Source organism: Equus caballus, chromosome 5 (assembly GCF_041296265.1).
Source record: "Equus caballus isolate H_3958 breed thoroughbred chromosome 5, TB-T2T, whole genome shotgun sequence".
NCBI lineage: Eukaryota > Metazoa > Chordata > Mammalia > Perissodactyla > Equidae > Equus > Equus caballus.
Window position 1 is genome coordinate 32,417,021 of NC_091688.1, and position 72,089 is coordinate 32,489,109.

The 72,089-nt window shown below is 45.7% G+C and overlaps 1 protein-coding gene across 1 annotated transcript; it reads right to left on the reverse strand.

Moving 5' to 3' along the window:
- Positions 1-23,596: 23,596 nt before the first annotated feature.
- LOC138924251 (neuroblastoma breakpoint family member 6-like) lies at positions 23,597-54,381 on the reverse strand. The gene is made up of 13 exons (XM_070267927.1): positions 54,266-54,381; positions 41,599-41,808; positions 39,519-39,621; positions 38,500-38,714; positions 37,380-37,431; positions 35,693-35,868; positions 34,587-34,641; positions 33,365-33,540; positions 32,259-32,313; positions 31,210-31,382; positions 27,617-27,853; positions 27,138-27,312; positions 23,597-24,779 (listed from the first exon to the last, which is right to left on the reverse strand). The coding sequence occupies exons 2-13, from the start codon at positions 41,774-41,776 to the stop codon at positions 24,758-24,760; spliced, it is 1,617 nt and encodes a 538-aa protein (XP_070124028.1). The 5' UTR covers positions 41,777-41,808; positions 54,266-54,381; the 3' UTR covers positions 23,597-24,757.
- Positions 54,382-72,089: the final 17,708 nt, after the last annotated feature.

Here is a 72,089-nt window from a genome sequence, read left to right on the forward strand (position 1 = left end):
GAAACTTAAAGGACCCTCACTCGTTTGTCTCTAAACCTCTGTGCAGGCCTGCACACTGCAGCTTGATGAGTATTAGATCTGAGCACCGTGGTTTTAGGCAGGACAATTAGAGATGCTGATTCCACATATGAAGTATGGAACTCTAGGCACTTGGGTTTCTAGTTATCTGTGTTCTTCTTACATATGTGACCAATGGGGCCGTCCTCTCCTTTACCCCCATTGTCTTTTGCACCCTCATCTTCACTCTAAGGAAGAAAGTTTTTGAGTCAGAGTAACTGATTCTAGCTGCTGTAACAAACAATCCTGAATCTCAGCAACTTAGCACAATTAACGTTTATTTCTCGCTCACGAAAATTTGAAGTGGATATTCCTGGTCAGGCAGCTCTTCTGGGCAGTTCTCTTCTGAAATGGTGACTCAGGATCCAAGCTCCTTCTGTCTTGTGATTCTACCTTGTCATCAATGCCGGATCCTCTGCGTGCAGACAGATGACAATCAAAGAGAGAGATGAAAGGCCATGTACTTGGAATTTCACCGGCTCAGCCAGAGGTGACACACATCACCTCTGCTCAAGATCTTTTGGTGAGGACTAGTCACATGGTCCCTCCCACGTGCACTAGACACTGAGACCCGGGGTCTGTGGCTGGACAGCTGCTTGCCAGCAGTAACTCTTCACCTTGGAAGGGAGCACAAATTTGGGGGCCAGTCATCCCTGCCAAGGCAGCACTTTAGGATAATTAGGCAGTAAAGTTCTGCTATGAGAGACAGAAAAATAAAAAGAACGATTGTTTGACTTATACATACTTGATTCTGCAAAATCTAGAAAATAATCTGTTCCTGGGTAAGTTTATAAAGAATTATCAAGTGTAACCCCAAGGATCCTCCGCAACCCTCCCAGGATCTCCACGGTTGCTCGTCTGGGTCACCACCATGGTGCAGCTGGTAGCAGAAGTTACAATTAGAGAAGAGGGAGAAAGTTGCTTTATGTATTTTGGTGCTCCTGTGTCGGGAGCATAGAGCTTTATAAGTGTTATTTCTTCCTGATGGGATGTCTCTTTGATCATTATACATTGCCCCTCTTTGTCTCTCTTTGCCTGTCTTATCTTGAAGTCTACGTTGTCTGATATAAGTATTGCAACACCTGCTTTCTTTTGTTTGCCATTGACTTAGAGTATCATCCTCCATCCATTCACTCTGAGCCTGTGTTTGTCATTGGAGCTGAGATGTGTTTCCTGGAAGCAACATATTTTTGGGTCTTGTTCTTTAATCCAACTCACTACTCTGTGTCTTTTTATTGGAGCATTCAATCCATTTATATTTAGGGTGATTATCGATATATGAGGGCTTAATGCTGCCATTTTATCACTTGTTTTCCAGTTTTCTTGCATTTCCCTTGTTTCTCATCCTGTGTATTTTGGTCTACCAGTCGAGATATGTAATTGCTTATGTTGTGTTTCTTTGTTTTCTCCTTATTTATTATTTGTGTCTCTGTTCTGCTTTTTTCTTTAGTGGTTACCATGAGGTTTGTAGTCAAAATATTGTGGATGAGATAGTCCCTTTTCTGATGGCCTCTTATTTCCTTACACTAAATCGATTCAGTCCTTTTCCTCTTCCCCTCCTAAGTTGTTTCTTTCACATCTTATTCCAACTTGTGTTATGAGTTTCTGGTTAAAATGACGAGATTATCTTTGTTTTTGCTATTTTCCTTCCCTTTCTCTTACATGCTATACTTGAGTACTGGCAACCCTGCTCTTATTCTGTCTGCCCATTTAACTCCTTACTCCGTGCTTTGTAACCCTCTTCTCCTTTTTTTTTTTTTTCAGGTATGAGGGCCTTCTTGAGGATTTCTTGTTGTGGGCGGGGGTCTTGTGGCTATGAACTCCCTTAGCTTATGTTTGTCTGGGAAAGTTTTTATTTCTCCATCATATCTGAGGATATTTTCACTGAATAGAGTATTCTTGGCTGAAAGCTTTTGTCCTTCAAAGATTTGAACATGTCATTCCAGTCTCTCCTAGCCTGTAAGTTTTCTGCAGAGAAATCTGCTGTAAGCCTGACGGGGGTTCCTTTGTAGGTTATTTTCTTCTGCCTTGCTGCCCTTAGTATTCTTTCTTTGTCATTCACGTTTGCCAGTTTCACTACTATCTGCCTTGCAGAGGGTCTTTTTACATTGACATATTTAAGAGATCTGATAGCCTCTTCCACATGGATTTCCATTTCCTTCCCTAGGTTTGGGACGTTCTCGGCTATTATTTCTTTGAACAAGCTTTCTACTTCATTCTGCTTCTCTTCTCCTTCTTGAATACCTATAATTCTTATGTTGCATTTCCTGAATCAGATATTTCTCAGAGACTTTCTTCACTTATTTTTAGTCTTAGTTCTCTCTCCTCCACTATCTGGAGCATTTCAACATGTCTATCTTTGATTATGCTGATATGCTTCTCTCTGATGTCTACTTGAGCATTCAGGGAATCCATATTTTGTTTTAGTTCTTTCATTGTGTCTTTCACCTCTAATATGTCTGATTGATTCTTCTTTATAGTTTTGATCTCTTTTTGAAGCAGCTCCTAAACTTGTGGAATTGCTTCTCTACATTGTCTTTTAACTCATTGAGTTTTTGGATGATAGCTATTTTGAATTCTTAGTCATTTCGATTATATATTCTGTGTCCTCAGGACTGATTTCTGGAGACTTGTCATCTTCTCTCTGGTCTGGAGATCTAATATAATGTTTGATATTGCTAGAGGGAGTGACTGATTTTTTGCATCTTGGTGTTATTTGGTCACAGTTACCACCTATCGCCACTGGGTGGGGGTCAAGAGCCATGTATTCTGAGACTTAGCTGCCAGCAGTTGACCCTGAAGATCCTGTTTTTCTTTCCTCAGCCATCAGCTTGTCCCTCTCTCACTCAGGATGAGGCAGTTTTGCTGCCTAGGAGGACCTGGGATCCGATGGGGGAATGATGAGTGTGGGGACACTAAACAAGTGGGTCTCTGTGCCTTCCTTCTCTTTGTGACAACCTGGCTCTCATGGGTCCTTTCAACCGTGGCCCAAAGCATGTGTAATATAATATAGTGTGTACATGTGCCTGCATGCACCTCAACAAAGCACGCAGTGAGCACCTATGCTGTGCTGCTGTGGGAGACATGAATATGGCATGTTCCTTGCTCAGTAGGTAGTAGGACAGGCATTCACACAAACACACAATTGTAGTCTGATGCATCCAAGGTATATAGAAATATTAATGAGGGGCTATAGGAGCCCTGACTCTGCTGGGGTGTCAGGGGTAGCAACTGCAGGAAAGGTAACTTCTGAGCTATGTCTTGAGTGGTGTCCAAAAGTTTAGGCTGTATCAGTGCAATTTAGGTTGAGGGAAGAGCACATTCCAAATCATTACTGTTAGAGAGAGCATGCCATGTTGTAGGAGCAGGAAGCTGTTTTGTAAATTTCGAGCATGGGACGTATGTCAGGTAGAGGCAGGAGCTGATGTTGGCCATGTAACTGGAGCCAGGTCATGGAGGGACTTTTTACATCATGACAATGATTTTGGACTTTATGCTGTAGATGATGGGAACATTATTTAAAGGGAAGACTGACCTGGTCATCTTTATATTTTACGAAGATCATGCTGTTTGCACAGTGGTGACGTACTTTAGTAGGGACAAGCAGACCAGTATTGAGTTAGGTTCAATAGCCCAGATAAAGCCTGAAGTAGAGCAGTGTGCTTGGGGATGAATGGTGGGTAATGATGAATCCTAAAGATTTTAAATTTGTGACCGGTTGAATACAGACGATGGGAAGGGAATAAGTTTAGAATAGCCCCATGATCTTCATTCGGGTGACTGATGGTCATTTATCAAGTCAGGATGTCTGCTTGATGAACTGGTTTTGGGGTAAAGAGGGATATGATGGACTCTCCTTTGGTCATGTAGAGCTTGAGGTACTTGTGTGGACATCCAGGTGGCAGCCGGATTTTGAGGTCTTCAGCACAAGAAATATTTGGTTTGGAAGTAGAGATTTGGGGGCCTTGAGTTAATTCTTAGTAACTGAAGCCAAAGGGGTCATGCAATCTACAAGGGAGAGAGAGATGTGTCCTCTATTAGGGAACAACACTTACGGAATTCATGAAGGAAGAACCCAGCCAAGGAACCTGAGGATGAATGTTCAGAGAAGTTGAAGAAAAGCCATGAGGTAATGAAATCACTAGAGCTAAAGGAAGAGAGGTTTTTACGTGAGGAATCGATCAACGCTGCCAGTGGAAAGTCTGATGAGGACCAGAGAGTCCCACTAAGATGTCGTTGGCCTCACTGACAGACCTCTCATGACCATGTCTCCCTCTCCTTATTTCCCAGCACTGCATTGGTGGAGAAGGATTCTCCCCAGGGTCGACCCCTTGCAGTTTTGGGGGGATTTCTGTGGTTTTGATTGGCATAGATACAGAACTCATGCTAGTTTTAGCAACAGGCTGGAGACAACTGAGGCAGCTGTGCTTTTCATCTATCAGTGAGAGCTCCTCGGCATGGGACCCAGACGTCTTCTCCCAACCATGGGATCCCAAGGATGGGGAACAACTTACCTAGTAAGTAGAATGTTATTGGCAGAGGATAGGAAAATAAATCACATTAATTCAAGGTTGGTGTTTTTGTGAATTCTTTTCCTGCAGAGGATGAAGCACTGTAACATAGTTCAAAAGAATGTCTACTCTTATGGTTGATTCTACTTTAACCACTTGTGTGCTTGGAATGTTAGGGCTCAGGAATCTTGCTAGAGGAGCAGGTCACCCCTCACCCCTCTTTCAAGTAGCTGTTAAAATAGCCAGAGGAATTAAAGGCAGGGGGAAGCACTTTATCCTAACCCTTCCTAACTCATCCAGATGGACTGATCCATTTGCATCCTTAACCTGAAGATACTAAAAAAGAACGAGTTCTTTTAAGGGGAGCACTACATAAGGAAAGAGATACTCCCAGTAACCAGATCTGGTATATTCTAGCTGTAGTTGTGGGGGAATCTCCCTGGGGATTGATGGGACTGGGAGTCCTGTGATGATGGTGACTTTTCCTGGGCTGTGGTTTGACTGCTCCTGTGCTCCTATCGTCAGGTGCTTATACAAAAGGAGCCAAGTAGCCAAATCATCTCAAATGTGTTATCAGTGCAGATAGGATGTTGGTGACGTCAGTCCTGACCCATGACTAAATCTTAGACATCTTATTGTGTTTTCCTCTAGGATGCAAATCTGATGTAACAAGCCCCTCCAGTTCTCTCCACCCCAAGTGTCAATTACCACTCACTGGCTAGAACATGAAGTCCACAGTCCTTAGGCCTTGGGGACATTAGAAGAAGAGGAGGAACAGGAAGGAACAGTAGGAGGAGAAAGAGAAGAAGGGAAAGAAGAAGAAGAAGGACAGAAATGGGAAGAAGGGGGAGGAAGGGGAGCAAGTTTGCTGTGAAAATATCTGGGAGATTTATCTTGGTTTAAACTTGATTGATGTGGCCCTGGGTCAGAAATTGTTAATAGCACTCTACCACCTTTCTTCCTCTATTTTTTCCTTTTGTCTGCATTCTCTATCCCCAAACACAGACATCTCTGCCCCTCATTGCTCTCAGCTGCCCTTCCTCCAAATGGAGAAGACGTCAGGGAACCTGAAAAAGTTTTCAGCTCTGGTTGGTGTTCCCCTGTATGTGACTCACCTCCTGTGTGGGAGTGCACAGACCAGTGATGGGACAGATGAGGGAGCATTTCTTCTTTTTCACGTATTCTTTGATGTGTTCATTCCAACAATATTTATTCAATGTGTACTAGGTTTTAGGCTAAGGGCTGGGGGTCCAGTGATAGAGGAGACCCATGAGCCCCATTCTACAGCTGCCAGTGGTGGAATCCACAGGCTATTTTGGTGCAAGGTGATAAGCGCTCAGATGAGGACATCTGGAGGAGCAGCCCAAACTCCAGAAAAGAATGTCAGGAAGGACCTTTCTGAGAAGCTGACTTTCCCTTTATTGTTCTCCCTTCTACCCTGGAGTGACCACAGAGATCTCTCAACTGGGAAAGTTTTCACCTGTCATTGTTTTCATTGTGCCTCACACCTGTGGAGTGAAGTGGTTAAAGATCTAAGCTCTGGACTTAGATGAAATTAGTCCACATCATGGCTCCCTAAAATCACCTGACCCTTGGAAAGCTATTCATATATCAGAGTCTCAGTTCCTTTTACTGAATACAGATAATAAAGATAATACTAAAATACAGATAATAATAGTAAACTCCTCACATGTGGTTTCCCTAAAAATTAGATGAAATATCATATAGAGCCCTTAAAAGAATGCCTGACTTATACTAACTGCTTAATACCTGTTAACTTTTATTATACTGCCTTCTCAAGGGTTTAAAAAAGTCTACTTCAATTCTATTTCACACACTCATTAAAAAGAAGTTTTCAAGCACTTTTGCTGAAGAATGACTGCATTGTGTAAACTCTGCAACAGATGTAAAGAAAACTAAGAAACATTCCCCGACTCAAAGAGTGCAGCAGGAGGGAGGGTGAAGTGAGGGGGATGGTGGGGGAGACACATATATATATGTAAATTATTCAAACACTGACAATACATTTTGTTTTCTATTTAAGAGAATAGTGCATTCCAAAATTAGTAGTTTATGTGTTTGGACACATAAGGTATAAAGATGTAATTCTGTGACATCAACAACTGAATGGATGGGGACAGAGCTCTAAAGGAGCAGAGTTATTGTATGATATTGAAGTTAAGCTGGTATAAATTCAAATACAGTGTTATAACTTTAGGATGTTAACTATCATCTCCATGGTAACCACAAAGAAAATAGCCATAGAATATGCACAAGAGGAAATAGGCAAGGAATTTAAATTTTCACTACCAAAAAATCAACTAAATACAAAAGAAGACAGTAATGAAGAAAATGAGGGACAAAAAAGCTATAAGGCATATGGAAAACAAAGTGAGTCCTTCCTTATCAGCAATTATTTTAAATATAAATCGATTAAATTCTCCAATTGGCAGAATGGATTAAAAAAACATGTTCCAACTGTTTGCTCTCTATAAGAGACTCACTTTAGATCCAAGGACACAGATAAGTTAAAAGTGAAAGAAGGGAAAACAATATTCCATACCAATAGTAACCAAAAGAGAGCAGGATTGGTTCTAATAATATCAGACAAAATAGACTTTAAATAAAAAAATTCCAAGAGACAAAGGACATTCTATATTAATAAATGATTCAATACAGCAAGAATATATAACAATTATAAACATTTATGCAACGAATAACAGCCCATTAAACATATATGAAGCCAAGATTCACATAATTGAAAGGAGAAATAGTTCTACAGTAATATTTGGAAACTATTATTCAATGATACTCTACTAGTCTGCTTTAATAGTCTACTATTCTACTCTCAATAATGCACAGAACAAACAGAGAGAAGAAAAATAAGGAAATAGAGGACTTGAAAACACAATAAATGAACTGTACTGAACAGATATATACAGAGTACTCTACCCAACAAAAACAGAATCCACATTCTTCTCAAGTGCACATGGGTCATTTTCTAGGAAAGCCATAGGTTAGGCCACAAATTAAGTCTCAATAGATTTAAAAGATAGATATTATAGAAAGTATCTTCTCCTACAACAACTGGGTGAAGTTAGAAGTTGACAACAGAAGGAAAAGTGGAAAATTTTTAAATGTGTGGAAATTGAACAACACACTCTTAAGCAAACAATTGATCAAGAATAAATCACCAGGGAAATTAAAAATACATAGAGACAAATGAAAACTAAACCACAACATACCAAAACTTATGAGACACAGCAAGGGCAGCACTAAGGGGGAACTTTATAGCTGAAAATGTTTACATTGAAAAAGAAGAAAGGTCTCAAATCAATAATCCACCTTTACAACTTAAGGAAATAGAAGATGAATAAACTCAACCAAACTCTAGCAGAAGGGAGGAAATAAAGATTAGAGCAGAGATAGATGAAATCGAGAATAGAAAAAGAATAGAGAAAGCCAAGGAAACCAAAAGTTGTTTCTTTGAAAAGGTCAACAAAATTGTCAATCTTTTAGCTAGGTGGACTAAGGAAAAAAGAGAAAAGACTCAAATTACTAAAATCAGAAATGAAATGAGGGGAATTACTACTGATTCTACAGAAAGCAAAAGGGTATAAGAGTGAACTACGAAAAATTATATGCTAGCAAGTTGGATGACTGAGATAAAATGGACAAATTCATAGACAAACAAAACCTGCCAAAACTAAATCACCAAGAAATAGAAAATCTGAATAGACCTATAACTATAGGTCTTACTATAACTAGTAAGGAGATTGAATCAATAATCACAATCTCCTGACAAAGAAAAGCCCTGGATCTCATGGCTTCACTAGTGAATTCTACCAAACATTTAAAGAAGAAATAACATAAATCCTTTTCAAACTTATCAACAGACTGAAGAAGAGGAAACACTCACTCATTCAATGAGGTCAGCAGCATCCTGATACCAAGGTCAGACAAAGATGCTACTAGAAAAGAAAACTTACAGACCAATATCCATATGAACATTGATGCAAAAATCCCCAGAATGTTAGCAGAATATTAGCAATCGAATTCATCAGTATATTAACAGGATTATACACCATGTCTAAGGGGGATTTCTTCCTGGAATGCAAAGATGGCTCAACATACAACAATCGATCAATGTAATCACCACATTAACAGAATGAAGGATAAAAACCACATGATCATCTCCAGCAATGCAGGAAAAGCATTTGACAAAAATCAACACCCTTTCATGATAAAAACAAAACAGGAATAGAAAGAAACTCTTTCAACATAATGAAAGTCATATATGAAAAACCCACGGTGAGCATCATACTCAGTGGTGAAACTGAAAGCTTTTCCTCCAAGATAAGAAACAAGGCAAGGATGCATTTCTACTTCTGCTCAACATAGTACAAGAAGTTCTAGCCAGAGAAATTTGGCAAGAAAAAGAAATAAAAGGCACTCAAATTGGAAAGGAAGAAGTAAAATTTCTAAAATTTTCGACATCTAAGATGACATGATCTTAGATGTAGAAAACCTTAAAGACTCCACAAAAATATTGTCAGAACTAATAAGCGATTTCTGCAAGGAAGTGGGATATGGAGTCAACACAGGAAAATCAGTTGCATTTCTATACACTAACAATGAACAGCTTGAAAAGGAAATTAAGAAAACAATTCCATTTACAATAGCGTCAAAAAGAATAGAATACTTAGGAATTAACTTAGCCAAGGAGGTGAAAGACTTGTACATTGAAAACTATAAAACATTTCTGAAAGAAATTGAGGAAGACATAAAGAAATAGAAGGACATCTTATGCTCATGGATCGGAAGACTTAATATTCTTATGGCGTCAATATCGCCCAAGGTGATCTGCAGATTTAATGCATTCCCTACCAAAATCCCAATGATATTTTTTTTCAGAAATAGAAAAACCATCCCGAATTCATACGGAATCTCAAAGGACCCTGATGAGCCAAAAGAATCCTGAAAAAGAAGAAAACAGGAGGACTCACACTTCCTGATTTCAAAACATACTACAAAGCTACAATAATCAAAATAGAGTGATTCCCGGGGCTGGCCCTGTGGCCGAGTGGTTAAGTTCGCACGCTCCGCTGCAGACGACCCAGTGTTTCGTTGGTTCGAATCCTGGGCGCGGACATGGCACTGCTCATCAAACCACACTGAGGCAGCGTCCCCCATGCCACAACTAGAAGGACCAACAATGAAGAATATACAACTATGTACCAGGGAGCTTTGGGGAGAAAAAGGGAAAAATAAAATCTTTAAAAAGAAAATAGTGTGATTCTGGCATAAAGACACACATATAGACAAACAGAATAGAACAGTGAGCCTGGAAATAAACCCTTGCACATGTGGTGAAATGATTTAGACAAGGATGCCAAGACTATTCAATGGAGAAAGGACAAGTTTTTCAGTTAACGGTGTTGGGAAAACTGGATAATCACACGCCAAAGAATGAAGTTGGACCCTTACATTACATTATATTCAAAAATTAACTAAAAGTAGATCCATGACCTAAATGTAAGGCCTAAAACCATAAAACTCTTAGAAGAAAACAGAGGGGAAAATCTTCATGACGTTGAAATTGGCGATAGTATCTTGGATATGACACCAAAGGCATAGGCAACAAAAGAAAAAGCAGACAAATTGTACTTCATGAAAATGAAAAAAATTTGTGCATCCAAAGACACTATTAGCAGAGAAAAAGACAACCTATGGAATGGTAGAAAATATTTGAAACTCATATATCTGATATGTGATTAAGATTCAGAATATACAGAGAACTCCTAAAACTCAGCAACAAAAATCCAAACAACTCAATTAAAAAATGGGAGAAAAAATTTGTATACAAATATACAAAAGGTCAATAAGCACATGAAAAGATGTTCTACACCACTAATCACTAGATAAACGCAGGTACCACTTCAAACCCATTTGGATGGTCATGATTAAAACATACAAAAAGCAAGTGTTGGAGAGGATGTGGAGAAAAACACTTGTGCACTGTTGGTAGGAATGTAAAATGGCACAGCTCCTGTGGGAAACAGTAAGGCAGTTCCTCAAAAAATTAAAAGTAGAATGACCATATGACCCAGAAATTCCACTTTGGGGGTATATACCCAAAAGATTTCAAAGCATGTCTTGAAGAGGTATACTTGTATACCTATGTTCATAGCAGCATTATTCACAACAGCTAAAAAGTGGATGCAACCCAATGTCCATTAATAAATGGATAAGCAAAATATGGTATATACATACAATAGAATATTTCTCGGCCTTAAAAAGCAAGGAAACGCTGACATATGCTACAACATGGATGAACCTTGAGGACGTTACGCTAGGTGAAGTAAGCCAGTCACAAAAAGACAAATACCGTATAATTCCACTAATATGAGGTACTTAGAGTAATGAAATCATAGAGATAGAAAGTAGAATGGTGGTTGCCGGGGCCTGGGGCGGGGGAGAATGGAGATTTATTGTTTAATAGGTATAGAGTTTCAGTGTTGCAAGATGAAAAGAGTTACAGAGATGGATGATCGTGACGGTTGCATAACAGTAAGAACTTACTTAATACCACTGAATGGTACACTTAAAAATGGTTAAGATGGTCAATTTTATGTCATGTGTATTATACCAGAATAAAAAACGTTGAGAAAGAAGCCCACTGTGAATAAAGCTATGTCTGGTTGAACAGTTTCGGATTCCCATTTTTCAGAGTCCTTCCAGCTGCCCAAGAATAGGGAATTTCTTCAGACCAGTGGTTCTCAAGCTGTACCGTGCATCGGAATAATCTGGAAGGCTTATTAAAACACCTTGCTGGAGCGCACTCCCAGAGTTCCCGATTCAGCAGATATAGAGAGGGACCCAGGAGTGTGCACTTCCAGCAAGTTCCTGGGTGATTCTAATGCTGCTGGTCTGGGAACCACAACTGAGAACCACTGTCGTAGAATTTCTATTTTCCACTTAGGATCTTGTACTAGTTTGCTGGAGCTGCTGTAACAAAATACCACACAGTGGGGGGCTTAAACAACAGAAATTGGTGTCACAGTCCTGGAGGCTGGAAATCCGAGATCCAGGTGTAAGAAGGGCTGACTTCTGAGGGGTGTGAGGGGGAGTCTGTCCTCGGCTCGCCCCCAGCTTCTCGTTGTTCACTGGCAATCTTTGGCGTTCCTTCGCTTGTCGATGCAGCACCTGACCTCTGCCTTCATCCTCACATGACGGTCTGTCTCTGGGCCCAAATTTCCCCTTTTCATAAGGAGACCAGTTACACTGGATTAGGGCCCACCCTAATGACATCGTCTGAACTTCTCCTCGCCGGAGACGCTATTTCCAAATAAGGTCATATTCTGAGGTACTGGGGTTGGCAGTTGAACATCTTTTGGGGCACGATTCAACTGATAACAAGTCCCTTAGATATTTTGGTCTCCACTCGGCTGAACAATTCACTAAGCAGCACACTGAGCATTATCACGGGCAATTCTGTCCTTTCCTTTTCTGCAGGCCTGGCCTGGCCTGGGCCACTTGAATTATCGGATGCCTTTGTTCTCCTTTATACCGTAGGCTTGCAGTGGACTTTGGCTTCTGGTTCCACTTTCTTGCAATTTTAGAGGAGAAACCCTTCCATCCTTGTACATCTGTTCCTGCCCCTTTAGCACCAAGAGCAAACCCATCACAGTGGGCCATGAGACGCAGCACATACAGAAATCAATAACTTTCTTATATACGTGAATAACAAGCTAGAAAACAGAATGGAAGAAAAGATTCCATTTACAATAACAATAAAAGATGAAATATTTGGAGATAAATTTAACAAGTAATGTGTGAGATCCAGACGACAACCTGTAAACACTGAAAGATTCTGAGGAGGGCAATGGCGCAGACCTGGAATAACCAAGATGAAGGTGCCGGGAAAGCACGCTGACAGACGTTATAGGGAGCCAGCCTGTCAGACTCCACAGTTAAAGATCCAGATCTTCTGAGACTGTTTCTTTTGACAACCAACTCGACCGCACAGAACAATGATAATGCCGTGTGGGATTTTTAGGAGTTCTTTATATGTTCTGGAGACAAGCCTTTTGCTATGTGTTACAAAATCTTTTCCCACTCTGTGGCTTGCTTTTTCACTCTCTTTATGTATCTTTGGTGAACAGAGGTTCTTAATTATAATGAATTGCAACTTATTGTTTCTTTTTCCTTTTGTGTCTTATTTAAGCTTTCCTTATTCTTAGGTCATGAAGATATTCAGCTATGTAATATTCTAGAAGCACTATTGTTTTATGTTTCACATATAAATCTCCAATCCACCTGTAATTAAGTTTTGTATTTATTATGAGGTAAGAGTTGTTTAATTTTCTTTCCTATATTGATTTCAAATTGTCCCAGCACCCCTGTGATGGAAAACAATTATTTTCCCCACTTCTCTGTACTTTCCTGCTAGGTGGTTTGGCGCCCTCTTGCTTTTTCCTCTTATTTCCTCTCCACACCCTCATTTCCTGGGAGGGTCCTCTCCTTGGACAGTCAGGCTGGGAAGAAGAGGATGTCACATGACTGGGTGTGAGAGGAGAGACCACTTAAAGGAGTAACAGTAAAAGACTGTACCAGAGGCTCAGAAATGATCTCCCCAGGTCTGAAGCCCGCAGCATGCTGAAGGGTTTCTGCAGCTCAGAGACATCCACTGCGACCCAGGGCAGACCCTGCTGCTGGGAATATCTTAGCACAGCTCTGTTACCTCTTCTCCATTGAACCACTAACAGAAAGGAATTGCTGCTCCTAAGAAAGTGACTCATGGGCACTGACCCCTCTCCTGGCTAGGAAGAAAAATAGCAGAGAACACAATCTGGTCATCGTCATTGAAAAGATAAAACCGAGATGCAGAAACTCATTGTCCTAATGATCACTTTTTATTCCCCTTCGAGCATTAAACCCCAAAGAGAAAGGGATGGGAGACTTAATCATCGACTTGATCACAGCCCCTGAATTCTCCTTCCACAGGGGTATAGGAGCTTTCTCTTACTCCTCGCTTCTTCCTCGACTGCCTGGAATGAAATATTCACTGCTATGTGGGGATCCTGGGCTTGTTTTTCAAACTCTCTGAGGATTGCTGCTGAGTCCTTTATGAGGAAAGCCCAGCGGTGTCCTCTGTCCACATTCTTTGCCCAAAGGAGATGAGAACTTCAGTTTTCTCAGGGAGAGCCTAGGCTTAACACAGAATCCTAGACTTAGAACTTATCATCAAGTTCATTTCCTTCCGTGGGAAACAACATAAAGTTACAAAATTTTAAAATTAGCCAACTAGAGGTTAAAAAGCAAAAATCAAACATCTATTATCAATATCATTTCACATGAAAGATATTTCAATGACAACAAAATAGAAAGGACACAATCGCAGACTAATTATAGTTCTTTAGCTTGAATATATCTAGTTTCAAGCAAAAGCCACACTTTCATTCTTATATTTTTTTGTTGTTGCCAACCACAGGAATGTGTCATGACCTGCTGCAACCTTTGGATGGCAATTTGGGAACCTTCCATTCAGTACAAACCCCTCTGATGATTAAAATCTTTGACATCATTCCTACCCTAGAGTTAACGAGTTCTGTAAGAAATATTTACCTCCCTCTCCCAATAATAGAATCAACCGTTTCTTCCTATGTATTTTCCTATTTTGGGGGAGAGCTTTTATTATGCAACTGATAACATTGCATTTCAAAGGTCTGTCTTTTTTAGAAATTCTTAGGAAAAATTGGGTGACTTCCTAAGTTTCCTAAGCTAATATTTTTTATTTTGAGAATGTCAAGGAAATGCCACCCAAACACTAGTGAGACAGGCTAATGCAGAGAATGACAGCTCATTGGGAACAGAGCTGCTGGAGCCAGCAACTGTTAGGGACACTTAAATGGTAACTGACCAATTGCTGGATGCTGAGTGTGGAATAGTTGAGAGTTTAAAATTCCTGGGGGCCCAGACTTGGGGGTGAGTCCCCACACTTCTGTGAGTTTTATCTCCAGGTGCTTGAGCAGGTTCTTAGGATGGAGATCAGAAAAACCCCCAAAGGACTGACACTAGCAACTTCCAGACCTGCTAGAAAGCTACGGTTATCCAAACAGTGTGGAACTGGTGAAAACACAGAAAATAGGTCAATGGAACAAAATCAGAAATAGATCTACACAAATGCAGTCAATTAATGTTTGCAAAGGAGCAAAAGCAATTCAATGGAGAAAGTATAATGATAGTCTCTTCCACAAATGATGCTGGAGCAACTGGACACCTACACTGAAAAAAAAAGAATCCAGACAGAGACCTTCTTCCTTTCACAAGGTGGATTATAGTCCTAAACGTAAGGTGTAAAAACCACAAAAATTGTAGAAGATAACATGGAAGGATATCTAGGTGACTTTGGGTTTGGTGATGACTTTTTTGATATAACGCTAAAAGCACAATCCATGAAAGAAAAAATTGATAAGTTGGACTTCATTAAAATTAAAAACTTCTGCTCTGTGAAAGACACTGTTAAGCTAATTAAAGGCAAGCCACAGACTGGGAGAAAATCTTTGCAAAACACATATCTGATGAAGGACTGGTATCCTAAATATACAAAGAACTCTTAAAACTCAACAATGAGACAGCTAACTTCCCAATTAAAAAATGGACAAAAGATCTAAAAAGACACTTCGCCAAAAAAAGAAATACAGATGGCAAAGAAACCTCAGAAAGATGCATAAAGTCATTTGTCATTAGGGAACTGCAAATTAAAACGACAGTGAGATATCTCTCTATACCCATTAGAATGACTCAAATTCAAAGCACTGATAACACCAAATGTCGGCAAGGATGTGGATCAATAGAACTCTCATTCATTAGTGATGGGAACACTAAAATGGCACAGCCACTTTAGAAGACAGTTTGGCAGTTTCTTACAAAACTAAACATACTCTTACATTTGATCCAACAATCACAGTCCTTGGTATTTCCCCAAATGAGATGAAAAGTTATGTTCCTACAAAAATCTGCAGATGAGTGCTTATAGCAGCTTTCTTCATAATTGTCAAAAAGTGGAAGGGACCGAGATGTCCTTCCTTAGGTGACTGGATAAACAAGCTGAGGTACATCTGTACAATGGAATGGTGTTCAGCAATAAAAAGAAACGAGCCATCAAGCTGTAAATGACGTGGAGGAACCTTAAACACATAGCGTTAAGTGAACAAAGCCAGTCTGAAAAGTCTACACACTGTATGATGCCAACTATAGGACATTCCGGAAAAGGCAAAATCACAGAGACAGTGGAAAGGTCTGTGGTTGCCGTGGGTTTGTGAGGAGGAGAGGAGGGGTGGACAAGGGAAGCGCCGGGACTGGTGAGCAGTGAGACTATTCTGTATGACACTGTGCTGGGGGATTCGTGACACGATGCATCTGTCAAACCCCATAGAACTGTGTGACACAAAGAATGAACTCTAATGTAAACTATGGGCTTTACTTAATAATAAAGTATCAATATTGGTTCATCAATTGTAACAAGTGTACCACAATAATGCAAGATGCCATCATAGTGGAAATTGTGTGAGGGAGAACAGGGGCTATGTGAGAACTTATACTATCTGCTCAATTTATCTGTCAACACAAAACTGTTCTAAAAAGTAACGTCTATATAGTAAAGCTGCAGGGTAAAGAGCAACAGACAAAAATCAGTTGTGTTTCTATACACTAACAATGAAATAGCAGAAAGAGAAATTAAGAATACAATCCCATTTACAATTGCAACAAAAAGAATAAAATAGCTAGGAATAAATTTAACCAAAAGGGTGAAAGACCTAGACAGTGAAAACTATAATGCATTGTTCAAAGAAATCAAAGAAGACATAAAGAAATGCAAAGAAATTCCATGCTCATGGATTGGAAGAATTAACATAGTTATAATATCCATACTTCCTGAAGCAATCCACAGATTCAATGCAATCCCTATCAAAGTCCCAATGACACTTTTTACAGAAATAGAACAAAGAATACCAAAATTTATAGAGAACAATGTAAAACCCTGAATAGCCAAAAGAATCTTGAGAAAAAAGAATGATGCTGAAGGTGTCCCATGCCCCGCTTTCAAAACATACTACAAAGATATAGTAATCAAAACAGCATGATACTGACACAAAAGCAGCACACAGATCAATGGGACAGAACTGAGCTCCCAGAAATAAACCTGCCCATCTATGGACAGCTACTTTTCAATAAGAGAGCCAAGAAAATACAATGGAGAAAGGAAAGTCTCTTCAATAAATGGTGTTGGGAGAACTGAACAGCCACATGCAAAAGAATGAAAGCAGACCATTATCTTACACCATGCACAAAAATTAACACAAAATGGATTAAAGGCTTGAATGTAAGACCTGAAGCCATAAAACTTCTAGAAGAAAACCTAGGCAGTACACTCTTTGACATCAAACTTAGCAGTATCTTTTTGAATAGCGTGTCTGACCAAGCAAGGGAAACAAAAGAAAAAAGGAACAAATGGGACCAAACTAAAAAACTTCTGCACAGCAAAGGAAACCATCAACAAAACAGACAAGCCACTAACTGGGAGAGGATATTTGCAAATCCTAGATCTGATATGAGGTTACTATCCAAAATATATAAAGAACTCATACAACTCAAACACAGAAAAACAAACAACGCAATTAAAAAGTGGGCAAAGGATCTGAACAGACATTTTTCTAAAGAAGAAACACAGACAGTCAAAAGGACTTGACAAGATGTTCAACATTGCTAATTATTAAGGAAATGCAAATCAAAACTGCAATGAGATACCACCTCACACTCGTCAGAACGGCTGTAATTAACGACAAGAAATAAGTATTGGAGAGGACGTGGAACAAAGGGAACCCTCACACACTGCTGGTGGGAATGTAAACTGGTGTAGCCACCATGAAAAAGCATGGAGGTTCCTAAAACAATTAAGACTAGAACTACCATATGATCCAGCCACTCCATTTCTTGGTATTTATCCAAAGAACATGAAAACACAAATGCAAAAAGATATTTATACCCCTATGTTCATTGCAGCATTATTCACAATAGCCAAGACGTGGAAACAACCTAAGAGCCCATCAATGGATGAATGGGTAAAGATGTGGTATATATATACACAATGGAATACTACTCAGCTGTAAAAAATGATGCAATCTTGCCATTTGTGATAACATGGACAGAACCTGAGGGTATTATACTAAGCAAAATAAGTCAGACAGAGAAAGTCAAATACTGTATGATTACCAGAGGGGAGGAGAGAGAAAGGAGTAATAGGCCACATGTGTAGGGTGAAAGATGGTAGTTAGTCTTTGGGTGGTGAATATGATGTAGTGTACACTGAAATCGAAATATAATGATGTATATCTTAAATTATGTAATATTATAAACCAGTTACCTCAATAAAAAATGTCTATTAATTAAAAAACAGAAGTAAGGATGCCACACCCACAAATCTACGTGTGGGTGGCATCCTGTAATGGTGTGGTTAATACTAGTGTTGAGTGGCACCAACCTGGAGTCTGAAGAGCTGGTGATTCGATGCTTGTGCCTTCAGCCACTGGCCCTGGTAGTTCCCCTGGAATCCAGATGTTTGGATCAGGCAGGTCAAGTTGGCTTCGGTGCCCCAAATGTTGCAGAGAGACCAATGGCATCTGATAAGGACCAGGAGAAAACACCGCGCAGAGCAGAACTCGGTGACTATTCAGGGCTGAGATCCGGCCGCTGCCCCACCTGCGCCCACGGAGCAAGGGAGAGCGAGGGCAGGAAGTGAGAGACAAAGGATGAGGTTGCTGCCTGAAAGGTCAAAGCACCACCTCTGAAGCCACCTCGCTTCAGGTGAGACCACAGCCTCTTGCGCCGAAGTCATCCATTTGCCATTCTTCCCTGCGCTTCACCTGTCACGCTCACCTGGATTCCCCCCAGGCCCGGGGAAGGGGAAGACACACGTGGGAAGGACACCAGCGGGCTGTGCCGCCAAAGCGCTGTCGCCCTCTCCTGGCCTCCAGAGGACAGCTCCACGGGGCAGGGACTGGAGTTTGCTCACCATGCAGCCCCTCGCCTGGAGGAGGGCCTGGCACCCAATACGTGCTCAGTTAAGGAAGGCATTCGCCACAGGGTGCCGGGAGGGACCAAGCATTTCACTGTGGACTACGTGTTTTTAGTCCTAGAGGAACCCCGGGACAGGAGGATGGGAAAGGCTTTCCAAAGTGGCCGTTGTTTAAAACTTTAATGCTGGCAGCTGAATCATAGAAATGTTCCGATTGCAGAAACATCTAGAGGGCACCACCTGCAACCGCACTGAGCTCCCACCCAGGACCCTGCAGGGCCTCAGTCTGGGCGATGCCGGTGGGCGCGAGTGGGGGTGACCCCGGAAATTGAAGAGGAGAAAGAAGGTGAGGGAGGGAAAGTGACGGGGGAGAGAGAGAGACAGAGACAGAGATGCAGATACAGCCACTACGGAAAGAGCCCAGAAGAAAACGCTGTCACCTGGGTACACCCAACCACACCGCCGCAGGTCGTGGGTGGCGCTGTGCTCACGGCGCGAGGTGTAGGGGCTCTGGCAGCTTCCGTTCGAATCCCGAATCCCATTCACAGTAGAGGAGGGCTGTCTGTCTCAGATAGAAGCCGGCAATTCCGTGTGATTTTGCCCTTTGGGCTGGGAGCTCTCCCTTGGGCAAGGCGGCTCTTGGCGCGCCACAGGAGGACGATTCAGCAGTCAGAGGCACTGAGACTCCGCCGGAGGTTCCCGTACCCGGGAGTCGGCAGCGCCCCCGGTCTGGAGACCAAGCTCCCAACAGCGCCAGGAGGGCAGTTGGAGACAGTCTCTGGGTGAGCCCCTCTGTCCAAGCGGACCTTCTCCGTCTAAATGGGGCGCTAGGATGGGTTTTCTTTGGACCAGCCCTTGCAGCATCCTGGGCGAGGCGAATCCCAGCACGCCGTCCCTGCGGAGGCCACAAGGAGGCGCCGTGGGCTTTCCACCGGAAAGACTGGCCGAGGACAAGGTCTCCCACTGGTTTCAATGTCCCTCAGAGGCTGCCTATTTAAATAGGGGTCACCCCAGGCACGGGGTCACCTTGGATCAGCCCGTCCTCCCCAGGCCTCGAGGACTGGCTGTGGACGCTCCGCCACTCAGCTGGGGCCACCTCACTCTGTCTTCCAGCAAGAACCCCCAGAGGGCTCTCACCAAGGAGACATGTATCCCTCATCGCCCTCTCAGCCTGTGGTGGTCTGTGGTGGCCCCTTCCTACCTTGGTTTGGACAGCGTGTGCGGTGGGGGCGCAGGGGCGGTGGATCAGGGAGGAGAGGGAAGAGGAGCAGAGGGAGGAGAGGAGAGGATGGAGAGAGTGAGGGAAAAATGGGTGGTGAGGAAGACAGCGAGGAAGGGCGGGCGAGGAATAGTAAGGGATGAGAAGGAAGAGGAGGAGAGGGAGGGGGAGGGGGAGGAGGAGGAGGAGAGGGAGGGGGAGGGGGAGGAGGAGGAGGAGAGGTACCATGGAGGAAGGAGAGGAGATGGAGGGAGCTGGAGAAAAGGGGTGGTGATGGAGACAGCAAGGAAGACGCGGGGGGTGCGCGGGCGCCAAGAGGAGGAGGGAGAAGCACTTCTAGCAAGTCCCAAGTAGTGTTCTGGGGATCATCAGAGCTCCCAGGGCAGTGGGAAGAGGGCAACTGCAAAGAAAAGGAAAGGAACTTTTTCTTTCCTGGCAGATAATTTACCGCAGAGCAGGAAACTCTAGTGATCCAGGCAGAGCAGGTGGATTTCGGGGAAGCCTAAAAGCCCTTCCCTGTCGCTATGATGGATTTTATCTCGTTCCCCGACGTGCGAACCCAGAGAGACGGCAGAGAGCACGGGAGTCAGGGCGACCCCTCCGTCGCGGAGGAAGCGCACTGGGCCCGGGGGGAGGGCGGCGCCCGGCGGCGCGGGTCCCGGGCGCGGGGACTGGAAAAGCCGTGCGCTCCCCGGGCGTCCGCTCGGTGCCTTCGCCGCGCGCACTCAGGACTCGGCCTCCAGCGACCCGAGGGCACATCTCAGCGGGACTGTCCCATCAGGCCGAGCCCCCGCCACTTTTCCTCCAGCGGCCCGCAGACAGAGGGTCCCCTGGAAAGCGAACTCGCGCCTTAGACGCGGAGGGAGGGGGACGCGGTGTCCCGCCCTGTGTCCCCCTCCCTCCTGCTTTCCGGAGAGGAAGGTTCCGTCTTGGGAAGGGAGCTCCGCGTGCCGCCGGCCGCTCTGGGTCCCCGCATCCCTTCTGCTTCTGCCGCCCTTTGCGCCTCCCAGCCATGTCCCGGCGCTCTTCTGCCTCTTCCTCAGGCGGCGGGGACACAGGAGGCGGGTTCTCTCAGTGGCGCCGTCCACAGGGACAATACAGGCATATCAGGGTGACCGGAGCCTGGGGTGCCCCTGCGGCCCTCGTGCAGCTCTGCCCAGCCGCTCAGCATCGGAGGCCTCTGCATCGCCATCAAGGGACCCAGTGACCTAGCCAGTGCCACCCCGTCGTCAGGGTTACCCCGGGGCTTCAGGGTAAAAGGCAGAAGCTGCGTCCACTACATCCTGGACCACGAGGAGTGTTCACAGGACTGATGGTCCGTTCGTGAGGACATTGTAGGTACAAGAACCTGTGATGGCGCTAACTGGATCATTACTGACTGTGTCTTAGTTTTGGGGTGGACAGGTCGAGACCTGAATTGGAAGTACTGTAGTTTATTCAAATAGTCTATTTTATTCAGAATTTTAACATATTCTAGTCTAACTTGTTCAGACCTTATGCAGAATTTCTAGCTCCTGAGTCTCCATTGGACACTAGGACTGCTGTTAGGCTGAGCTTTGAAACTGACTCTGGGAAATCTCATCCTTTCCTCCCAAACTCAGCCAGAGAGAGGAATCCTGGCTAGAGACTCCAGCCTCTGTGGAGACCAGGAGTCCCTGATTCACCTCCACCCGGGCCGTGGAGGACTTTGCAGATCTGAGTGTCAAGGCTAGACTATTTGGAATATACTTTGTTTGGTTAGATATGAGTTGCAAACCATATAAAACCGAATTAAAGTTTTAACATTTGGCCTTTAGACATGGAAAACACAATGTAACAAATGAACCTAATTGTGCAAAAATGTTATAGAACAACCAAATGGATTAGAACTATTCCACGAGACTTTAAAACAATAATTTATCTATACCCCAGGACAGTAAGAAAACCAAAAGCTACTTTTCTCAATCGTGTTGCTAGTGGTGTTGCTGCTATCATCTTTATTCGTGTGTCTGTATAATGTGGGAAAAGCAAACGTTGTGGGATATTCTAATTCTACTACTCCCTGTGTCCTTAACACACAATGCTTGGTGTTAGAGGAGGAGATTGAGACGAAAAACAAACGTTCAGTAAAAGCCCTGTGGTTCTCAATTCGAATTGGCAGTGTTTGCGAATCTATTTGAAGCAACTGGTATGAATTAAAGGTCCTCCTGGAAGAAAATAGGACCTCAGAATCAGAACACGCCACGCCTATCCCCCCAGACCTTATGTCCGTTAGAATTGCCCCAAAGAGAGAGACCCAGACCTGAGAAATCAACTTAGCCACTCAAAGCACCCAACCTTCCTACATAGACCTTTGGTTTCTCGTTCAGGGAAACTTAGGCATGTTGACATGCAAATCACACAGCAGACATGTGTTCCAAGGTGACAGAAGAGAAGAACAGAAATAGAGAGTCAAAAATTTCAGCTCATGAAAGGATTTCTCTCCAGATCAATCACACAGCATAGGAAAACTCTAAAATGACATACAATGAATCTGAGTTAAACGTGCCCAACAAAGCATTTGTACACACGAACAAAACAAAACCACATAAGAAATACACAACTCAAAAGAGAAGTGGACAAGAAACAGAAAATGAGAAATTAGACTTGGCAGAAATTAGGGAAAAATGGGAGAAAAAGAAAATTCTCTGAAAAATAGGCTAAATGACAAGGTTCATAAGGGCAACATATTTGTCTAAAAATACTATAAGGGACACAGAATAAAGAAATGGAAGCATCAAACAGAAGAGAAATGAAGAAAAGATGCTGCAAAAGGATCAGAGAGAAAGTCTAGATCCCGGGGAGAAACAGAACTGGGGTGGTCAACGCTAAGACCTCGCCTCCTGGAACTGACAGATTTAAAGTAAAGGAAACAACTTCCTGCGAAGCTCCAGACCCCTCTCTGCTCCTCAAAGAAGCCAATTCACATACAATAGAGAGAAAATCAATCTACGTCTACACCTCAACAGAACAACAATGCGGGACAATACCCTATAAAAACTCAGTGACAGTCATTGTGGGCAAGTACTTCATAGTCACCCAGCTGTCCCTGTGTCAAGGCAGCAGAAAAGAGTGTGGCACATACAACACTCAGGGAGTCCTGCTTCCATCTTGAGGAGTCTTTTCAGGATGAACTCCACCCAACAAGAGAGGACTGAGGAAATTGGGACTTTTGAACAGCTGGTCGTCACTGAATGCATTTAACTGTAGATCTAAAGCAGAAATCTGGAAGGGGCCAAGGGGAGAAAAGCAGTGTGTCAATGGTATACCTTTAACTGGGTTGAAACAATTCTATGAGAAGTGGCCAGGAAGGATGGAAGAAAAGAGAAAAACAGAACAAATGTCCTGGATGGTCACAGTGGTAAAAGTTTGCAGTTGAAAGATGTCATTTCAAACTCGTAAAACAATTATTAGAAGTTTGACAAGTTAGTAAGGGACTAAGATATCAAAAACACTTAGTGAAATATACAGCACTAGCTACACAGTTCTTAAATATCAAATGAAACACACACACAGAAACATGGAAACAGAAAATAGTAAATACCATCTACTACAGGTGGGTAATACAGCCTAAAACGTATGGGAGACTGTAGGACGTAACTATGAAGGAGAGAGAGAAGAATGTTTATCTTAATTTATATTTATATCCACCCAGTCAGTCATGATGATGCTGATTATAACACTGAATTTAAAAAATTCATGAGTCCACAGTGACAGTCAAAACAAAAATTTTAATAGCATAGAAGGGGAAGGAATGTTCTTTTTCATGGCACAATGCCAACAAATACAAGGCTATAGGTATGAACGGATTAGAAAATTTCCAATGTATAAATGCAAATATGTTAATCGACATACATCAGGGATCATTAAGGATGGTAAAATATTTAGAGAAAGATCTTTAGAAAAGAGGATGTTCACACACTCTCAAAGTACCACTCACCAAATTACTTACTCATTATAGAAAGGAAAAAATGTGCCCTTACAATGAACAGATCTCGTAGGCCCCTCCATGACAACGTGACCCATGCTAGTACGGCAGTCACAGAGGTGGACACACCGGACATTCTTAGTCTCCAGGTGGGCTCCACTAGGAAGCACCCAGCACTAACTACGTAGGGCTCTTGGCAAGAGGGTCGGCCTGAGTTAGTCATGAGGAAGTGGTCAGACCAGTACACAATGTAGACCATTGAACCAGACAACTGTCCTGACCTCTACAAACAAGGCAATGTCACCGCCACCAAAAACAACAAAAGGTGAGGAGAGGTTTTTGGATCCAAAGGACTAAAGAAATCTTTTTAGTCGTTTAGAACCCCAAAAGTCTCTTCTCCTTTTTGTTATCTTACTTGTGGTGACGTTGCCTTGTTTATTGAGGCGAGGCCAGTTGTCTTGTGCAGTGGTCTAGATTCTGCACTTGTCTCAGGACTACCTCATGACTGAATTCAGGCTAAACGTTGTCACCATAGCACTGCATAGTTAGTGCTGTCTGCTCCTCGCACAGCCCAGCTGGTGGCACAGAACGCCGGGTCTGTCATGTTGTCTTTTGCCAGTTGCTCCTGATTCTGCTGATGTGCAGGACGGGAACTGAGAGCAGCAAGGGTTAAGGTCTCTCATAACCGTGTGTGGGTCTAGGCGGTGGTCTCCTCAGTGACTTAGCGCAGTTGGAGGCCAAAGGGCTGGGATTTTTCCCATCAAAGCAGGCTTTGCAGTAAAAACCTTGGAGAGTGCTTTGTGGTTGTGATGTTGATCTTCAGCATAGGATCCCTTCACTGTTCTGTTTGGGTTTTAAATTGATTTGCTGTTTCAGATTTTTTTCATCAAGTGAAAACGGTACTTTTTGTGATGCGGTTTCTTTCAGATCAGTAATATCTTTCCTTAGATCCAGAGATCTTGGTATCTGAGAGACAGAAAGAGAAAATACAAATGAAATGTGAGTCTTTGCAGGTCCCAATGACAGCTGAGCCTGGAGGGATGGCTATGTGGTGACAGAGGCCAGCAGGAAGCTGAGCTCCTGTTGAGGGGAGGAGCTGAAGGAGGAGCACAGGCCGCTGAAGGGGAAAGTGAGAGCCACAAGGTAGAAGAAACACCTCCCTGCACTTCCATCCAGGCTGTGGTGCAGCATCGAGGGACACCCTGTCCTCACCCCACCAGGAGCCTGGTGACATCCCAGCTCAGAGCGGCTGCAGAGCCTTAGCCAGAGCCCTACCAGCCTTTCCTCAGCAGCCACTTCACTCCTGAAGCCCCTCAGTCTGGAGCAAAGTGATGGCTTTCCCACCCCTCCCAGGGAGGGATGTGCTTAGCATCCACCCCCCACATTCAGAAACAGACTGCTGTCGGAAGGAGAGGACCCTGGGCAGAGAAGCACACCCTCTTTAACTCCACGTCCCAGTGCTCTGAGGAGGAGGGGCACAACGCTTGAACTGGAACCCAGGCCTCAGGCCCTTTCCATAATTGGTGGAAGGTGAGAGGAAGGGCTCCGATCTGGAGGTGTCCACAGACCACAGACACTGTTGCATCACTTTGGCTCAACGGGAAAAAAGGTTTTACAGAGAAATTCTTCTCCAAAGAGACTGAGGAAAGAACCAAAGAAGGAGAAACTCAAAATGGAATTAACAAAAAGAGAGCAGGGACGGTAACCATGGCCCCATGCATTTTCCTTCATTCTTTAGCGTTGATTCCACACCAGGATACACCTTAGGGCATTTCTAGGAATATTCTCAACATCTAGACCAAAAACTCCGAAGGGGAAGCATGAGGCACCTGGTTTGACTATGTTCTCTCCCACCCCACCCCTTTATTCCCCACAAAGCACTGCATAGAGAAAGATTCTCCTTTAGTCTTTTATGCCAGTGGAAAGAATGGCATAAGAAGCATAAACATGCAATCTTTTCCTGACTTTCAGCTGTTACTTACTATTATGTTCTCTTTAAGGGAATGAGCATAAAGATTCTCTTTGGGGCTTTTACTTAACGACAAAAATTGATCAATACTAAAATTCTCAAACTGTAGTGCTGAACGCATGGGACTTGAAATCAATTGGATGGAATAGGAACTTCTAGTTTTATATGAAAAATATTAAAGAAAATACTAAATTTTATGATGTGTAATAAGGGAGGTATGGTTTTCTGTGCACTGTTTTTCAATGAAATGCTCGTTTGCTGTTTTATCTTGTCTTCAGAAAAGTGGGGGAAACTCTCCTCAAAGAAGGGAGGTCAGAAGTCTAATCCATTCATCTACCTCTTTTATCTTCTCACTTTTTTCCACGTTGTACAAAGAGTGCTGTTGAGAGAGGCATACAAATCCCCTCAATGGCTGATGGATATTCAGGCTTTTTAATGAAGCAGCCACACATTCTGGGCATTTCTATTCTGAACCTGAGATCATCGTAGAGGAATGGTCCTTGTCAAGTCTAGCTGCATGTTAGAATCCCTGGGGAGCTTTTGAAATCTACTGAAGCCCAAACCCCACTCCTGACAATTTAAATGAGAATCGCCAGGTGGGAGGTCAAGGCACTGATCTTAATTAAATTTTCACCAGGTGCTTATTACAGGGCAGTGTTAATGCCAGCTCCAATGAGGCCCTGAGGTGAGGATGCTGAGTCCCTGGAAGCCCCATGCACATTAGCACAGGCCTGCACATGTGGGCCGAGGAGAAAGCTGGCTCCAGGCCAGTCCAGCACTCCCACCTGTGACCCAGGTTCTCATTTGGTTTTTGTCATCTGGGCTCTTTGTCCTCAGTTTTAACACTTCTTCTTCTTCTTCACATGGAGAAGTCCACGGTTAAGGGTTGTCCTGGGTCAGATTCCCAAAATGACTCAGGAGGAAGATCCATGTGTGAGTGATTCATTGAGAAGAAAGAGGCAGTGGAGTTGGGGAAGCTGGGAAGGGAAGGCAAAGAAATGAAGAAAGTGTGTGATTTCAGGCAAAGTGCCTTGTGTTCAGTGGCATCAATGATGCTCTTGTGATGAGGAGGACCATGGGCTCAGGCTTCCCCGTGGCTAAGATGAAAGCAGAGAGGGAATATCAGGACAGCAGCGGCAGGAACACAGCAGAGTTCAGAGAGCAAACGAGATGGAGCTGGAAGGGCCTGGCAGGGTGGCAGCCCCCATGGAAAACAGAGGGAAGGCCACACAGAGGTCGCATCAGCTGTTGGAGTGAACAAATGAGGAAGAGAAGACACAGCGGGAGATTGAGCTAGAATCTTAGCTAGAGAGCCATGAGGCATAAGTGCATCTAAGAGCCAGCGATGTGATTACCTCAGTACCCTCAGCTGAAGGCTGGGGAAATTGCATGTTATCCTCCACTTGTTGAAGAGCAGTTTTCTTTTGATAATCTTCTGTTTCTGGGCACTTAAGGCAGCTGAGCCCTCAAGAGCATCACCCTCCAGCTTGGGAGGTTTCTTTCCTCTGAGGGAAGCATCGAAACCCAGTCCTGAAAAATAAAACCACAGCCAACAGGATCCATTGTCATTCATGATCGTACTGGGACTTAATCCTCCATCCAGGAGGGACATCAAATAAGCAGAGTGGCCAGAACAAGAAAGGCCACTGAAAGTCCATGGGTGAGGTAAGGCCAATGGCGACACTTTCATATTTTCTCTTTCTTTGATCTTACTCACACTACCCAGTAGTGATGAGATTGCCAGGAGGTGTGGGAGAGGCCCATCACCTCCCCGCTCCCACCCTCTGACGACTAACAATGGACCAGAGCTTCGTATTCCCCTTTTCTCTCTCACCTTGGAAGAGCGGCCACTGATTTCTGAAGGGATCGTGGGCTCTAAAGCTCCAGGTGGTGGAGCAAAGGCCAAGCCTGGCTTTGCCGGCACCACAGTCCAACTGGTCCAGCTGCAGCAGCAGATAACTGGTCACCTGGGTGCCTGGCTGCAGCTGTGTCTGTGAAGCTTGCAGCTCTGGCCTTTGGAAACTCCAGTTTGTCCTCAAAGGCCCTCGGTGACCGGCCTCCAGGGTGGGAGCTGAAAGGAGAAGAGGGCTCAGTGAGACCAATCCCAGCTTTCCTTTCCTCAGCCCTGGGAACCCACCCATTTCTAATGTCCATGCCTGTCAGGGAGACCACCCAGTGTCCCAAAGAAAAAAGGCAGACCTCATGTACATGAAGGAGCTGTCAGCTTCACATGTGTCCCTGGGGATGCTGAGATGGCAGGTGACAGGATGCAGTGTCCCAGAAGTGAGAAACCCACTGAGTCCAGAGGACTTTGGATGCAAGGATGAAGTCATGCCTGTGAATCTGTTGTCATTAACTTAGTCCTATAGCTTAGAGAGAAGGTTCTAGAGAGGCCTTAGGACAGGGGGGAGAAAGTGATGTTGATGTGTACCCACAGTATAAAAGAACAGGGAGAGAAGTACGGCCACAAGTCTTCAGGTCCGGTAGAAGACACAGTTGGGAAACCGTAGAACAGGGACCGAGTTATCCGAAGTTTTGTAAAGTTCTGCGGCCTTTTGAGCAGCTTTGTCTGTAATTTTTGACTGCCCTCCACCCACCCACACATGTAAATATCTATAGCCACGCAGGGCACCGGCAGCTACAGGACATGTAGTAGAGGTCTGAGTCCCCGATTGGAAACTTAGGGACAGAGAAGTGCTACAGAGTCAGACTTTGTGGTTCTTCAGGGAGGTAAGAGAGCACTCAATCCTGTGTCCCACACCCCTCGGTGGGGGCTGGGCAGTTCTCCCTAATAAACGTGTATATTTTGACTGTGAAATGAACACATACTCTCAGAAAGGGGGCTAACAAAGACTTCAAATAGCCTCAGGCCAGTCCAGGTCAGACTCAGGCGGGCTCCTGGCGCGCAGGGCCTGCTCTGCACTGCGAGGGCTCCCCTCTCTCCTGCCCTCTAGCCATCCTCATTCTCACCAAGGGTTCACTGTTCCATAGAAATGTCTCTGTGTGTCTGTTGCCATTTCGTCTTCCAGATCACAGACTCTCCTGACTCCTGTCCGTGCTCCATCCAGCCTCCCTCAAGGTGCGTTCCCTGGTTCCATCCTCTCTCACCGGCAAATGTCTCACCCGCCTTCTTACCCCAGATCCTGCCCCATCCTGTGCCTGCTCTGCTGGGGGAACTTCCTCTCCCCTCTCTGCTACACACTCTCAACTCTGCACCTCCTTTGCACTCCCTCCTTCTCTCTTCTGGCCCCTCTTTCTTCTACAGCATCGCTTCCCACACCTCCCTTAGATAAATCCTCTGGAATCAGCCTGCCCTCCAGCCCCCACCCCAGCCCTGCGCCACATGCCTCTTCTGGCTTCCAGGTCTTTTTCCACAAGGACTTCTCTCGGGCTGTACCCTGTACTGCCTGTAGCCCCTCTGCTGCCATACACACTGTTTACATGTTGTCATCAGCGAACCCCAACACAGGACGGGTCCGTGTAGAATTTAGGTGATCTCTTCACTTATCTCAGCCCATCTGCATGGGGCAATTTGTCCTTTCCTGCTGCATTTTGAACGATGGCCTGGCAAGGCCGTGCCCCATCACACACATCTCACTTCTGAGGTGTGTCTGAGCATTTCTCATCCTCCTCATGGGGACCAAGACCTGGCTGTCAGGGTAACCGAGACAGAGCTATGCAGCTTTACAAGGGCAGCAGGACAACTCTAAGTGAGAGCAGAAAAGCCCCGAGGGCAGGGGCTGGTGAGACAGATCTCTCAGCCCTGGCTGATTTTCCATGGAGAGAGCTCCTCATGGAGCTGCAGCTTCCCTGGGAGGGCCTGGGTGAGCCGCTGGCTCTGCTCACAGGACGGAGTGCTCGGAGAGGGTAGGAGCTGGCAGGTCGGCATGAGTGGAAACAGGAGTTCTTTGGATGTCTTCCAACTTTTCTGTTTAAGTTTAAAATTGTTTGACATAGTTTGGAACAAAGCACAAGGAAGAGGGTGAGCACTATCCCCGCTTAGTCCCTGATGTTCCGACTGCTGAGAGCAGGAGACAGAGCCTGAGCAGGGGAGTCAGGCCAAACGGGGGCCACAGTCCCACTGTGCACTGACTGGGGGTCTGGGGCTAGCAAAGTGACCTTGCTGAGCCTCAGTGCCCTCGGCTCCAACATGAGATACCTCACCTATTGAGAGCGGCTCTGTGAGGACCGAATGGGTTATAGTGTCCACGGAGCTCACTTGCTGAGGGGCGTGGCACACAACAGACACAAAAGACCTGTGTGACATTTTCAGTCATGAATTGTTGTGATCCTCAGAAAGCCTTCGATTCTCTGCACCTCGGGAAGAACGGGAAACAGGAAAGAGGACGGTCCAGTGTGAAAAGGCCCTTACTGACCCGAAAAGGTTGAAGGACAAGTTGTTCATGGTCGATTTCACTATAAAATAGTCAGAGAGAGTCAGGAACACCACAGAGTTTCTGGCTCTTCCTACAAGATGATTTCATGAGTAAAGGCTCCTAACAATCCAACCACCTCGCCCAGAAGAGAAGTCCGGAAGATCGCCTCCGGGAGAGGAGATGAAAACTGTGTTTGAATCTCCCTGCTTGAGGAAATGGCGGCCCCAGTGGGATCTTGCTCACCAGGGAGGACTTTTCTGGAGATAATGGGTAGGGAAGCTTGTGCGCTTTGCTCATAAATTAGGCCAATACCCACATCAGGTACACAGGCTGTTGATAGTTTACATGAGATGATACCGCAGAGACTAGACATGTGATTGAAACTACAACCTCCACATGGAATAAATCAATGGTGTTGCACAAAGGATGAAACCCATGGCCATTGGTGGAGGATGAAAAATCAGAATGAGAGCTTTGGCTTCATTGAAAACACAGAAACAGGCAGGATTTGGTGCTCAGGATCTCGTATCCAAATGCTTCAGAAGCGGGTAGGCACCCCAGGGGAAAAACTTTGAGCTCCGGAACCATGTAACACATGTTGCAAATATAGAGCAGACTGCAAATCTGTGTGGAAAGCCAGAGAGTTTGTACAAAACTACTCAGGAAATACAAGTAGCAACATCATTCCATGAGTATGAGAATTCTTAGGGTGAAAAAGAGAGGTTTTTCACAAATTCCTCCAGGTAACAAAATGATGGCTGAGACTTTTCCATTATCCCTCTATTTCCCCTCTTGAACCTGACTTGATAGGAACAGTCTGCAGTTGTGAGAAATGCCAGGTGACAGGAGTTGAGACTAGAAGAAGAAAATTATCCGACCACAGGATGCTTCTTAAAATTAACTGCAGGAGCACAACTCAAACTAGAAGGAGTCTACAGAACCCATTGGCAGGGATGCACCTCTCAGCCAATGCAGGGTGCTGGATTCAAAGAACATAGACATTACCAGAAAACCACAAGGAATTTGTGCCATTTACAATGGGAGTACTCACCCTCTGCATCCAGGGTTTGGAAGATTTCGTGTCTGTCAAATGACAATGAAGAATCACTGTAAGGTCTGTAGGAGGAGGACAGGTCATGTTCAATGGAACGAGAAAAAAAATATTTATTCACGGCGTCCTTGGGGAATCCATTATCTTTCATATAGAGCAGATTGCTGCTGAGGCTGTTGGGGTAGAGATGAGTGAAGATAAAAAAAAAGGCATTAGGAAAGACAAAAACCAAGGGACGGTTTGGATGGGAAGGATGAGAGTGGGATCACCTAAAACAGAGTTAAGGCACCCATCAAGAGAGAAAAAGGAAACTTGCCCTGTCTAGGAAGAGAGTGTGGTTGGAAAGTGAACAGGAGAGAGAGGGAGATAATTAGGGAGAAAAGGAGAAAGAGGGAAAGAAAGTGGAAAAAGGACCCAGCAGAGACAGCTTAGAGGATGGAGGAAAAGAAAAGATCATGAGAAAGAGGGAAAAAATGTGATGAGAGAGAGGATTGAGTATACCAGGAGACGAGAGACATGAAAAAGGTAAACTCAGAAAAGAAGAAGGGTGGCATGAATAGTATTGAATAGAGTGGGCAGGAACATAAACGAAGCAGACAAAGGGTAAACTGACTCTGGCATGAGGGTAAACTCAGAGAAAGCTGGGCTTTCGGGTGTATTTTATTACGAATTGTGGCATGATGCGGACTTGGGTCACGAAGGACCGTCTTGGCCGGGAAATAGCCGCCACCGTGGGAACGGCAACCGGGCAGAGGCAGACATGCGTCCCCCGCTGGGTGACAGAAGAAAGAGAGAACGGGAGAGCGCACGCCATCCGCCGACAGATGAGCACACCTCCGGCATCTGACCGCACGTGACCACACTGGAGAGAGATCACGGAATTGGCCCATCCGAGGACCACGGTGAGAAACACAGAGCACTCTGGGAAAGGGACACTTGGCGGTTGCGTGCGTGGGGGAAACGGGGATAGTCAGCGCTCGCTGAACTCCCTCGATCGGAGATGCCCAGATGGCCCCTTCCAATGGAGTCCCGGGATTCTTCCGAGTTACCTGCAACACAGGCCGTCTTGGACGCCCCCGTCGTCCTCCGGATCGGTGTGTTGGCCTGGAAAGAAATTCGCACGGGGCCAGTCACACTAAGCAGATCCCCGCTCGACCCTTGGGAATCCAGTGTCCAGTCCCAGCCCAGGGACCTCCACATCCTCAGTGTGACAACGGCAGACGGGAAGAGCAATCTGCCAGGAGACCTCAGGCGGTGTCTCGTGAAAGCGCCGGCCTGGCTTTGCCGAGCCAGCGGGCCGCGTCTCCCCGATCGGGGAGGCCCTCAGCCCAGGATGCTCTCCCGAGTCTGGGAAAACAGCCAAAGAGGCGTGGGGCTCACACCTTCTGGGGCACCAGCCTAAGTGCCCGCTCGCACAAGTGCCGCGCTACTCAGCCTTCTCTGCGCGGGGACGCTAGTTGTGGAGGCTCGAGTCGAACTCATCGCCTGAGGGGAGAAGGCCGGCTGCACTCTACAAACCCTGGCATCCAGAGGCATCGTCGCCCCCTGCTCCGCAGAAACACTGGCCACCCTGTGGGCTGGGAGAAGGCCAAGGCCTAGGCTCGCACGCGGGAAACACGGGAGCACGGGAAACGGGACAGGTGGCTAGGGGCGTTCTTCCGAGGACTGCTTCGGAAGAGAGGCCAACGTGACGGAGACGGAGAGTGGGGCCCACAAGAGTGAAGCCCGGGAGGCGTCTCGGAGGCAGATGTCCACAAGGAGGCCAGGCGCACGGGGTGGGCCTAGAATCTGGAGGGACACGCCTCAGGCGTGAAAGTTAGAGCACTGAAGGTGCGAGGAGACATTTCACGCCAGCGGGGATGTTTGACAGACACCTGCCCTGGCGCTACGTGCGGCACAGGGGAGCTGAGTTTGTCCTGCCGGCTTTGGGTCCCGTGATGTGTCACTGGGGCCAGGGGCACCTGGGCGCATCCTGGCAAGAAGGAAGGGAGCGCAGCTCCCTCAAGCGTCTCCCGTCTGTGCTTCCAACTCTGTCCTCCAGCCTGATTCCCTTCAATGTGTCTGTCTGCACAGCCCGAGGGCTGGCATGCCAAGGACACCGACCGCCCAGGGAGTCCAGCTGGAGCCTTATCCCCTGCACAGCGGCAATACTCACTGGGGGTGTCTGCCAGGGAGGAGACGGCCAGGCCCTGGAAGCAGAAGACGGCACTGCTCGACTGAGTCCAGCAGGACTCGGACTGGCCGACGTCCGTGGCGCAGGTCCAGGAGTATTCCTCCAGGCACGCTCTCGGGAGCGGAGGCTCGACCGTGGGCGGCACATCCCTGCCGAGCCTGTGGGCGGAGGGAGGGCTCAAGTGGAGACAAGCGGCTTTGGGAAACACACATTCCTAGAGCTGCTTTCCCTGGAAGGTGGAAGGGTCTGCTCACAGAAGAGCAATGGGAAGGGCTCAGCCAGGGAGATCACACAATCCTCCTCTGGCTGGGGCCAGGCCGCAGTTGAAGTGGGAACAGGAGAGAGAGCTGGAAAAAGACAGAGACAGAGACAGAGAGGGCCGGGGGGGTGGGGCGCGCAGGGAGAGAGACAGAGAGCGCGAGAGAGCGAGCGATCCAGCGTGAGCCGACGAGAGACAGACAGACAGACACAGACACAGAGACAGAGACAGAGACAGAGACAGAGACAGAGAGACAGACAGAGAGAGACACAGAGAGAGAGAGGGAGAGAGACAGACACACAGACAGAGACAGAGGAGGAGAGAGCGAGCAGAGCCTGCTCAGAGCACCGAGCAGAAAATGAGCTCTTGAGCAAGGAGGACGAGCGCCTCCACTCCACAAGAGTCATCACACACCCACACACTCAGAGGACCCTAAAGGCGGCGTCAACACTCTTGCATCCAGTTGGTGGAAATGCACAGACAGCTGCCAAGTGAACCCTGCCTGGCTCTGGCACCACTGTCGACTCCCAGAAATCTGGAAGCTGCAAGGTCTGCCTCTCTCCCTACTGGGGCATGATGCGGACTTGGGTCACGAAGGACCGTCTTGGCCGGGAAATAGCCGCCACCGTGGGAACGGCAACCGGGCAGAGGCAGACATGCGTCCCCCGCTGGGTGACAGAAGAAAGAGAGAACGGGAGAGCGCACGCCATCCGCCGACAGATGAGCACACCTCCGGCATCTGACCGCACGTGACCACACTGGAGAGAGATCACGGAATTGGCCCATCCGAGGACCACGGTGAGAAACACAGAGCACTCTGGGAAAGGGACACTTGGCGGTTGCGTGCGTGGGGGAAACGGGGATAGTCAGCGCTCGCTGAACTCCCTCGATCGGAGATGCCCAGATGGCCCCTTCCAATGGAGTCCCGGGATTCTTCCGAGTTACCTGCAACACAGGCCGTCTTGGACGCCCCCGTCGTCCTCCGGATCGGTGTGTTGGCCTGGAAAGAAATTCGCACGGGGCCAGTCACACTAAGCAGATCCCCGCTCGACCCTTGGGAATCCAGTGTCCAGTCCCAGCCCAGGGACCTCCACATCCTCAGTGTGACAACGGCAGACGGGAAGAGCAATCTGCCAGGAGACCTCAGGCGGTGTCTCGTGAAAGCGCCGGCCTGGCTTTGCCGAGCCAGCGGGCCGCGTCTCCCCGATCGGGGAGGCCCTCAGCCCAGGATGCTCTCCCGAGTCTGGGAAAACAGCCAAAGAGGCGTGGGGCTCACACCTTCTGGGGCACCAGCCTAAGTGCCCGCTCGCACAAGTGCCGCGCTACTCAGCCTTCTCTGCGCGGGGACGCTAGTTGTGGAGGCTCGAGTCGAACTCATCGCCTGAGGGGAGAAGGCCGGCTGCACTCTACAAACCCTGGCATCCAGAGGCATCGTCGCCCCCTGCTCCGCAGAAACACTGGCCACCCTGTGGGCTGGGAGAAGGCCAAGGCCTAGGCTCGCACGCGGGAAACACGGGAGCACGGGAAACGGGACAGGTGGCTAGGGGCGTTCTTCCGAGGACTGCTTCGGAAGAGAGGCCAACGTGACGGAGACGGAGAGTGGGGCCCACAAGAGTGAAGCCCGGGAGGCGTCTCGGAGGCAGATGTCCACAAGGAGGCCAGGCGCACGGGGTGGGCCTAGAATCTGGAGGGACACGCCTCAGGCGTGAAAGTTAGAGCACTGAAGGTGCGAGGAGACATTTCACGCCAGCGGGGATGTTTGACAGACACCTGCCCTGGCGCTACGTGCGGCACAGGGGAGCTGAGTTTGTCCTGCCGGCTTTGGGTCCCGTGATGTGTCACTGGGGCCAGGGGCACCTGGGCGCATCCTGGCAAGAAGGAAGGGAGCGCAGCTCCCTCAAGCGTCTCCCGTCTGTGCTTCCAACTCTGTCCTCCAGCCTGATTCCCTTCAATGTGTCTGTCTGCACAGCCCGAGGGCTGGCATGCCAAGGACACCGACCGCCCAGGGAGTCCAGCTGGAGCCTTATCCCCTGCACAGCGGCAATACTCACTGGGGGTGTCTGCCAGGGAGGAGACGGCCAGGCCCTGGAAGCAGAAGACGGCACTGCTCGACTGAGTCCAGCAGGACTCGGACTGGCCGACGTCCGTGGCGCAGGTCCAGGAGTATTCCTCCAGGCACGCTCTCGGGAGCGGAGGCTCGACCGTGGGCGGCACATCCCTGCCGAGCCTGTGGGCGGAGGGAGGGCTCAAGTGGAGACAAGCGGCTTTGGGAAACACACATTCCTAGAGCTGCTTTCCCTGGAAGGTGGAAGGGTCTGCTCACAGAAGAGCAATGGGAAGGGCTCAGCCAGGGAGATCACACAATCCTCCTCTGGCTGGGGCCAGGCCGCAGTTGAAGTGGGAACAGGAGAGAGAGCTGGAAAAAGACAGAGACAGAGACAGAGAGGGCCGGGGGGGTGGGGCGCGCAGGGAGAGAGACAGAGAGCGCGAGAGAGCGAGCGATCCAGCGTGAGCCGACGAGAGACAGACAGACAGACACAGACACAGAGACAGAGACAGAGACAGAGACAGAGACAGAGAGACAGACAGAGAGAGACACAGAGAGAGAGAGGGAGAGAGACAGACACACAGACAGAGACAGAGGAGGAGAGAGCGAGCAGAGCCTGCTCAGAGCACCGAGCAGAAAATGAGCTCTTGAGCAAGGAGGACGAGCGCCTCCACTCCACAAGAGTCATCACACACCCACACACTCAGAGGACCCTAAAGGCGGCGTCAACACTCTTGCATCCAGTTGGTGGAAATGCACAGACAGCTGCCAAGTGAACCCTGCCTGGCTCTGGCACCACTGTCGACTCCCAGAAATCTGGAAGCTGCAAGGTCTGCCTCTCTCCCTACTGGGGCATGATGCGGACTTGGGTCACGAAGGACCGTCTTGGCCGGGAAATAGCCGCCACCGTGGGAACGGCAACCGGGCAGAGGCAGACATGCGTCCCCCGCTGGGTGACAGAAGAAAGAGAGAACGGGAGAGCGCACGCCATCCGCCGACAGATGAGCACACCTCCGGCATCTGACCGCACGTGACCACACTGGAGAGAGATCACGGAATTGGCCCATCCGAGGACCACGGTGAGAAACACAGAGCACTCTGGGAAAGGGACACTTGGCGGTTGTCTACATGGGGAAACGGGGATAGCGAGCACTTCCTGATGTCCCTATATCTGAGATTGTCTCATTTCCCCTTCAAATGAAGTCCCTTCTTGTTTGATTGTATAATCTCCATGATGGTCTGCATTCTATGCTTCCTTCTCTGACTGTTTACAGAACAGGTACATTTTTCTCATCTCACTGCATTTTTGTTGTTTAATGCGGTTTATCATCCCTTTAGTTTTTGCACTGCTAGTTTACTTCCTTCCAGAGAGCATCATTAATGTGTAGCAGTTAGATATGCGTCTCACCCTGATTTTTGTTGCAGGAGAAAATAGACCTTTTCTCTATGTGCATGATTTCCTAAGGGTGTTGCGTTCTCTTGTGTCAGACTTACAGGTCCATAGAGATGAGTGACATTGAAGTTAACAGAGCCTTTTCCTTGTTGGTTGAGTGAATTAAATCATTACAACCTCCACGTTTCCTTCTCTTGCCTCTGGCATTTGTGACTTTGTTCCCCTCACTTACTCTTCTTTCTGATACTGTCTCCACATTTTCCCTGCCCATTACCGGCACCAGATTATTCATTGTCACCTGTGAGTGAGTGTGCCTTGTGTCTTTTCGTCTTCCTTGTCTTCGTTATTCCCTGCAAATAAATTCAGAAATGTCCAGTTAGCACTTTCCCACTTTAACCTCTATAAACGCAGTGACTTCAACAGCCATAGAGACATAAATATCTATGCAGGAGTCCGTATGGTCTTGAAGTCCTAGCGCATTGTCTTGAAAGCATTGCCCCAGCATGGATTTCTGATTCATCAGGCGGTGTGTCTGTGATCCACTGGATCTCCATCATTGCAGACTCTGCCTGAAATTGGGCAAAAGTTTAAGCTGTCTTTTGTTCCTCATATCACTGGATACTTGTCCAGCTTCCATCTTGAATTCTGTGACTGCGTGCTCCATTCTGCCACAAATCCTGCCAAAGGCACAGGCCCTATATCCCTTCCCAGCTCTCACAGAGAACCTCGTCCTTTCTCTAAGGAGACAAGAAAGAACCCAAGCCAACATCCCTCATCTGGGGACTTTAAGGGCCCTCCAAGTTGGCTTCTGTGTGTTGTGGAGGGAAATTCTCTCTACGGAAAGGTCTCCAGTCTAAACTCTCTACCACCAAGTTCTACCACATCCAGTACCTTGCCCAACCCCACAGAGCGAGGGGCTTGCTTTGTTCTGAAGTGCATTCATAGACATTCCTGCGTTTGATGACTACAGCTACCGTGAACAGATTATTGGATCCATTTTACTGCTGAGGAGATTGATACGGATGAAGTAAAAATCAATCTCTCACCCAGTGTTAGTACCATCAGCTCTCAGGCTGGAGCCTGGGAATGGCCACCCTTAGTCCAAGGCTCTTTTCACTCAAACAAGCTGCCTCCTGTCACGTCCTCTTTTGTGTCCTCTGACAGTAGGTAGGTGTGGCCTCCTGCCCTAAAGGTCACAGTCCATCAGGAAGGAAGCCGACACTTGCACCACTATGACCTCCACCCTGGGCATATCTGCTCTCTGCGCCCACCTAGCCAGTCCTGGTCCTACCACGGTCCCAAGTGCAACACGCAAACTGGGACAGCTTGTCAAAACATTACGAGGGGAGGTGTGGAGGGTCTTGTGAGCCAGGCACCTTGGAGAATTTCAGTGCAGTGAGGGCCTGTGGCCACCTTACCTGGGCCGAGTATGTGGGCAAGGTGCTTGGCCAGCCTATATCCCTCAGCCAGTTGCTGGCGGAAGGCCTGCCCTTGGTGGTCGTCAGAGCCGTTGTGTGTCAGCAGGTCATTGAGGTGCTGACTCAGCAGGGCCCACACTTCTCGCCCTTCCTGTAACTTGTGCCGCAGATAGGCCAGTTGCTGCTTCTGCTCTTGAATTAGGAGATTGGATTCCCTAAGGTGGGACAGAAGAGAAGACTTGAGAGTCCAAAGGGATGAGTGACAGATTCTAAAGATTTTCAAGATTTCTGTGAGAACTGCCCCCAAGGAGTCCTCAGAGAATTCTGGCCGATGTGTGGCGACTTGCCTGTGGCAAAGAGAAAGAGGAAGGTAAAGCACAGGTTTCCTCTGTATCAGAGAGAGCTCCCGTCAGATTCCTGGACATCCTACTCATTGTTTCTGCTGTCAACAAAACCAGGTGTCTTCCTAAACCTGTTTTAAAAACGTGTCTCTTCAGTTAACCCCTTCAGCCATGCCCGCTTCTATGTTGAAATACACATGGTGCATTCTGCAGTGAATGGACACAAAGCCAGACACAGAAATGTGCACGAGCACAGCTGGGTTAGCTGGAAAGAACACGAGAATGACAGGGTCAAGGAGACAGAATTCTTTAGAAAGAAAACACAACAAGCCCTCGTGAGACAGGCGGTGATTGTGATTAAAGGGAAATGAGCGGGTGATGGCACAACACTGTCAACGTACTAAATGCCACCGAATCGTTCACCTCAATTTGTGCAAATTCGTGTTTGGTGAGTTTCAGTTCAAAAATTTATAGTTTTGAAAAAAAAGAGTAAGTGAGCCTCTGAATAACTGGAGTCCATAATTTTCCAATTACTTTTCCCTAGTTGCTTTATAAACATTTGAACGCAAGTGCCTGCCGTGTACATTTCTGCCTTCTCTTGGCCCAAAGTTGCTCCCTGCCCCACTTCAGCTTTTCCCACAGCTACCCACCAGCCTACCCCCACACAGCCCTCCTTACCTGAGCTTCTTGGCTAGCGTTGACTTCTCTGCCAGCTTCCCCTCCTCAAAAGGCAGCTTGTCCCCAAGCACGGATTCAATGATGTCTTTGCACTCTCCACACTCTGAAAAAGGACAGAGAGCCCTGCCTCAGTGGAAAGCTGGCCATGCTGCTGTGGTCACTGCCTTCAAGGGAGGAAGCAGGGTCCATGCCCAGTACCAGGCTCCACACTGGGATTTCCGCATCTTATTCCTCGGCCTCCAAACTACTACACAGCATTGGGTTACTCCCCATTTTAGAGCTGAGGAAAGAGAAGCTCCAAGGCACAGAAAGTAATTAGATACGTTAACTTCTATTTGACAAAGGCAGAATTCCCATCCCCTGAGACTGACCCTGAGTCGTGGGCCTTAGTCACGTTACCAAGCCTCGCAGCCTCTTAAGTGAAACACCAAGCAGGCGCGTGCAGTAGTGATTGCCTGTGTGCTTGGGAAGGCCCGGTGGACTCTACTGACTGTTGGTTCCCTTGAGCTCAGAATTTCAAGGTCAAGTACATCCAAGATAAAGACGTTTATATGGATTCAACCCTGTAAAATATTATGCATTTGCCCATAAATTTCTGAAGGAAACGTGCACAGATACTAAGAAAGTTTGTGTTAAATTAAAAGCAATAGAAGGAAGAACTAACAAATAGTGTTGACCCTGTGACAGGGACTTACAGAAATCATCCATGTGATGCATTGCAACAACTCAAACAAGTAGGTACCATGACAGCACCGGATTAACAGAGGAGGAAACTGAGGCACAGAAAGACACACAGCTTGGATTGGAGCCCAGAAAGACTGGCCCAGAGTCCATGCTCTTCACCACTGCACCGTGTTACATTGACACCCAGGTCTTAAGTGATATCTTTCTTCTTCATCAGCTTCAAAATGTGTTTCCTACAGTTACGCTGTGATTCTAAGGCAGGATGTAAATAAAACTTTGTTTGTCCTTTCCTGAAAGCTCATCTCTTCACTTTTTAAACGGCAGGCTTTGATTTTCTCTGTGTCAGTCAATTTAGTTACTCCCCCCTCAATGGCTTATTGAAAAGCAATTGTAGGAAACGACCCCAATTCAGGCTCCGAGTTGTCAAGATCCTTCTAAACACTCTGCTGTGCACATGCCCTGGTTGTCACGGTTCTTGTCGTCACTACAGCCCAGTCTCACTGAGCAGGCAATCGAGCTTCCAGTTTTGAGGCTGACTGGGGCAGGGAAGGGCCTGCCTCACACACTGGCTTGAGTTTTCCTGGGGCTAGTGGTCTCCCCCACCTACCTCACTTTGTGGCCTCAATTTGGCCACAGGTCTCATAGCCCAGACTCTCAAGGTCACCTGGACCTGTTGGTTGCCCTGCATCCCTGAGGGTTCACCAGCTGAGTGGGAGACACAGGTGGTGGGACAGATTCTCTGGTTTCCATAGAAACAGCCCCAACCTTACCACAGGGTGTCAAACGTCTTCCTCAGACTCAGGAAGAAGAGCCCGTGCCCTGGAAGAGAGGGCTTCCCTCTCACCAGGGCATTCCCTGTCTTGATGGTGTCACTCCTGGATAGCACAGTTTCGGTGAGGAGCATATTCATCTTTAAGCTCCTATAAAGCAGCTACTATCATCTGTTTTCCCACTGTAAGTAGCACAGTGCTTTGCCCATGGGACCTCAGAGAAGCTTGAACTGAGGGAGTTCACTCGTCCCAGACATTTAGGCCCAGAGTGATGCAGGATGTGGTAAAGGACAGAGAGGATGCTGAGAGAAACAGTGCAGCCCTTTCCTGAGAGGAAGACGCAATTGTGTGGCTGCACCAGCAATCGATGTCTGGGACTCGAATTCTAAAGCCGCCGTATACCACACTGCAAATCTGAAAAAGTGGCTAAACTCTTTGTGCATCAGTTTCTCCATCCCCAGCAAAATGAGGGCAAAATACCTAACTCTGACTTTCCTGGATTGTGGTCAGAATGAAAGTTATTTTGACAAAGGGACCAGAGGATAAAGTCTGGAGAAATTTTAGTGTCCTAGAGGGCAGACAGGGATCACTCACCCATCTGGGGAGCACGGCCCTGGGAGACTTACTGTGCTTCTGCAGCTCGGTGGCCAGGGAGTAGGCAGCAGCTTCGGATACAAGGAATTCCTCCATGAGGGCTTGGAAGTCCTGCTTGCTTTGTGCCAGCTGTGAACGCAATTCCTGGTTGGACTCCTGGAGGGTCACCTCTGCCCTCGGATCAGACAAAGCGTGAGGACACACGGCCATGGTGATGTTGGCAGAAGAGGTAGAGCCAGAGACTGGGCAGAGAAACCCAAACACATAATGAGTGAAAAGCAAAGACAAAAAGGTTTCACCAGGCCAGAGGGGTGTTTACACAGGAATCCTTAACTTACCGTTGGGGACAACTAGATCAACACTCTACAACAGCTGAGGGTCCGGAACTGCCAAAACAAGGTTCAAGATGACAGAGCTCAGAGCCACAGGCACCGCCTGCAGCTCAGAGTCAGACAGGAGTGATGGAGAGAGGCCCCAGCACGCCAGTTAACGGTCTGGCGTTGCAATAACAGAATTGGAAGGTGGAGGTGTCATGGAATCTTAGGAGCCCCTGCCTTCCAGTTGCCTAGGCCCTGCTGCTACCCCAGGCTGCCCGGCCTTTTCTGAAGGCCACTGCTGATGGGCATCACCCCAAAGCAGCTGTCTAGTCTCGTGGTGACGCTACCGACCTGTCTCTTTCCAGAAAATATCTAAGCATAGTTCTCAGTGCCCATTCCTGTGTGCATCTCAAAACAGAAAGAGAAACCAGTGTCCCAACAAAGTTTGTCTTCTGAAGCACCGTCACGAAGTCACCCCACTTTCTCTCTAAATGTAAACCGATCTTAAGGTTTTCCCAGACGTGAAAGATGGCAAACTTTTAGACTCTCATGCTGCTATTCGCTGGGCTTTCTCCAGTTTTTTCTACATCCATTAAAAGGGACAAAAGCAGAGTGTAATACTAAGTGAATGAATACTTCGTTAAAAAATTGTTCTCTGTCCTGACTCACAATACTCCTCTTGCTGCATCCCTGTGTTGTGTCGACTTCTTGCCCCTCACTAGGGCAGCATGTTGGCTTATCTTCAAACTTAAGTCAGTGTGACATCTCTACCTCCTAAAATCCTTCTCTATGTGTGGGCCGCTTTTGTGGTTGTTACTTTTTAAGTGTCCGTAAACACTATCTTTCCTACTTGTTGGTTCCGGATATCCACGTATTATGCCTTCTAGTCCCACAAGAGCTCTTTTCCAGCTCTGAAAATGATTACAGTGGTTTATGAGTATATCCTGAATACACGTAGTGGCCCTTTCTTTTGCAAACACTTGTCAACCTGATGCTATTTCTTGTCGTCATTCAGTTCACTCACGTTTGGAACAGATCAGGGATGCGGAGCAGTGTTGATGGATTGTTGCTGGACAGATCCCTTCGAGCTGTCGTCATGCTACTGACCTGCGGTTATATTCCTCTACCAGAATGTGGAATTTCAAGGTCACGGTTCAGGGATGGTGGATGACCCACAGTGTTATGTGTGTGATGGGGTTCAGTGACAGAGAAGCTGAGGTTGACAAGAGAGGCACAGGCAGGCAGGGGAAAGTGGTGCCCTGAATGCCCTGCTCACTTTCTTGTCATCTCTTCCCACCCGGGTCTTGTGAAGAGGAGAATTGGGAGACCCCCTGTGGCATTGGTCTCTTCAGTTTAGCTGCTGCACTCGCCCGAGCTGAGGGCGCGATGGGTCTGGCCATGTACCACCGAGCTTTCATGTCAAGGTAAAGGACAGAGGACCGCATCAACCGCTTTTGAGGCTCATCTCCTCCCCACGCCACGCCATCCTCCAACGACACTGTGGAATGCTATTGGTGTGTCAGAGCCATGAAAAGCTTTAAAGAAATCTCTCTTTTGGTGTCAGTTGGATGTGACATTCTTTTCTTTATGTCTCAAAGTCTGTGGTCTAGTGGGCCCAACTGTCCTGAACTGGAATGGACTTGCCAACTTTCTGGTGTTTTGTTAGGTGGCTAGAATATTTATAAGATTTTCTGAGTTCAAACCTCACTGTTGAAGTTTGAATGAAGAATGACAGGACTTACTTTGTAAAGTGAGAGACTCAGAGAAGATTGGTCTCATCGATGAGCAGAAAGAGTAAATTTCACTTCTACTCAAAGCACGCTAGAATTTGAAATTATGGCTCTCACTGGTGTCAAGGTGGAGTGCCGGGTGCCTGAGGCGTATGTCCCTAAGGCCTCATGTCTATGCTATAAAATGGATGAAGTTAAAGTGCAGTCAGATGGGCCAGATCCCCTTCCATTCTAGAGTCCTCCAACAGTTTCTCCCCTGCTTTAGCGACTTGATTGAAAGTATCCTTGTTGTTCTGCTCTGTCCTGCTTTTGTCTTTTGCATAAAAGTTATACAGCTCCATGTTTCCTACCCCCAGGTCAATCATTATAATAAGCACCTGCATCCAAAGCAGTCCTGAGACAAAAGAAACAAAGCTGGAGGTATGGTACTCCCTGATTTCAAAATATACTACAAGCTCTATTAATCAAAACATTATGGGGCCAGCCCGTTGGCACGCAGAGTGCTTTGAGCTCACATGTGCCACTTCAGCGGCCCAGGGTTCGCCAGTTCGGATAGCGGGTGTGGACCTACTCACTGCTTAACAAGTCATGCTGTGGCACCGGTCCTACAGAAAAGAAAATAGAGGAAGATGTGCATGGATGTCAGCTCAGGCCCAATCTTCCACAGCAAAAAGGTGAAGATTGGTGGCAGATGTTAGAAGAGGACTAAACTTCCTCAAAAAAAAAAATCATGATACTGGAAAGAAAACAGACACAAAGATCAATAGAACTGGAGCTCGATCCAAGATGGCGCCATGAGTAGTCCTCTTTGTCTCTCCCCCTTCGAGTCTACAATTATTTGGACACTTATCGCTTAACAAAGGATATCCAGACAGCATCTCAGGACGTCTGAGAGACCCACGCGACTATACATCGAAAGGCGGACGGACTTTCCTCCGGGAGGATGTGGAAATAGGTGAAAACTCTCCGACCCCGACCCAACAGCCTAGTACCCGCAAGCGGCTTTCTTCCAACGGATGCCCCCAGAAGATCAACACACATCTAGGGCAGGAGCGAGCACACAACAGAGGAGCGACGGTGGAAACAGGTGACCAGAACCCTACCTAAACCTCCTGCCGTTACTCCTAAAGGCAGAGGGAAACTTTGGAGTTGCACACCTGGGCCAGCGGGGAGAGTCTCTCCCCGCCATTGGCGGGGAGATCCCGCCTGGTGCTCACGGCGCCCGGAGGGTCCCAGAGAGAGTCTCTGAGGGTACGGAGGTCCCCCGGCTGCCACTGCCTGCACGGTGGGGCTAGGGAGTGCCGGAGATCTCCGAGCAGACTGGGGCTGGGTGAAGCTCCAGGGGCCGGCTCTGCGCCCTGGAGGGGAAGCTCTGGAGTTCTGCCTGGGCAGCAGACAGGGCTCTCTGTCTGCCATTAGTGGAGGGGCCATGCCCAGCATTCACAACTCCGGGAAAGTCCCGGAGAGAACCCCAGAGGGCGAAGTGACCTCCAGCTGCCATTGCCCGCCCCGTGGGGCTAGGGATTGCTGGAGATCTTGGAGAGGACTGGGGCTGGGTGAAGCTCCAGAGGCCGGCTCCGCGGCCCGGAGGGGAAGCTCCAGAGTTCTGCCCGGGCAGCAGACAAAACTCTCTGCTATTAGCGGAGGGGCCACGCCCAGCATCCACAATACTGGGAGGGTCCCGGAGAGGAGAATATCAGGCAGGGCAGCAGCTGACCAGCTACCACTGAAATCAGGATCTCTGGCTATCCCCCAAGACAGGGCAAAGGGCTCCCCGAGTTCCTGGGGAACAGGACTGGGGCTGGGGGGAGTTCCAGCGACCCAGCTCCATAGCCTAGGGGGAAACCCTACAGGCTCACAGCAGCCTCAGGGAAAGCCTCTGCACAGCACTAGTAGAAAGCACCCATCCGGCAGTCACAAGGCTGGAAGAACCTGGGACAAAAGCAGCATAGCTAGGTGAACTAACCACAGACTGTAGAAGATGCCAATAGCTCTCCTGCGACCCATAGTGGACAAGTGAGATTTTGTGGGTGCTGACAGCGACGGAGTGACAAATATAAGTGATCCCACCCCTGGCCGCTGGAAAAGCCCATAACACCGTTGCAGACACCAAGGAGGGAGCACGTCTACGTGGGCTGCAACAGTAGGCACCAGCAGCCTGAAGCCCCCCGAGACAGCCCCCAAGGCAGAGGAGGGAATCCAAAGGACCGCTGTGACTACGAGGAGGGGCCCAGGCCCAGTTAGCAACTGCAGATAGGGTTCCTGGTTGGTGCAGTATAAACAGCTGCTCCCCCACCGCAGCAGCAGAAACAAGTGAAAGGAGCAACTAAACTCTATCTCTATGCGGAGGCACAAATCAACAACATCAAGCAATATGAAAAAATACATTAAATCTCCAGAACAGAAAGAAAATAACAAACACACAGAAAACAATCCCAAAGAAAATGAGATATATAACCTAAATGATGATGACTTCAAAACAGCCATCATTAAAATACTCAATGAGTTAAGAGAGAATTCTGACCGACAACTCAACGAGTTCAGGAGCTATGTCACAAAAGAGTTTGATACGATAAAGAAGAACCAAACAGAAATACTGGAAATGAAGAACACAATAGAGGAGATTAAGAAAAATCTAGATGCTCTGAACAGTAGGGCCGATAATATGGAGGAAAGAATTAGCAATTTGGAAGATGGCAATATAGAATTGCTGAAGGCAGAGGAGGAGAGAGAAGTAAGACTAAAAAGAAATGAAGAAACTCTCCAAGAATTATCAGACACAATTAGGAGATGCAACGTAAGGATTATAGGTATACCAGAGGGAGAAGAGAAGGAGAAAGGGGCAGAAAACCTATTCAAAGAAATAATGGCTGAGAACTTCCCAAATCTGGTGAGGGAGATGGATCTTCAGGTGACAGAAGCCAATAGATCTCCAAACTTTATCAATGCAAGAAGACCAACTCCACGGCATATAGTAGTGAAGCTAGCAAAAGTCAACGACAAGGAGAAAATACTAAGGACAGCCAGGCAAAAGAAACTAGCCTACAAAGGAACCCCCATCAGGCTATCAGCAGATTTCTCAGCAGAAACTTTACAGGCTAGAAGAGAGTGGAATGATATATTCAAAAATCTGAAGGACAAAAATCTACAGCCGAGAAGTCTCTACCCAGCGAAAATATCCTTCAAATACGATGGAGAAATAAAAACTTTCCCAGATAAACAAAAATTAAGGGAGTTCATTGCCACAAAACCTCCTCTTCAGGAAATCCTCAGGAATACCCTCATTCCTGAAAAATCCAAAAAAGGAAAGGGGCTACAAAACCAAGAGCAGAGGAGATAAGTAGAAGGACAACAACAGAGAGTAGCAGCTCTTCATCAGAACAGATTAAACCATGGGACGAGAAACAAAGGAAACTGAAGAAAACCGGAAAACAAGACACAAAATGGTAGTGGTAGGCCCCCACATCTCAATAATCACTCTAAATGTAAATGGATTGAACTCCCCAATCAAAAGACACAGAGTGGCAGGATGGAGCAAAGAACAAGATCCAACAATATGCTGCCTCCAGGAAACACACCTCAGCCCCAAAGACAAACACAGACTCAGAGTGAAGGGATGGAGAACAATACTCCAAGCTAATAATGAACAAAAGAAAGCAGGTGTCGCTATACTAATATCAGACAAGGTAGATTTCAAAGCAAAACAGATAAAGAAAGACAAAGAGGGACAGTATATAATGATAAAAGGGACTCTCCACCAAGAAGACATAACACTTATAAATATATACGCACCCAACACAGGAGCACCCAAATTTGTAAAGCAACTCTTAATAGAACTAAAAGAAGACATCAACAACAATACAATAATAGTAGGGGACCTCAACACACCATTAACACCAATGGACAGAACATCCAGACAGAAAATCAACAAGGAAATAATAGAAGTAAATGAAAAATTAGACCAGATGGACTTAATGGATATATAGAGAACACTTCATCCAAAAACAGCAGGTTACACATTCTTCTCAAATGCACATGGAACATTCTCAAGGATTGACCATATTTTGGGAAACAAAGCAAACATCAATAAATACAAGAGAGTTGAAATAATATCAAGCATCTTTTCTGATTATAATGCTATGAAACTAGAAATCAACTACAAGAAAAAAGCAGAGAAAGGTGCAAAAATGTGGAGACTAAACAACACACTTCTGAACAAACAATGGATCATTGAAGAAATTAAAGAAGAAGTCAAATATTATCTGGAGACAAATCAAAATGAGAACACGACATACCAAACCATTTGGGATGCAGCAAAAGCAGTCCTAAGAGGGAAATTCATCGCAATACAGGCTCACCTCACTAAACAAGAAAAAGCTCACGTAAGCAACCTCAAACGACACCTAACAGAACTAGAGAAAGAAGAACAAGCAAAGCCCAGAGTCAGTAGAAGGAGGGAAATAATAAAAATAAGAGCAGAAATAAACGATATTGAAACAAAAAATACAATAGAAAGGATCAATGAAACAAAGAGTTGGTTCTTCGAAAGAATTAACAAAATTGACAAACCCTTAGCCAGACTCACCAAGAAAAGAAGAGAGAAATCGCAAATAAATAAAATTAGGAATGAGAGAGGAGAAATCACAACAGATACCAATGAAATACAAGAGATCATAAGAGAATACTATGAAAAACTATATGCCAACAAATTGAACAACCTGGAAGAAATGGACAAATTCCTAGACTCCTACAATCTCCCCAAACTGAATCAGGAAGAAATGGAGAATCTGAATAGGCCAATGACAAGTATGGAAATAGAAACGGTAATCAAAAACCTCCCCAAAAATAAGAGTCCAGGACCAGACGGCTTCTCTGGAGAATTCTGCCAAACATTCAAAGAAGACTTAATACCTATTCTTCTCAAACTGTTCCAGAAAATTGAGAAAGATGGAGTACTCCCTAACACATTCTATGAAGCCAACATCACTCTGATCCCCAAACCTGACAAGGACAACACAAAGAAGGAGAACTACAGGCCGATATCACTGATGAACATAGATGCAAAAATCCTCAACAAAATTTTGGCAAACCGAATACAGCAATACATCAAAAAGATTATACACCATGATCAAGTGGGATTTATACCAGGGACACAGGGATGGTTCAACATCCGCAGGTCAATCAACGTGATACACTACATCAACAAAATGAAACACAAAAACCACATGATCATCTCAATAGATGCAGAGAAAGCATTCGACAAGATCCAACACCCATTTATGATAAAAACCCTCAATAAAATGGGTATAGAAGGAAAGTACCTCAACATAATAAAGGCCATATATGACAGACCCACAGCCAACATCATACTCAATGGACAAAAACTGAAAGCCATCCCTCTGAGGACAGGAACAAGACAAGCGTGCCCACTTTCGCCACTCCTATTCAACATAGTACTGGAGGTGCTGGCCAGAGCAATTCGGCAGGAAAAAGAAATAAAAGGAATCCAAATAGGTAACGAAGAAGTAAAACTCTCGCTGTTTGCAGACGACATGATCTTATATATAGAAAACCCCAAAGAATCCATAGAAAATCTATTAGAAATAATCAACAACTACAGCAAAGTAGCAGGGTATAAAATTAACGTGCATAAATCAGTAGCATTTCTATACACTAACAATGAACTAACAGAAAAAAAACTCAAGAACTCAATCCCATTCACAATCGCAACGAAAAGAATAAAATACCTTGGGATAAACTTAACCAAGGAAGTGAAGGATCTATACAATGAAAACTACAAGACTTTCTTGAAAGAAATTGACGATGACATAAAGAGATGAAAAGACATTCCATGCACATGGATTGGAAGAATAAACATAGTTAAAATGTCCATACTACCTAAAGCAATCTACACATTCAATGCTATCCCAATCAGAATCCCAAGAACATTCTTCACAGAAATTGAACAAACAATCCTAAAATTCATATGGGGCAACAAAAGACCGCAAATTGCTAAAGCAATCCTGAGCAAGAAAAACAAAGCCGGCGGAATCACAATCCCCGATTTCAAAACATACTACAAAGCTACAGTGATCAAAACAGCATGGTACTGGTACAAAAACAGGTCCACAGATCAATGGAACAGAATTGAAAGCCCAGAGATAAAACCACACATCTATGGACAGCTAATCTTCGACAAAGGAGCAGAGGGCCTACAATGGAGAAAAGAAAGTCTCTTCAACAAATGGTGCTGGGAAAACTGCACAGCCACATGCAAAAGATTGAAAATTGACCATTCTTTTTCACCACACACCAAAATAAACTCAAAATGGATCAAAGACCTAAAGATTAGGCCTGAGACAATAAGTCTTTTGGAAGAGAATATAGGCAGTACACTCTTTGACACCAGTTTCAAAAGAATCTTTTCAGACACTATAACTCCTCAGTTGAGGGAAACGATAGAAAGAATAAACAAATGGGACTTCATCAGACTAAAGAGCTTCTTCAAGGCAAGGGAAAATAGGATTGAAATAAAAAAACAGCTCACTAATTGGGAAAAAATATTTACAAGCCACTTATCCAACAAAGGGTTAATCTCCATAATATACAAAGAACTCACACTGCTTAACAACAAAAAAACAAACAACCCGATCAAAAAATGGGCAGAGGACATGAACAGACATTTCTCAAAAGAAGATATGAATATGGCCAATAGACACATGAAAAGATGTTCATCATCGCTAATCATCAGGGAAATGCAAATCAAAACTACACTAAGATATCACCTTACACCCGTTAGATTGGCAAAAACATCCAAAACCAAGAGCGACAAATGTTGCAGAGGTTGTGGAGAAAAAGGAACCCTCATACACTGTTGGTGGGAATGCAAACTGGTACAGCCACTGTGGAAAACACTATGGAGATTTCTCAAAAAGTTACAAATAGAAATACCCCATGACCCAGCCATCCCATTACTGTATCTATACTAAGAACCTGAAATCAGAAATCTCAAGAGTCCGTTGCACCCCTATGTTCATCGCAGCATTATTTACAATAGCCAAGACGTGGAACCAACCTACATGCCCAGAAACTGATGATTGGATAAAGAAGATGTGGTATATATACACAATGGAATACTACTCAGCCATAAAAAAAGACAAAATTGGCCCATTCACAGCAACGTGGATGGACCTTGAGGGTATTATGTTAAGCGAAATAAGCCAGTCAGAGAAAGATGAACTCTATATGACTCCACTCATAGGTGGAAGTTAGTATATTGATAAGCAGATCTGATCGGTGGTTACCAGGGAAAAGGGGGGGTGGGGGGAGGGCATAAAGGGGGAAGTGGTGTACCCACAACATGACTAACAAAAATGTACAACTGAAATCTCACAAGGTTGTAATCTACCATAACATTAATAAAAAATAAAAATAAAAAAAAAGATCAATGGAACGGAATGGAGAGCACAGAAATAAACCCTCACATCTATGGACAGCTAATCTTTGACAAAAGAGCCAAGAACGCACAGTGGGGAAAGGAACGTCTCTTCAATAAATGTTAATGGGAAATTGGACAGCCACATGCAAAAGAATGAAAGTAGACCATTATCTTACACGACACAGAAAATTAACTCAAAATGCATTAAGGACTGGAATGTAAGACCTGAAACCAGAAAATTAGAAGAAAACATAGGCAGTGCACTCTTTGACATTGGTCTTCACAGTATCCTTTGGATTATCATGTCTCCTCAGGCAAGGGAAACAGAAGCAAGAAGAAACAAATGGGACTACGTCAAACAAGACTTCTTAACTCACGGTGGAGAACGACTTGATCAGCACTCCACAACAGCTGAGGGTCCGGAACTGCCAAAACAAGGTTCAAGATGACAGAGCTCAGAGCCACAGGCACCGCCTGCAGCTCAGAGTCAGACAGGAGTGATGGAGAGAGGCCCCAGCGCGCCAGTTAACGGTCTGGCGTTGCAATAACAGAATTGGAAGGTGGAGGTGTCATGGAATCTTAGGAGCCCCTGCCTTCCAGTTGCCTAGGCCCTGCTGCTACCCCAGGCTGCCCGGCCTTTTCTGAAGGCCACTGCTGATGGGCATTACCCCAAAGCAGCTGTCTACTCTCGTGGTGACACTACCGACCTGTCTCTTTCCAGAAAATATCTAAGCATAGTTCTCAGTGCCCATTCCTGTGTGCATCTCAAAACAGAAAGAGAAACCAGTGTCCCAACAAAGTTTGTCTTCTGAAGCACCGTCACGAAGTCACCCCACTTTCTCTCTAAATGTAAACCGATCTTAAGGTTTTCCCAGACATGAAAGATGGCAAACTTTTAGACTCTCATGCTGCTATTCGCTGGGCTTTCTCCAGTTTTTTCTACATCCATTAAAAGGGACAAAAGCAGAGTGTAATACTAAGTGAATGAATACTTCGTTAAAAAATTATTCTCTGTCCTGACTCACAATACTCCTCTTGCTGCATCCCTGTGTTGTGTCGACTTCTTGCCCCTCACTAGGGCAGCATGTTGGCTTATCTTCAAACTTAAGTCAGTGTGACATCTCTACCTCCTAAAATCCTTCTCTATGTGTGGGCCGCTTTTGTGGCTGTTACTTTTTAAATGTCTGTAAACTATCTTTCCTACTTGTTGCTTCCGGATATCCACATATTATGCCTTCTAGTCCCACAAGAGCTCTTTTCCAGCTCTGAAAATGATTACAGTGGTTTATGAGTATATCCTGAATACACGTAGTGGCCGTTTCTTTTGCAAACACTTGGCAACCTGATGCTATTTCTTGTCATTCAGTTCACTCACGTTTGGAACAGATCAGGGATGCGGAGCAGTGTTGATGGATTGTTGCTGGACAGATCCCTTCGAGCTGTCATCATGCTACTGACCTGCAGTTATATTCCTCTACCAGAATGTGGAATTTCAAGGTCACGGTTCAGGGATGGTGGATGACCCACAGTGTATGTGTGTGATGGGGTTCAGTGACAGAGAAGCTGAGGTTGACAAGAGAGGCACAGGCAGGCAGGGGAAAGTGGTGCCCTGAATGCCCTGCTCACTTTCTTGTCATCTCTTCCCACCCGGGTCTTGTGAAGAGGAGAATTGGGAGACCCCCTGTGGCATTGGTCTCTTCAGTTTAGCTGCTGCACTCGCCTGAGCTGAGGGCGCGATGGGTCTGGCCATGTACCACCGAGCTTTCATGTCAAGATAAAGGACAGAGGACCGCATCAACCGCTTTTGAAGCTCATCTCCTCCCCACGCCACACCATCCTCCAACGACACTGTGGAATGCTATTGGTGTGTCAGAGCCATGAAAAGCTTTAGAGAAATCTCTCTTTTGGTGTCAGTTGGATGTGACATTCTTTTCTTTATGTCTCAAAGTCTGTGGTCTAGTGGGCCCAACTGTCCTGAACTGGAATGGACTTGCCAACTTTCTGGTGTTTTGTTAGGTGGCTAGAATATTTATAAGATTTTCTGAGTTCAAACCTCACTGTTGAAGTTTGAATGAAGAATGACAGGACTTACTTTGTAAAGTGAGAGACTCAGAGAAGATTGGTCTCATCGATGAGCAGAAAGAGTAAATTTCACTTCTACTCAAAGCACGCTAGAATTTGAAATTATGGCTCTCACTGTTGTCAAGGTGGAGTGCCGGGTGCCTGAGGCGTATGTCCCTAAGGCCTCATGTCTATGCTATAAAATGGATGAAGTTAAAGTGCAGTCAGATGGGCCAGATCCCCTTCCATTCTAGAGTCCTCCAACAGTTTCTCCCCTGCTTTAGCGACTTGATTGAAAGTATCCTTGTTGTTCTGCTCTGTCCTGCTTTTGTCTTTTGCATAAAAGTTATACAGCTCCATGTTTCCTACCCCCAGGTCAATCATTATAATAAGCACCTGCATCCAAAGCAGTCCTGAGACAAAAGAAACAAAGCTGGAGGTATGGTACTCCCTGATTTCAAAATATACTACAAGCTCTATTAATCAAAACATTATGGGGCCAGCCCGTTGGCAGGCAGAGTGCTTTGAGCTCACATGTGCCACTTCAGCGGCCCAGGGCTCGCCAGTTCAGATAGCGGGTGTGGACCTACTCACTGCTTAACAAGTCATGCTGTGGCACCAGTCCTACAGAAAAGAAAATAGAGGAAGATGTGCATGGATGTCAGCTCAGGCCCAATCTTCCACAGCAAAAAGGTGAAGATTGGTGGCAGATGTTAGATGAGGACTAAACTTCCTCAAAAAAAAAAAAAATCATGATACTGGAAAGAAAACAGACACAAAGATCAATGGAACTGAATGGAGAGCACAGAAATAAACCCTCACATCTCTGGACAGCTAATCTTTGACAAAAGAGCCTAGAACGTACAGTGGGGAAAGGAACGTCTCTTCAATAAATGTTACTGGGAAATTGGACAGCCACATGCAAAAGAATGAAAGTAGACCATTATCTTACACGACACAGAAAATTAACTCAAAATGCATTAAGGACTGGAATGTAAGACCTGAAACCAGAAAATTAGAAGAAAACATAGGCAGTGCACTCTTTGACATTGGTCTTCACAGTATCCTTTGGATTATCATGTCTCCTCAGGCAAGGGAAACAGAAGCAAGAAGAAACAAATGGGACTACGTCAAACAAGACTTCTTAACTCACGGTGGAGAACGACTTGATCAGCACTCCACAACAGCTGAGGGTCCGGAACTGCCAAAACAAGGTTCAAGATGACAGAGCTCAGAGCCACAGGCACCGCCTGCAGCTCAGAGTCAGACAGGAGTGATGGAGAGAGGCCTCAGCGCACCAGTTAACGGTCTGGCGTTACAATAACAGAATTGGAAGGTGGAGGTGTCATGGAATCTTAGGAGCCCCTGCCTTCCAGTTGCCTAGGCTGTGCTGATACCCAAGGCTGCCTGGTCTCTTCCAAAGGCCACCACTGTTGGGGACCACCTTTCAGCCACCACTCCCAATAGCTGTCTGCCCTTCTGCTGATAGCGACCTGTTTCCAAAAAATATCGAAGCATAATTCTCACCGTTCTTTCTTATGTGTGTGTCTAAAAACACCGAGACAAAACTGTTCCCCTTTTATTTCTTGGGATATTAAGCATGGCAAGGGATACCATCAACACAATGAAAAGACCATTACCAACTGAGAGAAGATATTTGCCAATCATAAATCAGATAAGGGGCTAATATGCAAAGTATAGAAAGAACTTATACAACTCAACAACAACAAAACAAACAGGAAAAACCCAATTAAAACATGTGTGGAGGATCTTAGATAGTTTTCCAAACAAGGTATTCAGGTGGACAATAGGCACCTGAGAAGACGTTCTACATCACTAATTCCTAGGGAAACGCAAATCAAAACCATAATGAGATATCACCTCATGCTTGTCAGAATGGCTATCACGAAAAAGAAAATAAGTGTTGGAGAGGATGTAGAGAAAAGGGAACCCTCATATATTACTGGTGGGAATGTAAACTGGGGCAGCCACTATAGAAAACAGCATGGAGATCTCTCAGAAAATGAAAAACAGAACTACCACATAATCCAGGTAGTCCACTTCTGTGTATTTATCCAAAGAACACAAACTCACTGATTCCAAAAGATTTATGCACCCCTATTTTCATGGGAGCATTATTCATAACAGCCGAGACTTGCAAGCAACCTAAGTGACCATCAACAGATGAATGGATAAAGACGATGTGATACACACACACACACACACACACACACATACCATGGAGTACTACTCAGCCATAAAAAGAGGGAATCTTGCCATTTTTGACAACGTGGAGGGAACTTGAGAGTATTATGCTAAGCGAAATAAGTCTGACGGAGAAAGTCAAATGACATAGGATTTCACTCATACATGGAAGATAAAACAACAACAACAACAACAAATAAACATATAAACACAGAGAATAAATTGCTGTTTCCCAGAGGCGAAGGGGGGAGGGGAGAGGGCAAAGGGGTAAAGGGGCACATATGCTGGGTGACTGATGACAACTAGACTTCTGGTGGTGAATCTGATGGAGTCGATACAGAAGTTGAAATATAATGATGTACACTAAAATTGATATAATGTTATAAACCAGTATTACTGCAATAAAAATTAATTTAACAGAAAAAGGAAATATATGTCAAGCAGAGATGGAATACCTGTTGCGAGAAATCAGAGGTCCTCTGCCGAGGCATACCCTTGCAGCGTCTAAATTTCTGCCATTAAACATTCACCTCTTCGGATCAAAACATCCCACAGGAATACCCTGTTAAAATGTTAAGCTTACCTGGAATATTAATTCTATCAGCATCATAGGCTCACAACAAGTGGTAAGAAGATCACTGGAAAACCAAGAACAATGGATTTGACCGAAGACTTATAACAATATTACAAAGATGAATGTTCTTGGCTGTACTCCTACCAATTTCTTAAGAACCCCAACTCTCTTCAAATTCCTTTGAAATAGCTCTGGGAATCCCCCAAGGGGACTGAAATCTGCATTCCAGAAACTTCTCTGGTCACCAAGGTGCACCTGCCATTTGGTCATCTGGTAGCTGCAGATAACCAAAGGGGCAACTATGCTCTGAGGCCACCGAGGACTCTATGATGAAGATCTCTGCCATCTCCGGTGCCAGCTCTCCTGCCAGCGCCTTCCACTCTGTGGCTGCTGAGGCCCGACGTGGAAGAAATTCCTGTCTCTCCCAGGAAGCCATCTTTCCTCTCAGCCCAAACTCTAGCCCACCATTGCTTCTTATGTCTGGAGCCTTCCTGAATCGACATTTTACCACTTTCCTCACTATTTCATTAGAACTCCTGTGTATCAGAGTTCTGAGTTGAAACATTTGATTTTCATAGATGACTCCATGGTCAAATGTAAAAACAACTTCAACAACCTTGCATTTAGTTTTACTGGGATTGGGGAATTAAACCTATTTAAATTTAAAAACAAAAAACAAAAGCATCACCTGGGAGAGTTAGTACAAATACAAGTCCAGAGTCTTCATCTGTAGTGACTCTGATTCAGTGGGCTGAGGGGGCCTGGAATCTATTGTTAAAGTTGCTCAGATGTACAGTCAGGTTGAGGACCTACTGATAGCATCGACCTTCCTCACAGTTTTGGGGATGAGCATTTCACATACATACTACTTCTAATCCTCACGATCGATCTGTGAGGAGAGCGTGGCCTTTCCCTGGTTTGCGGATGAAGAAACCAAGACACAGAGAGGTTCTGAGACTAGCCCAAAGTGCCCTCGCTCTAAGTGCTGGAGCCAGGTGTCAGGTAGAGTGCCCCTCCACCCCAAACCCCCTCCCACATTTTCCAATTCACTCTGTGTCAGGTCTCTCCACGTACATGCTTCCTGCCTATACCTCATTTCTACCAAAAACTTCCTGATTTTAATGTTTCCATCCGATATATTTCCATCTGACATATTTCACAACAGGCTAACAGCATCCTATCCTGGCCACTGACTATTAACTTGGGACACGTTGCTAATGAAAATACAGGACGTGGGAATGTGCAAAGACGCATTGCTTTACGATGATGATGTAATTTTCAGGCTATAAAATTCTCCGTTTTGTGTACAATTCAGTGACTTTTGGTCTATTTACAAGGTTGTGACACCATCACCACCATCTCATTCTGGAGTATTTTCTTTACCTCACAAAAGAAACCCCGTCCCTATTGGCAGTCACTCCCTATTCCTCACCTTCTTCCAGCCCTTGGCAATTGCTAATGTACTTTCTCCTCGTATGGATTTGCCTGCTCTGGACATCTATTCTCAATGGAATCATAAAACACGTTGCCTTTGGTATCTGGCTTCTTCACTTGCCATAATGTTGCCAAGGTTCATCCACATTTTGGCAGCTATCTGTACTTTATTCTTTCTATCCTTGAATAAGACTTCATTTTATGACTATACTCCATTTTGTGCATTCTTCAGCTGAGGGCATTTGGGTTGTTTCCACTTTTACTACTATGAGTAATGCTGCTGTGAATATTCATGTGCAAGTTTGTTTTTGACCATGGGTTTTCAATTCTCTTGCTATGTACCCAGGAGTAGAATTGCTACATCTATGTCAACGCTGTATGTAACTTTGAGGAACTGACATGCCATTTTCCAAAGCGTTTGCGCCGTTTTACATTTCCACTAGCAATGCATGAGGATTTCAATTTCTCCACATCCTCCTCCACACTTGTGGTTGCCCATCTTTTAATTACAGCCACACTAGTGGATGTGAAGTGGTATCTCATTGTGGATTTCAGTTCTATGTTCTTAATGATCAATGATGTTAAACATCTTTTCATGAGCTTCTTGGCCATTTGTACATCGTCTATGGAGAAATGTCGATTCAAGTCCTTTTCCCATTGATAAATTGGATTGTCTTTTTATTATTGACTTGTAAGAGTCAATACTAGACACATGTCAGATATCCGTTTTGCAACTGTTTTTTCTGATTCTGTGCGTTGTCTTTTCACTTCCTTATTAGCATCCTTTGAAGCACAAAAGATTTCAGTTTTGATGAAATCCAATTTATCTATTTATTCATTGACTGTTCTTGCTTTAGCTGTCACATCTAAGATATCCTTATCTAGTCAAAGACTACAAAGATTTACACCTATGCTTTCCTCACCACATTGCTTTGAATAAGAACTTTCCTGGGTTAGGGTACAGGGATATTTTTGAATTTTGAGTCGTATAAATTGATATGGATCCCTCCTGACCGATATTCACAGGTCTGCCAGTCACTTCAAAGGAACATCCCTGTGCCGTTGCAGAGATCTGGGAAATCGTATTTATGACTATCCTGGCTTTGACTCAGGTGAGAGTCCTGGTCACGTGCTTCAGTTTCTCCTTGACCTCTCCTGGTTTCAAAATTTGTTCAATATCTTTGGAGTTGAAGAACTGATTGAGTGTCTTTCTGAGGAACACTCAAGGGTCCAGGTTATTCTGAACCTAGTGGACTTCCTCATTCCGCTCCAGACAGAGAAGACTGTGGGGGTTGGATAGGGTCTAGACTTCCATCTCTGGTCTTAGAGAGAAACTAGCCTTGCTTCTGGGTTTGCGGATGGCTGTTGAAAAGACTCTTGCCCCCTCTAATTCTTTGTAGTATATACATGACTTCTTTCTAGAAATGGTGGGAAAATACTTATTTTAGAACATCTTGTCTGTTCTCTGCCAATTGCTTTCTGTCTACACATGTAAAGTGGGTAAACGAGGACTCAGAGACAAATTTGTTCTTAGCGTCTATTATTGTTCAAGTGACCGTATTTAATCCTATGCACTATCTTATTAGCCAGGTTTTATCCTTTTCCTTTTGAGGAAAAAAGCTCAAAAAGGTTAAAAAATACTCCAAGGTCACAGTCTAGGGAGAGAGGAGTAAGCGTTAGAAACCAGTTTCGTTTGACCTCAAATTTTCATCCACGGTGAGTGTCTTGGTGTTATGTCTAAGATTTCTTTGCTTATTCCTTGTTCATGAGAATATGTCCATTTTTCCTCCAAAACCTTTATAATTTTAACTTTCACATCTCCAATTAACTCAGTGTGTGGTAGAAGGTAGTTGTGAATATTAATTTATTTCTAAATAATTACTCATTCATTCTAGAGCTTTTTACCAAAAACATCTTTCATTATCCCAGTGAAGTGTCTTGGTGACTTTATTTTAAAAAATCAAACAATTGTATGTGTGGGAGGCAATTTCTTACACTCTGCTCTTTCACATGATACATTTTTGTGGCGTCTACTTCCACCCATACTATAGTGTGTTAATTACTGTAGCTTTAAAGTGAGTTTTGAAATCCAGTAGAGTGTGTCCTCTAATTCTTTTGAAATCTAGTAAGTGTGTCTCCAGTTAATTCTTCTTCAAGGCTGTCTTGGCTATTACAGGTACTTTGATTTCCATATACATTTTAGAAATAACTGGTAAATCCCCTCCCAATGCCTGCTACAATATTAACTGGAACAATCTTGATTTGACATTCTTACAATATGGAATCTTCCAATGTATGAAATTGATATATATTTTTCTCTTTATCTAGTGTTCTTTAATTTCTCTCAAAAACAGTTTTCAGGGATCTTCACTATATGTGTTCTTAGGCATTTAATGACTGTGAATTTGTGAATGTTAATCTCTATTGTGTTTTACTGAATTTCATTTTCTAAATACTCAGTGCTAATGTGGAGAAATACAGTACATTGCTATATGAATGCCATTGAGGTACAACTTAGGTACAATAGACCGCACCACTTTAAAGTACACAATTCGGTGCATTTCAGCAGCCATAAACACTAATGAAACTACTGCCCCAATCGAGGTGCAGGGCATTTCCATTATCTCACAGCATTCCTTTGTCCCTTTGCAGTCCATCACCCCCTCAACCCTCAGCTCCAGGCAACCACTGTCCTTACAGATGGCTTGGCACTTTAACAACTTTATGTAAATGGAACCATACCTGTATTCTTTCATGTCTGCATTCCTTCATGTAGCATAATGACTTTAAAATCCATCCATTTGTATGGTAGCGAATGGAAACCTTTTGGTGGTGAACACGATGTAGTATATACAGAAGTCAAGTTATAATGATGTATACCTGAAATCTATAAAATGTGACAAAACCAAAGTTACGTCAAGAAAAAATGAAAAATAAGAAATAATAAGAAAAGGACGGATTAACTTGCCTCTTTATTTCTCCAGCTGGCCAGGACACAGTCAGTAGCTGTGACATCAGCTGTTTCCTCTGGAGACAGTGTTGAGGGCTTGGAGCCAACATGGAGTCCAAGCACTGGTTCTGAGAGGCTGCAATCTGGCTGAGGTTCAGGGTCGTGGGTCAGGACAGGTCATCCAGCTGTCGGAAAAAGCAGAAGGGGGTCCAGGAAAACCACTGAGGTCATCTCTGGGTAGCACTGGCCACTTCCTCCAAGGAATCCACCACCACTACACTTCTCAAGACTTCCTGGTACTAGACCGAGAGCTCCGGGAAGTTGGGATAATTTTGATTCATCTCTGCGTTCATGACCCCTAGCACCGAGTCAAGCACTCGAGGAGGCTCTCAGCAACATTTGTGCAACGGATTGAACAAAAGCGGCTGGAAGTCGTCAGTCATCTCAACAACACTCCTGTCCCCAATGTCCTGTCAGGGATGCTCTGCTTTCTCCCAAGATGGAGCAAATCACCTTGCTTAGGATGGGGTCTGCCCTACACTCTCCATGTCTGAGGACACTCACCTGTGGTGAGCTCTGATGAAGAACGGATTGTCCTGAGGGATTCCTGACAATCGTTCACTCTGTCATTAGGAAGAGATGGCCTTGGCCTACCCTCCCATCATCTGGGCTGCCGCAACTCCCCAGTTGAGGAGACCTAGCATTTTGTTGAAACCATCTGTTCGTGTTCTTCCTCTCACTGCTTTGATTTCCTTAGGGAAATATTACCAATAGGCGAACTCCCAGTCCTTATCACAGCATAAGGAAAATGAGGCACTCAACAAATATTTAAGAGATATTGTGGCTAAAGCTTTATTCAACTATAAATGCAAAAGAATATTACTATCACTGCTTCAGATGCAAGGGTCCCATTACCCTGGCCCCTCCTGACTCGAGGGCACAACTGCTTAAGGTAAGAATGGACATCTCCAACCCTTCTCCAAACACCATTTATCCCTCTAAGCCCACATTTACTTGGAGGGCGTCCACTGTGTGGGCAGCACTGAGGTCAAGGCTGGGGGGTCTGGCGAAGAGCCTTGGGGGTGCCTCCCTCCTCCTCTTGGAATTGGTGCTCCCCAGCAGGAGAAACCAAACCTGATCCATCCTTGGGTCTCCCTGGCTGTTGCACAGGTTCCCTGTGGAGTAAGTTACTCTCCCAGTCCTCACTGCTCAGCTTAGGTTGCTCCTTGAGGAGTGGAGGATGCTGTACTCATTCCTCAGTGTCCCTTGATTCCTCTGAACTCAACTTGTCCTTATTCTCACCTCCTTTGCCAACGCACCTCCTCCATCAGCACCTTAATCTTCTTTGGGTTATCATCATCCTCCAAGCCTGCTGACTTTCTTTCTTCCACCTGCTCCCTCAATTCTGTGTTTTCAAGATGTGGTCTCAGCTCAGGCTCCTACAGGAGACAGACAGAGAAGGGACCAAGGCCAGGTCTCACCCGCAGTTCCCAGGGCACATTCCACATGCATCTCAGTCTCCCACACACTCGAAGAAAACTGAACAGGAAGGGACATTGGAGAATTTGACTAACAACCTTATCTTACCGATGGGGAAAGTGAGGCCCGGAGGGAATAGGAGATTTTCCCACACTGCCTCAACGCTTGACAACAGCAGAGCCCCCACATAAGCCTTGGTCACAAGCTTCCCATCCAGATTGCCTGCCACACCCTCCAGAAACCCACGGCTGAATTTCAGGAGCCAATGGATCAAACATGAGGATTTCCACTGTTCAAACAAAAATGGCTGAAGAACCTTTCCAGGGACAAATCTTTTACCACAGTTCTTTAGTCCTATTATTAATATTCAGTCAGTTTTCACACCTGGCTGACACCATGGGACCAAGGAACACAGAAATATTAAATAAAATTTATCACAGCCAAAATTAAAATCTATTTATATGATTATCTGTAAAATGTCTGGCTCTCGTGCCAGAAGCTCATCTTCCAGAGAGCGGGCACTCTGTCCACCCGTTTGCCCCATCTCCCCAGTGCCTCCACAAGGGCCTGACAGAGAAGCCATTCAGTAAATATTTATCAAATGGGTAAATAACAGTTTCCAAGAATAACTAACCCTCCCTGATGCCTTCTACTCCAATCACATTTCCACACAAATCCTATTCCAGGTGTGAGCGGAAGCAATAAAGGCACAGCCTGAGGAAAGGCAGCGGAAGATTCAAACACCAGCTCCACCGTGGACCACACATGCCTCAGTGGATGATTTCATTGCCTGCTTTGAGCACGTCTATCCCCTGTACAAGAGAGAAGAATGTATAATGTAAAGTCCAGAAGCTGCATTGACCACTACAGTTTTGGATGATTGAACGTGATATCAAGCAGCAGACAGGGCTCTAAGCCCTGGGCACCAGCTGCAGAGCTAAAGAACCCCTACGTCAGAGTCAACGCGGTGCTTGTTCAAAACTTATGGGGACAAGGCCCAAAAACTACATTCCAGACAAAAATCCCAAGGAGATTCTCATACAAGGAAAAAGCCTCATCATTTAAAAATTTTAAAAAGCCTAGGATGGAGACTCTGAGACTCCCATTGGTAAGAAGAATGACTCAGCTTTGAGCACAGCAAGTCCCTTGTCCAAGGTCACCTTTCAACGGGAAACGTCCTCGTGTCCAGGAAGAGTTCCTAAGTGATGTGGGACGCAAAGAGGACTCTGCTTCCCAGTCTGGACTTTTAGCGTCTCCCTTGTCCTTGGATTTTCTCCTCTGCTCTGATCACTGGGGGATGTCAGCCCTCATAGGGGTCATTTCTTGATGAAGACCTCTGTTATTTTAGCCTCCTCTTGGAGAAACATATGGCAGAGGTCAATTCTGGGGCTCCACAGAGCTAGGCTTTCTCCTAAGCCACCTTGGTGAGCTAAAAGATGCCGTGACTGCTAGAAATCATATTAATAAAGAGGGACAGGGATAAACAGGGGATCATGAGGGCAGCCTCTCAGGTGACATAGAACCACAACATGATCAATATCAGACCTACTCAGGTGGGGAGGACATACCGACCAATTCTGTCAGCAGAGAGCGCAGCCACATCATTCTAGAATTCTGATCCACAGAACTGTGAGACAACAAATGTGTGATGTTTCACACCACTGTTTTTGTAATCTGTTAATATGCATCAATAAGGAACTAATTCAGATACTTACCTCTACTCTCCTGACTTTTCAATTTTCAGAAACATGTATGCTAATCCCTATAAAGTAAAAAAATCAAAGACCACAGTAGAAATGGTGTGCTCACTCCAGGTGACTATTCCCAAGCCCTTGTAATGGGAACACACTCTGAAGGGTATTTCAGGCACTGGACGAACGTCTCTTTCACGTTACCAAGCAGACCTCTAAAAGAATAAAGAGGGTACAACACTTAACTCCACGTAACATTGTCTACGAATCCATCAGCTGTCTCTGTTTCCTACTGCAGATTATGTTTAGCTCCTTGTTCTCCTGAACTCACCAGACAAGGTGTTATAGCAAGTGCCAGTTACCAGCATGGGCGAACCAATTCAAGGAGAGCAAGAGAGCCACCGCTAGAGTAAGTTCCCCAGACAAAGTCCTTCGAATGCAGTCTCCCCACTTATTTGGACTGGGAATACAGAAAAGATCTATTTTGTAAAGTCTCATTCTAACGAAAATTCAAACGTCTCTGTTTACCAATTTGTGTTTTTCTCAAGCCCCATCGTGGAAACCTCACTTTTCAGAATGACTGAGTTCCCAATTGCTCGAGCCTGGCCTGTCTGTCAAGGGAAGTTAGGTAAGCCCAACCTCAAACCTCTCCTGTGAACCAGCCCCTCACCCTCAAAATCCAGAACAGCGTGTGAACCCACAGGCAGTAGCATCCAACAAGTAAGAGGGATATGTTTGCACTGCTCTTGGCCCAGATCATCTGAGAGAACACAGCAGTCAGAAAACAGAAGAGCATAGAGAAAAATCATATTGATTTCAGCTTTTCCAGGATGTCAGATAAGTTATGCCAATGAGAGTACTTACTGGTTAAATCTCTAAATAAGGGGTTAATTGTTGGCAAAAATAAGTGATAGGTGTTGGCAAAAATAAATGCTATCCAGTGTTGGCAAGGGGGTGGAGACAAGAATATTCTCCTAAATGATTCGGAATACGAATTGGTAAAGCTTCGCTGCAAGGCCATAGGGCAGGAATAAACAAAAATTAGGTATGTACAAACATATTTCTAAACTGAGCAATTCTCTTTCCAGGAGTATATACTAGAGAAACACTTACACAGGCGGTGATGGAGATGTATAAATACAGATCTACACACGTCCACTGCAGCACTGTTTGTAAAAATAGACACTGGAACCAATTTCATGTTCCTCAGTTGGAGAACCTTGACTCGTCACGCTCCATCCGCACCCTGAAAGGGCCCGCAGCTGTTCAAAAGAACAAGGCAGATCAAAGAAATGCTGATAGGGATGGAAGGCAAGAGCTACTATGTGCTGAGTACTCACTATGTGCCAGGCTCTGGGCTCCACGCTTCACCCGCATGTCTCATGTAAACCTGGGACAAACCATGCAGGAAGAACTCCTATCCGACACATGTTAAAAGGAGAAATCGAGCCACAGACAAGTCAAGAAACTTCGTCAAAGTCACACTGTTACCCAGCCAGGTTTGCCCCTACAGCTTGTGAGACTGGAGTGTTCTGTCTTCTTCTCTATTTTAGGGATTTCCAGTGAGAGAGAAAATACCAGCTTCTGCTGCTCAGCTGCACTGCTCTGACACACAGCCTGACTGTTTAGTTCTCCTGTCGGAAATCACCTCAGACGTAGAACACCAGCCTCACACAAGATTACTCCGAAATCTAGATAAAAATGAGACAAAACAATGCTACCTCATAATTCTGTCCAGGCACAGACAAAGGCAAGGTCACTGTGCAATCTACAACATCCCAAATATCCTCTTCTTTCCATAGGAAATGACTGTTACCTCTTTACTCCAATCATAGAACTGCCCGTGCGGACCACACTATTCACTAGGGGGCACACTCTGCTTCCTCCCATCCTCCCCAAATCACCCAACCGAAGCCCAAGTCCTTTCATAGGTTAGACCACGGGGTGTGTTTTTTCTGGCTGCAAGGAATAAAAAATGCAACTTGTTCAATAAGACATGTGTTCCCGATGATTTAACTTAAGGGTATTGACATCAGGTTTCCAGAAACGAGCAGCTGTAAAAACCCAGCCTCGGGAAGAAAGATTATTCACACAGTCTGTAAGAAACGTAGGCTCTGGAACTCCAAAACTTGCTGTTACCCCTAAAACAAAATTCTTTCTACCAAGCCCCTTCAGTAACTAACATGAACCTTGCAAGTTCAAGCAGGAGTTTTCCACGTCTGATTTAAAGTACGGAGATTGAGGATAAGGTTAAGAGACAAGCTAGTTAAGAGAGAATGTGCAGCCCAAGCATATCTTAAAAGAACCTGGAATCGGTCAAAACCCAGTATGACCAACTGGGCTTGAACCACCAACCCTTCAGTTAACAGATGAAGGAGCTCATGGATTACCCAGATGAAGGCAGGCACTGATCCTCTCGACAACGTCTCTCTAGCCCCAAGCTTCCTCAGCCAGGGCTCTTCTGCCTTGGCACACTTGGCCAGCTCCAGAGAAAGAGCCCAAGAATCCTGTGGACATATCTGTAGCTACCATAACGTGATATCATAAGAACTGGAATTTTTTGTTGGTGACAAAGTTACAGTACTCTCATGTACCCACATTCAAAAGGAAGTGATTTCACTCATATGTGGGAGATAAACTAACAAACTCATGGATACAGAGAACAGACTCTTGGTTACCAGAGGGGAAGAGGATGGAGAGAGGGCGAAAAGGGTAAAGGGGCACGTGTGTATGGTAACGGACGGCGACTAGACTTTCGGTGGTGAACACGATGTAGTCTATACAGAAGTCAAAATATAATGATGTACACCTGGAATTTACATGATGTTATAAACTAATGTTACCACAATAAAACAATTAATTAAGTGTCAATTTCTTAAAGAGATTAATCAAAATAAAGATATTATCCCACCCAATTTAAATAGTGTTTTAGAATGTTTTTCTCTGGATCCTGTAGCAAAAGCCTTTACCTGGTTTTGGTGCCCAGCAGCCGAGGCCAAAGGCATGGAGGACTTGGCATGCTCTGTGGGGTCTCCTGCCACAAAGATGTGTGGCCCTTCCCTCCCTGCCTCTTCCCACTAAACTGTGGGATGCTGCTCCCAATTCCTCCTCCGTGGTGAGCTTGTGACTGTGCTAACAGCTCTTTCTTCCTGGAAATCCTGTTCCTCAAACCTGGACTTACCAGACCCGCCTTTTGCGAGTAGCTTTCTTCCCCTTTTAGTCCCTTAAAATTTTTGCTCTGATCTCTAGCATACGTCCTTGGCATGATCCTGCAAATCTTTGTTGTTGTTGTACTTACGCTACTATTGTGCTTTTCATTTTCAAGAGCTCGAGCCCGTTTTCAAAGTTTATCTCTGGATGAAGAGAAAACAACGGACACGAGGCCTTACCTTCCACAGGCAGCCTAAACCTGGAGGGTGAGGACGTCACTTCCTGTTATGTCTGCTGACCGCCATTGGCTGGGAGGGTAGAGTGGGCGGGGAAGTTGTGCGCAGGGGGCGGGGCATGGGCCGGAAGGAAAGTAACGCCGGTGCTGTCCTGCCTAGGGCGTGTCTCATGTGGATGACGCGGCTCCGGGGCCAGCTGTTTAGAAGTCCGTTACTCCTGCTCTAGGAGAGTTCCTGAGCCACTGGGAGCGAGTCAAGGACTGTTGCATGAATTTGAGTGCAAGTTCTGTGTAGAGGAGCTCTGGGGGGCTACAGGGGGCAGGGCGGTGGGGGTGGTTCTAGAGAAGGTGAGTGGACGGCGTAAGGAATGTAAGGGTATGCCAGGGCGGCAGAAAGCAAGTTTTCAGATTCCCCAGATATCCCCCAAATGGCTGTGCTTCCTCAGGGTAAGCTGGTTCGATTATCCCTCATATTTTCTTCTCTCTGCCATTTTCCTGACTCTACCAAATTGACTTTGTAATATGTGGTGGGGAGTTATGGTGTATGGGTTTTATTCTATTTGGGAGTCCAGGAGAGCTGCCTTGATCCCGAGCTTCTAGCTCCGTTTTCTACTTTTTGGTTCTTCCCCATCTGTTCTTCCTTCCTTTCAAATTTACCACTCTAGCTCTTCCGCTGACTCCCTGCTGTGGACAGTGAGGTTCTCTCCTGTATGTCGCGCGAAGCCTACCACAGACTTTAAAGGAGGAACAGCCTTGGCCAGGTCCATTGTCTCCACTGTCTGCTGCTTTGCTACTGTTGGCGTCAGCTGTTGTTTTTCCCTTTGTTGTCTCTCCGTGAGGGAGTGTGTGTGTGTTTCTCCCATGTGCTTCCACGGAGGGTGAGCTTTTGGGGACACCTGAGAAAGTGGCTGCTGGGAACCTCAGGCCATCTTCTGTAGGTTCTGCCTCTTCTCTGGCTGTATGTTCTTTCCCAGGTTGTTGACTTCTGTTGGAGGCCACCATCCCCTCACCTCTGCGTTTGGGCATTGCTTGTCTAAGGGCTCTGAGATATTTGGAATGTTCTGGCAATCCTGCCCTTGAGGAGCTCTGCCCAACGGGCCCACATAATCCCTGGGGGTAACTGGGAAGTTCCCTTCTCTGCCATGGTTATCACACACACTTCCTGCTTTGAAAGCCTCCTCGAGTTAGGAAAATTCTCTATTCCTACCTCTACCCCAAAAAGCTTGGCACTTCATTCCATGGCTCTAGAATGGACTGGGTTCCAAGCTCCTCAGAGATACCGCTGTTGGTCCAGGGACGATAGGTCAGGGCTGTGGTTGCCAGCATTGTCTCTGTCAGACGTGGCCTCCTCCAGTCCTGGTGCCACCACTGGTCTGGTTGGGACAAGGGGCTACATCCTATGATTTCCTCGTGGGTCACGTGGCTGTAATGGTGCCCCACACCTCACAGTGTTGTGCAGATGAAGATAACCCAACTGCTCACTTAGCATAGTTTGTGCTTCCTGGCATGATGTACATTGACAGAATGATATTTTTTCTTTCATTGTGTAACACAATATGCAGAAGGCTGCATAAAACATAAATGTATGGCTATAAGTTAACATAGCCCCCAACTAGATCAATACCTAGAACATACGAGGCTTCCAGAAGCTTCCCAAATGCCTCTTCCTGGTCACATCTCCCTCCTTGGCCTTAGCAGTAACCTCAATCTTATTTTCGTGATGTTTGATTCTTTGCTCACGTATTGTATAATTTTGTCTATTACACACTCCTCACAGGTCTGGATTTTAACCTGTAATCATATAGCATATATTCTCTCATGCCTGGCTTTGTTCACTAAGAATTATGGATTTAACAATCATCAGTGATTCTTCCATTGTGGTTGCTAATGAAATAGACCACAATTTAGTTATCCATTCTATTGATGGTGGACATTTTGGTTGTTTACAGTCTGTGGATCTTTCACACAACAAGGCTATGGTCCTTCTTGTGCAGGTGTCCTGGGCACGGTAGATTACGCAACAAAGAGTGGAATTCTGGGGTCCTGTGTTATGCCTACCCAAGACTTCTGAGGAAAAAAAGAAAAGAGAAAAGAAAATGTATAAAGCAAAGCATGCAGATTATCCAATTCATATGAACGGAATAAAACAAAACTGAATGCAGGTGATGTATTGGATATATAGATGGAAGCTTACATGTTAAAGTACTCATCAGTGTGTTTTCTGTGTCCCTTCTCCCCGCTCATTCAAGGTTGATGTCTTCACAGATCCAACTGGAATGAACTGGGATGGCTGGATTCAGTTCAGCAGGGGGACCCATGACTCCATGAGGAGACCTGGCCCACACTTCCTCTTCTCCTGGGAGGTGTTTATGCTTTGGACTCTCCAGAACTACAAGACAAGGGTTGGCACGTAAAGGCCTGGAGAGCCGGTGGTTGGGAGGGGACAGTCCTGCTCTGGGTGAAGGACTTGGGCCTAAGCTTGGGGAGACTGAGTGGAAAAGGAAAGAATCCTCAGGATCAGGGCGTGGGAGGAGGAATGAGAGGCTGCTCCTGTGGGTAGAAGGGAGGCTGGAGGAGGAGAGACCAGAGTTGGGGGGGGTGTGCAGAATCTGGTAAGGGGGAGTTCCAGAGAGACAGGGGCTGCCATTCTGGGGCCAGGGAATTGCATCTCCTTGGTATTGAGCTCTCCATGCTCTTCTGCTTCCTCTTCCTTTCGCCCCTCTTCCTCCTCCTCTGCCCCTCCTACTCTTCCCACATCCTCCCTCTCCACCCCCTCCCCTTCCTCCTCCATCTCATGATGGCACACAGGGGGCCATAGGGATCCACACCAGAGGCACAGGAAAATGTTTGAATTTATTTTAAAATCAGATGAAAAGCAGTGTTCTTCTAGGTTAAAAAGACAATGTTTTAACATATAATAGTAATAATACATTTTTTTATACCAACAGTGGTAGAATATACTTTTTAATGGTTTATGCATGAAGGGACCCATGAAGACAAAGTGCCCAGGGCCCTCAAAAGTTATAATGTGAATTATGTACTTGGTGTGCATGTATAGTGAATTTTACCTGAAAGTAAAGACCTATACAGCAAACCAAACAAGGGAGAAGGACTCAGCAGTTGCAGTGCAAGTCCTTTGTCCCTGGTGGCTTCTGGCAGGAAGCTTCGCTCCTTCAGAGAAGGGATCCTACCGGGAGGGCCCAGAGTAGATTCCTCCATCTGAACCTTTAGCTCCTTCTGTCCAGCTCTGGTTTATCTCTTCTCATATTACTGCTGGAGGTTCTCAGCACTCAGGGGAGGATTTCTGTTGTTGTTGTTGTTGAGGAAGATTGGCCCTGAGGTTACCTCCGTTGCCAATCTTCCTTATATTGCTTAAGGAAGATTCACCCTGAGCTTAACATCTGTGCCAGTCTTCCTCTCTTTTGTCTGTGGGGTGCTTCCATAGCATGGCCTGATGAATGATGTGTATGTCTGCACCCAGGATCCGAACCTGTGAACCCCGGGCAGATGAAACAGAGCATGCGAACTTAACCACTACGCCACTGGGCTGGCTGCCAGAATATTTTCTTGGAAGAGCATAGTTACTGCCTCTTCTATGGAAAGAGATGAGGAAGAGATGCATGAGGCATCTTATCAATGACCCAGTTTTCTCCAAATCCATGTGGATGAGCTGAATGGAAAGAATGGTTTAAATAGGTCAGGTCACTAAAGAGGCCCCATCTGAACATGGTCCCACAAAGGCAGCTCCCAAGAGAAGAGCCAGCTCTACTGCATGGCGTCTGGTTAACCACTTCCTTAGTCATATGGGCCCCGGAGATGACTGTGGGTGGGAGGCAAGGAGAGATACAGCCTTGAGGAGGAAGAGGAGGGTCCCAAAGTGGGTGGGAGGAGAAATGAGTGAACAACAAAGCGATCTATTGAAAACAAAGTTGTTCTTAATAACGCTGGAGGTGAGGAGGCTGCGATTCTTCTCTTCTGGTGGAAATAAGGTCCCCTAAAATGAGGTCATCTGGAAGTCAGGAAGCTTTATCAGACCCCACACCACCGTAGAGTCGCTGACCACAAAGCACAAGGCTCTCTATGCTGGAGCTCCAAGGCTGCCCTGATCCTCTGTGAAGGTCTCTAAGGAAGGAGACCATCCTTCTCAGCCCCTTTCAGCTTTTGGCTTCCCTGTGCTGATCCTTCCAAACAGTTTCTCAAATCTGAGAATTTCTCCTTGTTCAGGCTCGGAGGTGCAGAGAAAAACATTGAGGCAGCCACATTTCTCAGCATCTTTCTTTTACTGAGGCATCTATTGAGGTCATGCATCCATTGAATTGTCCTCGATGCTTTTCCTCCAAGAATTATGTAAAACTTTACTCATTTTTCTTTTACTCTCTACCAGTTTTTCATTCCCTTTGAAGAGTGTGGAGTCAATTTGAGACTATACTCTACTTAGCTTGTGATAAGTTAATTCAACCAAAGATATCTATCCCAACCACCTGTTAGTGTTATTCTTAACATATCCCATATAATGTTGACTCCATTTCCCCCCACAGCAACATTTTGGGTTTCATATAACTTGAAGTGAATTTTGGCATCTCCATCTACTTACTTCAACTTCCGTTGATATGTGTAGTTTGTTTTGATTTTTACTTTCTATAAAAATTGAACTCTGTGTATGTAACTTACGAGTTTCATTACAATTCCATAGGATCTCTTCTACTTGTCAAAGGCATATAAAAATTTCACATCTGCTTGAATACATGTAGTAAATCAGATGATGTAATTGTATCTGCCTTTGGACAAGCAATATATTCAACAGGAGTGGATGGAAGGGCAGTTTCTATGCAACAGTGTTGCCGGATCTGCCTGTGTAGGTACACACCAGTGACCTATGTTTGTGTTTGTCTGATGTATGTGGGAAAATACAGGCCCTGACCAGGCGCAGAAAGAATATACGCCACACATGTACAGTGGTGTTTAGTGGCACAGCATCTGGGGTCAGGAAGAGAGGTGTGGCACGAGACAGAGTCATCTCCTAACGTACATCCTACCCACGGTTGGTGAGACTGAAATGTGGGACGTCCTCCTGATATGTGTGTCTCTGTAACTCTGCTGGGATTGTCTAGGCTGGTGGTTTCACAAGGGTGACGATGGCCACAACCTCCACGTGTTCCATTAAGCTTTCATGACTGAGTGAAGGAAGGACCGGGCAGATGACTTTTCAAAGTTGGGACCCCACCTCCATCACACCCCCATACAAACTGCAGGATGATG

What these genes read in the sequence shown, in the direction of transcription:
- LOC138924251 (XM_070267927.1), bottom strand. Translation starts at nt 41,776, where the DNA reads ATGGCCGTGTGTCCTCACGCTTTGTCTGATCCGAGGGCAGAGGTGACC. An exon ending in ACGCTAGCCAAGAAGCTCAG is followed by an intron (nt 38,715 to 39,518) that starts GTAAGGAGGGCT and finishes GTCCCACCTTAG; the next exon opens with GGAATCCAATCTCCTAATTC. An exon ending in CTCCCTGGCAGACACCCCCA is followed by an intron (nt 34,642 to 35,692) that starts GTGAGTATTGCC and finishes ATTTCTTTCCAG; the next exon opens with GCCAACACACCGATCCGGAG.